We start from the raw sequence: 64,401 nt of genomic DNA, 5'->3' as shown, positions 1-64,401 counted from the left end.
CAGTATATAACTCGGAAACAATTTAGTCTCCACACTGAGAATTTTAGAAAATGAGCACCCAATTTATCTCAAATGAGGTCTGACAGAAATTCTAATATTCGAGTACTTTTTTTCCGGAAAAAGAGCATTCTATTCTATTATCGGCACTACCATATTTCAGTGCACATATATTTCTAAACACTTAGATCCTCAAACTCTTATATGATCCAAAAGCTAACATAACAGAAATCCAAAAAATACATAAATCTATTAGTTCTAAGAATAATTTAGCATGAACAGGAGACGTGCTGTTGCGTTAGGAAGTCTTCCTGTGGTGCTGCCTGCACATCTTGACCAGGACAATTACCGGCTTTTCATAGACTGTCTACTTGGTCCAATCATCAAATAGTGAACTGTAAGTCATGCTTGAAAGTATCTTTAATCATAAAAAAATCAGAATAAAATAATTAATAATTTTATAGCTTTCTAATAAAACAAATGATTAAACATATATATATATATATATAAGTCAACGGCGTCAAATAAAAAAACAAAGGTGGTACAAGTTATGGTCTTTCATGGGACGTGGTTTGGAAGTATTTCCTATACTATCTCCTATTTTGTATTTGACGTCGTTGACGGTTGAATCTATGTTTAATTATTCGTCTTATTAAAAAATAACATAATTATTAATAATTTTGTGTAATTTATTTTATATTAAAGATACTTTTTGCATGAATTATAATTTATGTTTTTGTAAAAAAATTTACAAATTGAATAAAAGGAAAGGTCAAACGTAGATGAAAAATCAGCATCAACTGAAAAAACGGAGTAAGATCATCATCAAATTAATCCATGTAGTCAACATTCATGAAACTGATGGTTTCTCCATCGTAGTTATCAAAACCAGCCAAAACCACGATAATAATGCTCCGGTGGACGATGGCTTCGAAGCTCTCCGTGGTAAGTTAAACCCCGGTTATACTTACCAAAGTCTTGCCATCATCTTTTTTTTTCCTTTTCTTTTCTTTTCACGTGTTGTCTTCTATACTAAACTCCAAGCAGCTGCTTGATGAAACAAAGGCATGAACCATCAGCTTGGCTAGCAACAATATTTTTTTGTTTCGAAAGGCAGGCTTGGTTAACAAGGATGGACATGCAAATTCCCACAAGCAGATGATGTGCGGTGTAATTGTTGTCTAGGCTATTGGTAGGTGATAACTAGTCACGCTCCTTGCGCATTGCTGATTTTTTTTTAAGATAAAGGAAGTTTCATTGATCTCAATCAAATGCATCAAAATGATCCAATTACCCTGAGAATACTCGTGACCTATGCATAACTAAGATACTCATACCCAAAACACACATGCACCATAAGAATAAAAAGATTACAAGGAGTTTTAAGAACCATCAATCTTGAGACTAAATCACCACCCATATCATATCTAGTTGTAAACAAGTCACACCCACCAGATCCCACAAAATACGATTTTAAAAAATATTCCGTGTACGGAACCAATGGATAAAGTAAGGAAATAATTTGCAAAAGAAATACAAAAGTTTTTCTATCAAAATCCATATCATTTATGCATAGCTAAATGTACAAACAAGTAGTCACCGCTCCTAACAAGGCAAGTGGTTTTATGTAATTTATCTACCCAGCCAGCCCTCAAACATGCGTGCCACACTATGTGGTAGAGGCATTCCTAATGTAATATGCAAGATGAATCAAACAGAACAGTCAATATGGCATTCGTAAAAAATAATGTCTAGTTATATCTCATTTTTTGTAAAAAAAAACAATGGTTACTTCTCTGCCAATTTCATTGGGCTAAATTATCATTCGTTAATACTACTCCATTGTGCAAATTCCAATGAAAAAACTTTAATTTGAGTGGCACATAAAGTTTCTATAGTTTCTATTAATATCAGGAGTATCAATGTATACCACGACTAGACGGTGGAATTTCACCGAAAACACCCCATTTTGATTCAAGTTGTAGTGAAATCCATCGTGCTCCTGACCTAATTGTATATTAGTGATGCATGATCATAAATCATTTCTCTCCACTAATTTTTAAACCATAATATATCTTCTGCAGGAAATGTTTGGAGGATTGGTTTTGAAGACTTCTGAAACAATGATCTATTATGACTAATAATATTGTATATAGGGTTGTTAGAAGAGCTTGAGTCTCATGAGTAGCCCAAGCTTAGCTCGTGGTAGTCTTGATTCAAGCTCAGCTCGAGCCCCAAACAAGTCGATCTCGAGCTCCAGCCTCCAATCAGATTGATTATGTATAATTTGTATTATTTATTAACTTTTTTTATTGATAAGTTAATAGGTAAATAAAGATTAGTATGTATTTGTATAATGAATTAGCATGTGTTAACAACATATATTTATTTTGTTCTCTTATCTGATATTTTATTAATATGATTAAATAGAAAATAATTATATTTATCAAGATATTATTATTAAAATATATGGTATAAAGGTAACTATCAAGCTCAGCTACTGAGCTCGAGCTCGAATTGGGTTTGCTTGGAAACTATTTCCTCAGTTTCACAATATAAAAGTTGTCTAGATTCATATGAATACTAATAAATCTAAATATATATATATATGAAATATACACGATCATCAATTGATGAATTTAGACAGGGCTAGAAAGTATTACAATATAATATAACATGGAGGCAGTAGAATATAAAATATGATCAGCTCAAGCTCGAGTCGAGCTAGCAACGTTTTATTTTCGCAACAGGCTCGAGCTTAGAAGTCGCCAGGCCGAGCACGATCTTGCTCATATAAGATGGATTTTTGTGCGTCAATCGTCTGAAATTTTGCATGCTTTTTAGCTTTCTATTGCTGAAAATACAGCCTGTTTATTATGATCTAGAACTGATCAGAGTACTTGCCCAGTGGATGATTATCCATTGACCTCTGACTTCTGCCTGTTGGTTAAAATCTACGTTCTGTTTGTAACTAAATGTTTGATGTCATTTCCTGAAGAATGTATCCTTCTTCCTGTTTAGTTGGAAACCAGATCTAGTTTCAGAAAAAGCAGATATTGCTCTTGTATTAGCAGCAGCAAAACCAAAAAGCAAGTCACTGTTCTGTTAGCCCAATCTGCATGCAGCAAATACAATCTGCAATGCTTTTTGAAACATGTACGACCATTTTTGGTAAAAGGACATTCTAATTGCATCAAACAAGAAAAAAAACTCGAAGTATGCTGTATGCATCCTTCCATGTGCTAGCAAGCAAGTGACAGTACAGTTCGTCCAGCAACCAGAGTAGCGCAGACCATTCAGATCAGAAAAAATAAAAACAGACACAGACCGGATCAAAATTTAACAGCTACACATAAACCACAATCGCCTTGATAAAAGATACTACCTTTATTTCATACCTTGTTTCATACCGTAAGACTTTCTAGTCTTGCCTAAATTCATCAATTGATAAATATATATAATTTATATATATATGTCTAGATTCATTAGCATCCATATGAATGTTAGGCTAAAAGTCTTATATTGTAAAACGGAGGGAGTATATGTTAAACGACTACACCATGTTCTTTCTAGCTTCAACCAAGTACCAGAATGAGAAAATTATCTAACAACCAAGGTGATGCCCGGACTTGCCGTTGAGGACCAAGGCCCAAGAATGGCGAACGGACGACGCAAGCCGGGTCATTTTCAGGTTGTTTTGGAAAATGTGAAATAATATATTTGTAAATTAAAAATAATTTACGAATAAAATTTTCATATAGTGAGCTAAAAGCCAAAGCTGGATTGGGATAAAAGATCTCAAAATCAACTTTAAATTTAAGGTTAAAAATTTAAATTTTGGCTTATAAGCATAAGCAAAACCATAAAAGGACAGTGTCCATGCTGAAGGTTAACGGTGGCGACAGTGGTCTCCCAGAGTCAAGGTGGACGGCCGCAAGTATTCTTTCCTTTCATTGCACTAGAAGTTAAAGTATCTCCAACAGCTTGGTTGGCTCTTCGAACTAAAATTTGTCAATTTTGATAAAAAATTGTCTTCCAACAAATATGCTAGTCCTCCCACTTATCAAAGTTGGCCAGTTAAACCAGACTTGTCATACGTGAGCCTCATGTGTAGGGCCCACACCGTAACTCTCCCATCCCTCCCAGCCATTCTCTCTCTGTTGCCGCCGACGCCACCGTACGCCGCCGCCGCCGTCGTGCTCAGGAGGCCGTCAGCGGTGGTTTGTTCATCAAACTTTTTCTTTGTTTTTTGCTTCACAAACTAGTTTCTCCCTTTGGTTCCTGTGTACAGAGGTGGTTTATTCATCCTGCTTGGTAGAGTATTCTAAAGTTACTGGATTTTATTATTTTTCCTCGCGTATTTTTAACTACCAAATCTTATAGTATCAATATTCTTATATTCTTATAGTATTAATATGGAATAGTCTGTCAATCAATAGGTTGCAAGTACTGTCGGAGAGTTGAATCAATAGGTTGCAAGTACTGCCGGAGAGTTGAAAATAAGGTATGTTGGAGTATACAGCAGGGATGGAGGGGAATCTTTTCGGCAAGTTAGAAAATGTAAAGTCAAAAATAGCCAAGTTGTTGGAAATGCTCTTAGAACCGAGCATCGCGTCCATCTTAAATTTGTAGATACAATTTAAAATTTACCAAATATTTAATTTAAGACTTATTAATTACTCCCTCCGTATTTTAAGAGATGACACCACTGATTTTTCTATACATGTTTAACTATTTATCTTATTAAAAAAACTTACGTAATAATCACTTATGTTGTTATAATCACATTTGTTAAAGATATGATCTAACTGTAAGTTATATTTTTCTTTATTTGCATAAAATTTTTAAATAAGACAAATAATCAAAAGCATGCTAAAGCATCAAACATAGTCTATTCAAATACAGATGGACCTGGGATGAAGAAAGAAAATGTGAAATCAGTATACAAGTGCAAGCTACTGGACGACAGAGTTGCAGGTTTTATTTTATTCTTTTTTTACAGTGAATTCAGCAGAATCTCTTAACAATAATTCGCGTATAAGTACCTTGTTGCCGATACATATTTGCCAGACAAATGCATTCTAACTAAAACACGCTGGATTCCATTAAAACCATTTACCGAAGAGCATTTGATGGACTTCCGAAAAAACTGTATAAAATATGGTCGAATTAAATTCAATGGCACAAGCAGGAAGTATCCCCCCTCATGGCTGTGTCCCAGCCAACAAAAATAAGTATCGTCCACCCCAAAAAAATCGCCCCAGTTACAACAAATGATTCGATTATTGCAGACACAACAGTACCACCACAGGCAACATGTAAAGCTACGATAACTTGGTTTAAACTTTTGTCTACCAAAACCAACTACCGAGAGTGTAAGCAGCTGGAATGTTATTATCTCGCTCGAGCAAATAATAGTCCCGCACAATGAACCTATTCCTGCTTGGAGACCTTATATGCCGATCTTCTTCTCAAACTTCTGGATTTGATTCAAGAATATCCATGTCATCTGCATCAAAAGTACTATCCGATGAGCATGCATGTGTGATACAATGCTATGTAGTGGGTAGTTCGGTTTTAGCACATACCATCACATGGGGAGCAATCCTGACACAGTATACAGGGAAGCCAGTGTAGAACTTGAATGGGCCACCGCTCTTGAATGTCTTCATAGCACAGTCCAAAGAACCAGTGTACGGGTACTTCCCACTGGCATCAGGTTGCATCTTCTGGATTTGTGTCTTCACATAGTCAAAGGGCAAACTGCAAGCCGATGCAAAGAATCCAGAAACAGCACTGGCTCCTGTAAAAAGAAAATGTAACATTTCATATGAAACCTTGTCCTGAGCATATAAGAAAAAACAGGAGGCATGTGCGAAACATAACTTTGTTATTCTTTAGTGATTTGCACTGTCCAAAGATTATATTTTACATAGACTGCAGCAAAGCCTTGATAAAGCAAAAGGCCTATACTACAGCCTAACGAAATAGATGAACAAGTTCACGTAAGTTTATCAAGAAAAAATAAAGGATCCAATGCTCAATCTTACCAAGTACGGTCTGAACTTCTCCAGCACCAAGTTTGTCTCTGAATAGCTCAACACTCTGATCATAGGAAGCAAGCATACCCATGTTCAGTGCCATGGCTCTAACAACAGTAGGGCCTGCACCCTTCCAAAGTGCAAGGACACCTTCATCAGCAACAATACGGTAGAGTGCATGGAAAGCATTCTTGTAGTTACGCCGCTGTGCAATTGGCAAGGTCGAATCAGCCTGCATCCTAATGAGTGCCAAATCAGCAGGGCTACCAACACATGCACCAATTGCTCCAGCAGTCAGGCCAATAAAAGCTTTCTGAACTAAAGGCAATGGCTTCCCATCGTTCTTTTCAACTGCTTTGTTTGTGAGAACCCTGAAAGAAATATTATAAAGTATCAAGTTACAGACTAAATATTGGCAGCATCATACTACAAAATGTCGTGCAATAACAACATTAACTAATCCATCTTCATACAAATAAATTTATGGAGATTCTGAAATGAAATAATTACGGCAGTAATCACAAAAGGAATGATCTATTTCTTAAACACCAAAAAAAATTGATAGATGAAGCCAAATGGGCTATAATAACATGGATGCCATTCTTCCAAAATACCAGATAGATGAGAATGATCTCCTAAGCTAAGGTGTTCCTCGAAGTTATCGAGCAAAATGGCATTCATATATTCCTTTCAGTAATTCATCGGCAACAGCTAGCGCACACCATAATATAAAACAGGTTTATCTCTCTTGCCAGTTAAGCAGGCCCATTGTTAGGTAAGGCTAATTTGATAGACTTAAAAAGTGTCTGTTGCTTTGCTTCGATTGACAAGACAATAGCATCAGATTTTGCACATGCAACTAAAATATTGAGTTGCTGGTACAGCACAAAAAGGTAAAGAGCAAACAGGCTTTCATCTGCTTGAAACAAACTTCGTCTCCCAATTATAGGCTTTCTGTCAGAAATGCAGCAGAAAAGAAATCCTAGCTGACAACTAGACCTTTGTTCTGATAATTATGATCACGATACATTAAAAGCAGTAACCATTTAGTATACTTGTATCCACAAAACCATTTAGTATACTTCTATCCACAAAAAAAAATGAGTGCATTATACAAACCTGAAGGATCCAAGACGAGCAGTTGTATATGTCGCTTGCCTTAGTAAACCAGCAGACAGACCCTGCCAAAGAAAAATGTAGAACATGAACAGCATACCAATGCAAGATTGCCAAACGAACATGAAAAATACAATGTTTCTTCTATGCAGGGTCTAAGATAGAATGCTAACACCATCATATAATCATATCTTGAGGGTTGAGTCATTTCAAGTTAAACTAGGATGGCATCATTAATACAAACATTATGTACTGGAAAACAATGTACATATTGGACCGAATAAGAAAGTCCAGCCATCAAATGAATATAACATAGAATCGAAATTTGATGGTAAATGAACATAAACAGGATTCAGAAACACACAATTAGGAAGTTGGAAAATGAATCTAGAGCACCTTCAGTAGAAGAAGAACCAACCTTGTAAAAAGAAGTAACTCCCTCATTGGCAAGCATGTTCTTTGTGACCTGAAGTGCAGATCCCTCTCCCAACTGGATCTTCACCTGAAATCAAAACAAGAAGAATTAAGAAATTATATACAGTAAGTTCACGTGCTAAGAAAGTTGGTACCAACTACAAGACAGTCCATCAACACATTGATAGTGATGGTTACTAGCCAATTTTCATGTTCCAACAGATCTTGTGACATTTTTTTTCCTTTTTGTGCTATCAAGCTATAACAGATCATGAAAAAGAAAGCAACAAGAATGCATCTTCTCCATCCTCCTGAAAATTCAGCATATTTGCTCGATTGTGGTGCAACACTAAATTCTGCGAAAGTTAAAGTGTTCCCAGATCAAATTACTAACAAATCATATCACAGAATGAACAAACTACTTCAGATAATCATTTGAAAATTTAGTTGCGACGGGCGATAACTAACACAGATCATCCAACAAACAACAGAAGAGTAGCTCGCAACACAAGCCTCCGTCTCGGCTTTACTACAATCCACCGTAAGCACACACAATCTCCACGGATCTAAGAGATCGAACTCCATTTCTACATAGCCATTAGCTCACAGAAATGAGTTCCCCAGCAACTGTGAGATGGCATCCACACCAATTACAACAGATCTAAGGCAATCCACACTCGTCCACCTTACAACAGGCTCCACTGCACCATCCGACCCTCTCGCATCACCAGATCCAACACAACCCATGCCAGCGTAGTCACCCACCCAGCAGATCCCACGCCATTACCACGGATCCAAGCACCCCCCGGAGCAAGCAACCAGACCCCACTCCGCCACCCCCAGAACCCGATCCCAGCAGCCGCCGCCACCACCTCCAAAAAACCCTCGGGACAAGGAGGAGCGAAGCGCGCATCAGTAGTACCTTGACCATGTCGATAGGCTGGATGACGCAGGTGGCGAGCATCCCGGAGGCCCCGCCGTTGACGAACGGCTTCACCGTCTTCCAGACCCCCGTGGCGGCCGCCGCCGTCGTCGGCTGCTGCTTCGCGTCCGCCATCTCTCTCTCTCTCTCTCGCTCCCCTCCTAGTGCAGTGGTGGACTCGAGGGGGAGACGGAAGCGGAGGAGACGCGGCGGCGGCGGCGGCGGCGGCGGCGGCGGCGGCGATAGGAGCGAGGAGGAGGACGAGTGGACGACGCACGCCTAGATCGCCGTTGCGCTTTTATTAACGCCGACGCGACGGGAAAATGTATTTTTCACAATATAATAATCGATTTTTGATAGATATAACTAAAAATAAAAAAATAGAAAGAAGAAAAAACGCTCCTCGTGGGTGACATCAGTGGACTGGGTGTACGGACGGTGAGCTACTGACAGGTGGGGCTGAGAGAGGCGCTGTGAGGAGGGGAGATGGTGGGTGGTGTATGGGGCGGGTCCGCGGAGGAGGGAGGGGATGGTATGGGTGGCGTTTTATGTGGGGCCCACCCGGCGGCGTGGGGCACGCCCAAGTTGAAGCTGTGGGGGCTGCGGGGTGGGAGGGAGGAGAGATCCCCGTCACGCGGGAGGGACGGCGGCATCGTCGCGGTGTCGCTGCCGCCGCATTTACGTGCTCCTCCGAGGAGCCGGCGGCGGTTGAGGTGGGTGTATTTGGGGTCAAATGAATTTTGCTTCTTTCTTTTTTTTTCCCCCTTTTGGATATGTCACCTTGTTTTTACAAAAACAACATTTTTCGCTACGGCCGCCTTCAGCGGGAGGATATTACCTGGCGTGAAATAGATTGATATGATATTTTAAAGCAAATTTTCTATAAAAAATCTTTGTAAAAAATACACTGTCTAAAAAAATGCGTCTAGAAAATAAGGAAACCTAAATAAATTAGATATGGGTGCCGAGCGGAGCCTATCTTGCCATTTATGTTTGGGTGAACTATCCTTAGTAAGAATCACACCTTTCTTTGTAAATACCACAAAAAAAATCTTTATTTTTAAAGGTAGCATTGACTGAATGACACACAATTCACTCTATATCTACATAGAATGATTACCCATTTTCAGTTAACGGTCATTTAAAGACATCACGTTGATCATTGAGTTATACAAAAACAACTCTAGTCTAGCCACTATTTCACCCCATTTCACTAATTTAACCACTATAATTGGGGTGGGATATGGGGAAGGCTACGCTAGCATAAATCAAAATTTTCTACCCCATAAAACAGGAACTATTGTTGTTATAGATCACGGGATTACCACTAGACACGTAGATGCAGCGGAACCATCTTGAGGTAGACGAAGCGAGTTGAGGTCGCAATGCCGTGCAGTTGATCACCTCACGTCCTTGATCACGTCCTCACGTGCGGTTCGTCCTAGTGCTCTAGATGCAACACCTCCGAGGTATCCTCACGTACAGAGAAGAAGCGATCGCACGCCAGACTGCTAGGTCCGCGAGAGCAACGAAGGCGTGGACGTGGGGAGAGTGACGGCTGGCATGGATGTGCCCTAATCCGTGTGCCCCACCCCTCAGTATATAGGCGTTCTAATGGGCTTCTGATCCTGAGGCCCATTAGAAACCCTAAGCTTTCTCTAATTTGGATCCTATCTGAATTAGGCTTCTAGCCCCTTAAGCGTGCGACCCTATGGGTTCACACACACATAGTCATGGCCTGAGTAATTCTACTTTGTCCAATAGTTGATAGCGGCCTCTAGCAAAACGTGTCAACTCCTATATGCACGTAAAGATCATATTAGATAAACCATCACAACGTCATGTACAAGCTATTTCCTTTGCCTCACGATATTTGGTCTAGCTCCAAGCTGACCTCTCTTTCCCGATGTTGTGAGTTGGATCCTTGAATAGGTTAATACTTAAACTAGCACGGCCATGCATTTCTTGATCTAAACACTCGAGGGGGCCAGAGATATCTCTCTCGTATAGAGAGGGGCAAATCCCATCTTGACTGACCATGCCTCACAGCATGCTTCGTGACAAACCCGAAAACTACATTTATAACTATCCGGTTACGGAATAACGTTTGATAGCCCCTGAGTAGGTCAGTTCACATCCTGAGAACATACAGCAACCTCAGGTCTAAGGACAAAGCATACACGTTGTGAAAAGATAGAACAATATTACAATATCTCACGATGGGTCGGTCCAGCACTACGTCATACATACGCCCACATTATTAGTTTGACATCTTCATGTCCATGACTTATGAAACATAGTCATCAACTAATACATGTGCTATTTATCAAATCCGACTAGGAACAACTTTAAAATGACCATACAAGTAACGAGTTTCACAAACAATTCACATAATTTCCAATCAATACAAGTTCTCTCGTAGATATCCAATAGATAAATAAGTGTCATGGATACAATAAAATATGATTACCTCTAGGGCATATTTCTAACAAATTGACCTACAAAAGGAAATATTTAAAAGGATTAGAAAGGAAATATTTAAAAGGATTAGAACTTAGGACTTATGGCACTGTTGAGTTTTTTCAAGCAATATTATACAAACAAGGCTATTGTTCACTAAGAGTAAGAATTAAGCTATTTATCTCACTCCCACTATTCAAATGAAATGTCCCTAAATCGAGGAATTTGCACTTGACTTGCCTGAACAAAAATGAGAATCACCTAGTTTCCAATGTATTTCAATAATAGTTTTATTATTTAAATATTTATTCTTAGAAATTGTTGCCAAATAAATATGTGTATGAACAAACAGAATGAATCTTTTTATAATTTTAAAATTTATAAACATTCTTTATAAAAAATCAGAAAACACTTTTCTTAAAATCTTTCTCAAAGTGGACCTAAACTAGGAAGAGTTGAGCAACACATTTTGTAAAACCCTATCAACCATCAGTTGTGTGTAACTAGGGGTGAGCAGGAAGCTCGTGGCTCGTTAGCCTGCTCGAATCGCGACAAGCTTCGGCTCAGCTCATTTCATTTTCCTAACGAGCTGAGCTAGAGATAACAAGCTGGCTCACCAACCTTAACGAGCTAGACCAACTAGCATGCCACGGCTTAGTAGCCTGTGGCCCGCAGGTGCACGGCGCACGATCTTTCTGCAAGTTGCAACTTTACTACTTATGCTAAATGTTGATGTATTAAAGTATGGATTATTGTGTTGAATGTCTAAACGACTAAATAATTGAACCTATGTTAGTTGTGGCCTTTGGTTATCAGTTTGAAGTTGGATCAGTGGATCTGACTATGTATCAATAATTTAGTATGTGAATCAGTGGATGTGAGCATGTGACTATCTCTATTTGTGCAGATAGCATGGTTGTGTACTTGAGTAAATGTGTAATGCATGTGTTCAATATTTCACGGGTTCACCCTATCATTTGTTGGTACAAATTTTGATATTTAGATGCAATTGCATATGATTTACATACTTGAACTAGAACTTTGTTTGTATAACATGTTGCAAAATTGTTTGGGTTAGTTTTTCATGCATAGGCTCATGAGCCAAATGAGCCAACCTGAGCTTTGCAACGAGTTGAGCCAAGCTGGGTTTTTAGCTCATTACGATAACGAGCCGAGCCAAGCCAGCTCATTATCTTAACGGGCTAGACCGAGCCAAGCCGAGCTAGCTAAATATCTTAACGAGCTAGATCGAGCCGAGCTGAGTTGGCCTGTTATTCACCCCTATGTGTAACATCAGACCATGTCATCCCACCAGCATATGTTGTTCTACAAAATAAGTAAATTTCATATACCTTTGACCATACTATTGATACACAACAGATTTAGTGTGATCATCACAAAACTATATACTCCTACTTAACACTAAGTTTATCATAAAAACTACATATTTAAAGCAGAGTTTCTCCTATCACCAAGGGCAGGGTTACTTCGCCTCGGCGGTAACCATGGTAATTTCTGACAAACCATGAGAAACCATATAAAATTCATCAAAAATTAAAAATAACTTCAAAATTTTGTATGAATTTAGTGTGGTTAAAACTGTATTACCGAACCATACCCGGAATTTTGAGAAAACCATATTTAAAACCAACTATCATAAAATTATAAATTTACTATTGGAGTTAATTACAGATTTAGTGTGGGCATTCGGATAATTACACTATGAGACATAATAGACATGCCAACGTCATATATCTAGTTATATGGGGCCTCAAATAAAAAACCAAATAAATACAATAATGATCCAGCCTTATCACAAATTTGACATGCCACTATCAAACATAATGTAAAAATCAAAACACCGAATGTAGAGACACAAGAGACATTTGAAATAATTGTTACACCAATCCGCACGGTAAGAGATATATACCCATCAAACCACCTGATAGTGAAAACCAAACACCACACATATCTCTGAGGACTTGATCTATGTTTGAGTTATTCTCCATATATCTCAATTGTTCTAAGCTCATACTCGTGCGGACTAGCCTGAGGATAGTTGCTAGCCCCGAATTTCATCTAATGCAGTGATATACAAACATAGGATATAGAACTAGAAATAACTTAAACTTCATTACAACTAAAAGTTACATATGCCAAATTGCCAAACATATACATAGGAGAGTTCAATGGAAGCTTGCAACCGATTAGGGGTTGGCCTTCCATTTGAGTCATCCTAAAGAACTGACAATTTGCACTTCACTCAAATTAAACAAATCAACACCTATCGCATCTCACTAGTCGGGCAAAGCACAGCCTGGATGAGACATATTAGCCAGGTTGAGAACATTCGAGTAACCAAACACACCCATAGCACCTCACTTGCAATACCACGTAAAATAATTATTTTGGATGTGTTATGGTTGGAGTGAACTGAGTATATAAGCTACCCTAATCCTACCTAGACTTTCCAACTATTCATACCAAACGGACACTTGGGCCTAATAGGCCTAAACCAGAACTAGAGCACACACAGGCCAAACAAGACTATAATCAGGCTAGGGTACTCCCGTGGGTGTACAAACATGTATATATATGAGCGTCTGTGTTTGTGTTGTGTTTCAGGAAAAAAAAGTTAACATGTCAATGTATCATTTTTTTTCTAAATCACTAATTTATTTCAAAGCAATATTATGTATGGATAGTACATAGAGAGGAAATGATGGAACCTGCTTTTGGACCACGGAGGAAATGACAATATTGCTTGTTAATATATCCTTTGAAAGTGAACATTATGAAATGGTCATAATTGAGTGTATGATTTGCTCAAAATAACTGGAAGCATGTACCTTTTGAGAAAGTAGCTTTTGCGTTGTGAATCATTATCCTATTCATTCCATACCCTAAGTTTTCTCTTATTCCCCTAAGTTGTTAATTTTGATTCTCTATGTACTCATTGTGTTGTTAACCATGAGTTCATTATTAGAATTTTTTTCTTTCAAATAACTATATTAACCCTTCTTTCTATGGGACATGACAAGCTTCTGATTTAGCAAAAGTTCCATGGGACATGACAATTATGTTGATTTAAAGTTCACAAGTCCCGCTAAATATTTGCTTGCTATGTCACCATTCCATCATGTAAAGTATATTTCTTGTAGATAAACTTGAGATATGTCATGGTCATAAACAGAGTTATGTGTAAAATTAAAGTAATAAATTAGGTGATAAGAAAACAAACCAAAAGTATATATATCATAAACAAACTACAATGTGCTTGTCATGTAGTTATACAAGAGACAATATATGATGTGGTTGTGACTTGTTCACTTTTTATGACTCCAAAACATAGCAAGTCTACCATATTAGTTTAAACCATGTCCTCATTCTAAAAGTTCCATCCCAAAAGCAATCACTAAAACAATACACAACATGTAGTCCAGGTTACAAGCAATTCTTTGTGGAAGATGACAAGAAGCCTCACCTTAAAATAAAAGAAAAATAAAAGGAGATAAAAAAAAGAACAGTATGCAACTCATGGATACTTGCATGGCTAGAATTATTTATCCACCTTTCTTGTAGGGTACTTTCTATTTAGTGAGTCACTTCCTATTTGGACATTAACAAACTCTATCTTAACACCGAGTTGATTACTACTTTACTTCACTATAAAAAGGACCAACATATATCTCCATTTCTCACAACAGCACATAGCTTAGTCCCATAAAAACAAGGGCAGCCATGAAATCATCTATAGTTTTCTCCACCATTTGCTTGGTCCTCTTGTGCCATGGCTCATTAGCCCAGCTTCTTAGCCAGAGTACTAGCCAATGGCAGAGTTCTCGCCGTGGAAGTCCAAGACAGTGCCGATTTGATCAGTTGCAAGCATTCGAGCCGATTCGCACTGTAAGGTCCCAAGCTGGTGTAACTGAGTTCTATGATGTCTCTAACGAGTTGTTCCAATGTACTGGAGTATCTGTTGTTCGTCGAGTCATTGAGCCTAGAGGTCTTCTGCTACCTCACTACTCCAATGGAGCAACTTTGGTCTATATCATCCAAGGTTTGTGCTTCTATTTAAGTATATATTAATTAACTAATAATTGTGTTTATATCCTTTTTTTTAACATCGCATTCTGCACTTACAGGTAGAGGTATAACAGGGCCAACCTTTCCAGGATGTCCTGAGACCTATCAACAGCAATTCCAGCAATCTGGGGAAGCCCAACCATTTGAGGGCCAAAGCCATAAATTTAGAGATGAGCATCAAAAGATCCATCGATTCCGACAAGGAGATGTAGTTGCATTGCCTGCTGGTGTAGCTCATTGGTGCTACAATGATGGTGAAGTACCAATTGTTGCCATATATGTCACAGATATATACAACAGTGCTAACCAACTTGATCCTAGACACAGGGTAATTAATCATATGTTTTTTATTGTTAGTACACTAAGTATTAAAACCATGTATTCTATTTGACCAACATACTGACTATTTATTTATGGATTGCTAGGATTTCTTTTTAGCTGGCAACAATAAGGTAGCTCAACAACTGTATAGATCTGAGGCAAGGGAGAATTCGAAGAACATTTTCGGTGGCTTTAGTGTTGAACTACTTAGTGAGGCTCTTGGCATAAGTCGTGGAGTAGCAAGACAACTCCAGTGCCAAAATGACCAAAGAGGAGAAATAGTTCGTGTTGAGCATGGTCTTGCATTGCTCCAACCATATGCATCAGTACAAGAGCAACAACAAGAACAGGTGCAATCAAGAGACTATGAACAAACACAATATCAACAAAAACAACCTCAAGGTAGTTGCTCTAATGGTTTGGATGAGACCTTTTGTACCATGAGACTAAGGCAAAATATTGATAACCCAAACCTTGCCGATACGTACAACCCCAAAGCAGGAAGAATCACATATCTAAATGGTCAAAAGTTCCCAATTCTTAATCTCGTACAGATGAGTGCTGTCAAAGTAAATCTATACCAGGTAAAACCACGTGATATATTATCTTGGCAAACAATCTTTTTGGAAATTATGCTGACAATATTCTCTTGGCAATATTTTGTTGCAGAACGCAGTCCTTTCGCCTTTCTGGAACATCAATGCTCATAGTGTTGTGTATATTACTCAAGGTCGTGCCCGGGTTCAAGTTGTCAACAACAATGGAAAGACGGTATTCGATGGAGAACTTCGCCAGGGGCAGCTGCTAATCATACCACAACATCATGTTGTTCTGAAAAAGGCTCAAAGAGAAGGATGCTCATATATTGCATTGAAAACCAACCCTAACTCCATTGTTAGCCACATCGCAGGAAAGAACTCTATCTTCCGTGCGCTTCCTGGTGATGTTGTCACAAATGCATATCGTATCTCAAGAGAAGAAGCTAAGAGGATCAAGCACAACAGGGGAGACGAGTCGGGCGTGTTTGCTCCTAGTCATGCCTACAGGAGCTACCAAGATATGTCAGTGGCTGCATAAGCAAGAAATCTCTATCATACCCCTTGGATTGATAGGGAAGGCCTTCGAATAAACTATGAGAAATAAAACAATTGCGTGCTTGTAGCTTTGCAGCTCTGTAACAATAAACGGTTGGAAGAATATGGAATAATAAATTTGTATTCCTTCTAAGTATCTATATTAAATATTATGAAAACCCAAGTGTCATTTATCAATTTAACAACCAATACATATTAACATAAGTATGAAGAGAGAAACTTTAGTTAAAATTAATAGAAGGGAGAGAATTGTTTGACAAAACAAAATTTCAAAGAGGGAAATTGCACAAATAATCATTTATTTTCCTGTCCTTAGAAATCAAATATTTATATTTTTTTAAAAAAAACAACTTCAACCAAATCTGGAGAGATTTTCATGGAGAGAGAAAGTGAAATATCACTGGAATTTTCATGAAATTTAATTACAATCCATTTTAAAAAATAATCATATAATTACATCTATTAGTTTTTAATCTAAATTTATTTTTCCTAGGAATTATACTTTTCAAGTTTGCTCTTATTAACGAGGTAGGGGTAACGTAGTCATTCAAATATATATATTGGTCAAATATTATAATCGACACAAAGATAATCAAAATAAATACTCGGGAGGATGCAACGGAGAAGGCAAATCTCAAGGGTATGGAAGTAATATGGCGAAAACTTAGAGTCACGTAAAGAATTTTCTCTTTTCTTTTTTTTTCTCCCAAATATTGGGACTGTGGTTGTCTTATAATTATAATTATAGTTATGCAGCAGTTAACCATGACAACCACTAAAAGTCAGCATGCTTTCAAACCAAAGTTTAAATGTATAGGAATATCCATACTTTATTGGAAATGGTTTTTTTTATTAACAGTTCCTTTGAGCTCCTTCCATTCCTGATACTTTTTATTCTTTGGTTCATGCTTGACATTGCAAAAGTGAAATGGTCACGAGGGATATTCTTTGGCTGAAACATCACTTTACCTAAAGATGTCTTTACTGACATAACCCGCTGCTCCTAGACATTTTGGGAGGTAGGAGTAGATAAAGTGAAAAGAACCTTGACAACTTGCAAAACATAAATATACTCTTCCGCCACAAATTCCGAATTGTCAATGCCAGGGCTCAATATTGGTTCCATCCATGTTCAGCTCAGTGATGCGTTCTGTTGTCAAGTTGGGAGTGGATGATATCTCCAAGGGCACTCCTAGCACACAAATTTTTTTTATTCAATAAACCTTTTTAGCAAGTGATTTTATTACTAAATCATCGGGCAAATTTTTTTAAAACTAAACATTTTGGCCACGCCAGTATTAGTGGTATAGCAAGACAACGCTGTCACATAGCCTGGTCGGTGTGACATGGTGTGACAGTCTTGCCACGCTAATATCAGTGGTGTGGCAAGACAATACTGTCACGCCATCGACAATGGTGTGGGAAGCCATTTTGCCACACCAATATTGGTGGCGTGGCCAAAAGGTTCATACGGTGCAAATATTTTCCGGAGGTTTAGTAATAAAATTATTTATTAAAAAGGTTTTAAAAAATAAAAAAAATTCCTAATACATACCATAGCTCTGTCCATATTTATCATTTATTTTGATGCCACAGCGCGTATTTGTTTCTACGGATGAATAGTTCACTATGAATAGAATACAGTAGGAATGTATTCCTGTCGTAAAAGAGAATACAACCGGATGGACATATGTTACCTGCCTCCGGTTATTAACGTACGATGTTTCTAACAAAAAAATTATGGCAAAAAGTCATTAATTAAAAATGACCCGAGGGAGTACTATCTACGAGGAAACTATGAAAACCATACGGTTTTTTTAATAAAAGAATGGAAGCTACAATCTCAAAAGAAAATCATGCATATACTGATGCAAAAATAACAGAGAAAAAAGACAAAAATATTAGCACAACTGCTTTCTTCACCATTGGCTAGTTTCATATTTCACAAAAGGATATCGAGTTTGCTAGGATATTTTAGAATTTATGTGCAAAAGTTTCGAGGTTTGCACTTACGCTGCATTCTCCTCCTATAGTTTTCAACTTTTTTCTCAGCTTTGTACCTACGCTTTCTAAACTGCTAAACAATTCATTTTTGCAAAAGCTTTTTATATAAAGGATCATTGTTTTTCAACTTTATAGTAGCTAATTCCATCATTCGTACTATTAAATAGCTATTAAAAAATTTTAAAAAAAAATCCTCCTTCCAGCTATCTAAAACACAGCCTTAGCCATGCTTATTAAATCGTTATGGTTCATTGTTCCAAGGTTGACACACCAGGTGTCCTGGATCTAACATAAATTTGTTGGACCATTGCGAATTTTGCATTTAGAGACAGAAGAATATTTTGCAGCCTTCAGTTTTAGTCAAACATACGTCAAGAACCAGTACACGTAGTGAAGCTCCGAGCACGGTGCATTATTGATAGTTTGGTACAGTGATCACCGACCACAGAAGTAGAGTTCCCAGCGGAATCCAGCTCAGAAACTTTGCTTGATATTCCCGTCACCTCACACAGAACCAACCAACCAAACTTCTGACATTGCCGTGCAAGCAATATAATGGATGAGAGGTTCAATTAAGAACACAAGCTGACATTAGCAAGCGGCAACTCCATCTCATCATTGTGCAACTAATCTACACAGCTTAAGATCTGCTAAACAATGAGCATTAGCCAGCATGCTTGACATCATTACCATGCCCCTATAAATTATGAAGATTACATGTCTTGAAAAGTTTAGAAGCGCATAACAAAGTTCGCCCATATACAACAGCTTTCAGTTTCCACATCTAAGTTCAGATAGGCAAAGTTGGTCAGTCAGGCAGCTACTATCAAGGTTTCATATAGTTCGTCTATCCATTAACTTACAGATTTCATGGATGTCACCTATCAAACACCAGGATATATTGCGTAAAGGAAATAAATATGAATACATATAACACAAGCAAAAACTATCACCTACGCAGATAAAGCTCTAATCTAATGCTTCAGATGCCAGAAACTTCCGTCGCTTGTAGTGCCGCTCTGTTTTTGCATCAGCACCCCGGGAATCATCTTTCTGCAAGCAATTGTCATCAGGTATATCTTCCTTATCGGTGCTATCAGGCAGAGGTCTTTTGGCATCAGATGTTTTGTTATCACAAATAGTTTCACTCTTCATGCTGCAGGTGCTATCTTTGTGTGGCATCTCAACATCAGTTATGCCAGTCGTATTGTCTTCACAAGGAACTGTCTCACCTGTTACAGAGTTATTATGAGTTTCCTGGCCATCTGTACAAGTTTCAACTGTTCCATTGTCAATATTTCTCTCTTCCATCTCACAGGAAATTGAACTGGTCATACCATTGCCTTTGTTTCCTTCTTTCAATTCAGATGAAACATTCTGGTCATTATCATTGATCTTATCAGCAGTTGAGCTAGTTTCATTTGCATTATATAGAGTAGCATCTTCTACAATGATATGGTCCACAATATTATCTTCACATTTAATGTCCCCAGCTTCAACTATATTCTCGTCTAAAGATTGCTCAGTAGCATCTATGTCCTTGAAATCATCACATTTCTCAACATCAGCTTCACCTGTAATTCTTTCTGGGTTAAGCTCAGTGTCAGCTTTGCTGCCATCAAGCATCAACGCAGATTCTATAATATCTTCACAGGATCGATTGTGCTCCTCATTTCCATCAGTGCTTTTACCTAAAGAACATTCCTCAATAGCCATTGAGACAGCATTATTGGAGACTGAACATAACTTGGAGTCCATACTGTCATGCACCGCAGCTTCAGATTCAGTAGAAATACCCTGTTTATTGTCCAGGGAATCTAGCAAAGGTTCCTTATGACTATACTGTTCTTTCACAACACCAGCTGATTCCTTGAATGCTTCAGCGTCTTCTGAGACACATGATCTCAAATCAAGATTGTAAGAATCGGCAGGCGGTGGCTCATTTCTCTCATCATGGGTTGACAAGCAAACGATGGTATCCTTGTTTGGTGAACATACCTAACAACAATAAAAAGGAAGAATAACAATTTTGACAGCATCATATTACTAAACAAGCTTGACAAAAGTAACAAATGCCAGTCTATCAAAACAAGGAGAAGCCAATAGATAAAAATATACCTCCAACTTATGTAGGTTGTGTACAGCTACCGTTGAATCCTTTGCGATCTCTGAAATGCATCCAGAAACAGGTGGCCCCTTTTCATCAGAATCATTGAAACAGGTGGATGTGGATTGTTGCTGTGCTCCAAGAATTGTGCAAACAGAATTAGGTTCACCATCAGAGCACATCTGAGCAGGGAGCTCTTTAGGTTGTTCTTGCTCAGCATTCTCACTCCTTTGATGTGTCTTATCCAGCTGCTCACTATAGCAGACTAGTTTGGGAAAATCTTGGGAAGGCTCTTTCAACAGCTCATGAATTAACTTCCGAATCAATGAACGCTTCAAAGAAGCCTCAGCAGGTGGAAACCAATCATTGCTAAGCTGATAAGTACATCAAGTACACAAACGTAAGAGAACTATACCACTCAAATACAAAATAAAGTTACACCATATGGTAAAAAGAGTTTATTATTATTAGTTCTTCCAGAATATTGTAATGGAAGTTAAAGCAAAAAAGTAAAGGGCCAAATTGAAATGCTGGAAAGTACCAACAGAAAGTTTGCCTTGAAAATGCACATATATAAATACCAAAACACAGAACTTGCTGCTTCAACTGAAGGGGATGTAAAGGTGGAATGGAGTTCACTAGACACACCAGGATGATTTAATTAGGAATTGCACCCCTAAATGGCACTATTTCAGCATATTACAAATCTCTGTATTAAATTGAACTTCCCCGATTGTACCTTTCAGCTGGTGCATACAAACCATTAAACCAGTATTTCTATTTTGAGTAAATTGCTCTTCTACTTTTGATAATTGAACACTCCTACATCTTTAGTCTGATTTAATATATAAGGTATTTCTGTAAGGTATGAATCCTCACAACAGCTATTACTTTGTCTAGCATTGCATGCAAATAAACTAAAAGGTGATGGTAGGTATTGATTTTCACTAACTGATTGAAAAGTACAGCTCAAAACTTGCTAAAATATCCAGGTAGTAATGATTAATTCGCACCAACCCAAATTATAAGTGCTTCATTACGTCAAGCAGAGGTGCAGGTAAGAATCAAGTATAAATTGAATAAAATCATTTACACTAGTTTCCTTTTCATTAGAAGTCAAACAACTAAAGCACACACAATGTCCACAATAGCAAAAACCCTTAGCATTCAAATGAAACAATAGCTAAAATCATAGGAAAAACAATTCAACATAATGCTAAAGAAGATCACTCGAGGTAACAGTGTTATAGCTCAAGGCTAAACAAGGACATATTACCAATGAAAATAGCAAGTGAATATAATTTCACTAAACTATGAAATGAAATAAGATTCGAGAGCTCACAAAGTTAGAGAACAAGTCAATCTTCAAAGGATTGAAGCTTCTCGGGGTATCCATCAAAAATAGTTCCACGTAATGCAGTAAGAACAAGCCACAATCAAATGAATTATCCTGCTGAGGGAGCTGTACAGCAAAAGGAACATAACTATATTACAAACGAAAAAATCGCCCATGCTAGGAGCTTAAAAGGACTATATTTCATTTTTCCCAGATGGTCCTTTCAGTCATATTTTGTCAGCCTGTCAGGCAGATATATAACTTGTTCAATGTTTTAGGGGGCCTATTAAATCCATCTGCATTCCCAAGAAAGACCAACTATCCATATAAATCATAGATGCTGTGGAATAAGTGCTTATTTCAGTGCAACAAAGGGCCTAAAACCTATTACATCAATTTATATTTTGTTCATGCCAATTTTTGACCATCATTACTAGGATGCAAATGCAAACTCTCAGCAAAATGGTGTGGCACACCAAATGTGTGCCAAATGTAGCTTAATGAAAGGTTATGTTAATTTATAGGAGAATGCATTCTAGCTTGCAACAAGAAACTGCCCCAGATGGCTCATGCAGCCAATCTTCGCCATGGCAATTTGAGTTCAATCCCCCACCTTGCCACTTATACATTGCTTTCCTAGAAATTTTACATGCTATATGATGTGGGCACTGAGATGAGTTGTTTGGACCTTTGCCTGGCTCTGGTTCAAATAACCATCTAGTTCACTTATTTCACCGGTTCAAAATGCATGGACAAATTTTTAGCTGAACCAAGACAGCAAGGACCCTGGTTCTGATCTTATTTTCCTTTACCAGTTTAACCAGCAGCCCAGTGATGTTTTCTGTATCATGATTTGGGCTATTCAATGCATATGAAATTGGTACCATTAAATATAGGGTTAACTCGATCCATGCCATTACAAATTAGCCATATGAGAAAAATACCATTACTATTGACGATATCAGCTGGATGGATTATAAAATTGGATCCATGTCATTGCCGCCACATTTTCTGTCTTCATGCTTCACCTTCTCAATCACTGCCCCTGACCCCTCATCAGCCTCTTCAACTCCTCCACCCACGGGGTCAGGGTACACGAGCATTCACTCGTCGCCATCTTCCTCTTAGCAACCAGGCGTTCCCGTCCTTGGCACGCTGCCACTCGTTGGTGGTGTCATCACCATGCGCAATGAAAAGCGTCCGCCATGGACCACCACAAAGAGGACTCCAACCTAACCAAGCAGTGGGCACAACAGTGGTCTGGCAAGAGCTATGGGGAGAAGCGGGCATGGCGGTAGTACTGCAAAGAACTCTCGGGAGGAGCAGTGGGCATGACCGACCGACGGTGAAGAAGAGAAGGAAGGAGAGCAATGAAAAACATTACAGCGATGGCATGGATCCAATTTTACAAAATTCCAGTGGACCCAGTCAATATCGCGAGCAATGGCGTTTTTTATTTGTAGTGTCATGGATCAGATTAACCCTTAAATATAAGATAGTATGCACAAACCTCGAGGGAGATAAACCTCAAGTTTAAGAACTTGTCTGAACAATTTGATGCTGGTTCAGGATGCCTTTCCTTCCATTCCTCCCATAAATAACTGCATAATAATAAAGAATTGAAAATCACAATGATTCTTTGCAACAAGTATTGACAACAAAAGAGTGCTTCTAAACCCATAAGACAAACAGAATTATAGGAAGACTTGCATTATTTTCAGTTAGTACCTCTAATACAAAATATGCATCACTTATAACATAGACATGATCTCCAATACAAACCATTGGCCACTATCATTTCAAGTTATATTTGACCAAAATGGAGTGTCTACAGTACATCCATATGTTGCACAGATACGATACATTGGCATAACATGATTCTGATAACAGGGATCTGTAATTTCCCAAAAGTGCCACACGGTTATATATATTTAAATGATAATGACCATATGCACATATTGCTCTTCATCCCTTCTCTAATGCTGAAAGACTGAATGTATCCCTTCCACGATAAGGCTAAAAATGCTGAGTCCAAGCTTGATGCGGCAAAACTAGCAGTACAAGTCATACTTTCTAGAACTCCAGACTCGAGAGTGCTATGAAAACCTTGAATTTAAGCATCATTGAAACTAAGAACAGAATGAGAAATCAAAAGAAATCACAGACAGCATGGGGAGTTGGTCACCGCCTAGATTAAAATTAAAAGGCTCATTTGTAGCAGCTGATGATAACTAGTTGCAGCTTGGATCAAGGACAAGTTGTTAGACCCACAATATGCGTTTCGTGGCTGCACTCTCAAGGGGGAGGGATCTTTGTTGAGTTGTGTAAGGCTGAGTCTCACATTTGTCAAGTTTGTGCCAAAGATGAGCCAAATAATAAAATAACTTATTTTTGCTCTATAGTTTGCCGATACTCCTTTACACATAATGGTAACATACCAGGTGCCATTCAACACCTGTGCAGAACTTCACCTAAGTCCTTGTTGGTTCCAGGAATGACTCAATGATCATCTAATTCAAGTAGCCAATTGTGAAACTAAAGAATGAGTGAAATAACAGTCACTAATGTTTTTCGCCAACAGGAACAGAGAAAAGCCTTCGAAGCATAGGTTTAGTGCAATCACAACTTGACAAGTTAGTTCCTACTAGCCTGCCACCACTTCACATGGAACCATTAATAGAAAGGACAGCTTTCTAATATGAAACTACGAGAAAGAAATAAATCTAGCTGATTCTAAGCTCAGTAGGATTTTTCAAACACTGATGCAAGGAAGGTACCAGCGTATTTAATATGTGAATTGAGCATACCTTTGGATGATGTCCTTCAGTCCACTATGACTTCCCTTAAGAGAGTCCATATGTAGTATACATGGAATTTTTGCAGAGATATTTGTGTCACCATCTGAAGAAAAGCAACAGGAAATTAAAACAACCAACAAAAAGGTGTCAAAAGTACTAGTTCATTTTCAAGTCTGTGCCTTTAAATGTCTCCACTTCTCCAGGATAACAAATAACAATTAAGCTCCAATGCAAGCTGCAGTGCAGAAACACTATTAGCAGTGCACTAAGGCTATCAGTGCATGAACAGAACTTTCATCATCACAAGTGTCTTACTTGAAGTTAACTGGAATAAACAGAAACTCCTTTGCAAATATGTTTATTTTACGGGTCCACTTGCGAACACGTAAGAAAGCTGCTCTACCTTCTGGAGCTCTCCCTTGATCTTTGTCAAGGTCAGCCAGCTTGCGAAAAAAGAAGCTGTTAAAGAAGTGATACCTGTGCTTCTCTGTGGGTTCAATTCTTGTGCTCAAGTGCCTGCAGGTAACGATCTAAAGATTACTTCTGATTTATTACAAGAGAGATTCTGTAGCAAATTTAAAAATCAAAGGTTAAGAATTGTGGCTGCATTACTTTTGATAGAAATTCAAATCGAACTAATATATCAGAAACACGAAACTTTCCATCAGCTCTTTAAATTGTTAGCAAAATATAGCACTTTTCCTCCAGAAGCAACAAACTGTGATATTTGGCAAGAGGGGTTATATGGGAAGTGATCTGGTTTAGCTTAACCTAGCATGTGCACTGTTCATGATGGTATTGTAGTGTAAATGGTACATTGGTACCAACAGGTTTCTTGGCAATGCCAGAATTGTAAAACTTCAGTTGTAAAAGAGCATGGTTGAGTGCCTGACTAAACGCATGAGCACACAACTCCCACTCCCCTGGGAGTGCTCAAGAGGTATCGTATTGGGAAGGACAAACTTCGAGCAATGGCATGCAATAAATCTTATACTTCCTCCGTCCCAAAATAATTCATTTTTCAGTTTTTGGATACAATGTTTGACTCTTCATCTTATTTGAATTTTTTTTGCGATTAATATTTTTATTTTTACTAGATGATAAAACATGAATAGTACTTTACACGTGACTAACTTTTTTAAGTTCTTATACAAATTTTTCAAATAAGACGAATGGTCAAACGTTGTACACAGAAATCAAAAAATGAAGTTTTTATGGGACGGAGGTAGTAGCCGATAGCATGCAACAAATTGTGAACAACTAGAACCCCACAATAATGGCATGTAATGCTTTCTACTCCCTCCATCCCAGAAACATTTCTAGTGATTCTTCGACAAATTAGCGGTGTGGTAAAAGGACCAAGGCGCCTTCATTAATACTCACAGTTGCAATACCAAAGCTCCAATTAAATGCACATTGGAAGTAGGTTTAACTTAGAAATAAACTCTGTGAGACAAATGAAGGATGCTACAAGTAAAGTCCGATGGAGGGACTAGCATAGTGCTAGCAGAAAAAACAGACCGGGCCACCAATCTCGCTGGTAAAAACCAGAACCAACAACACTCATGGCTCAGTTCCCTTCAAAAACCGTTCCTGCAAATGGACCTGTGAGAACTAAGAAAATCATATGGTTTTTGTAAGGACTGGTCAACTGAGTGAGCCAAAACCAGGCAGCCCAAGAAAAGTCATGCTAGCCGCTGCCCAGTGCCAAAAAGGGCGCGGGAGCATTGCTCGTACCCTGATGATGGCGTTGGAGACTCCCTCCTCTTACCAAGCAGCTTCTTTGTTGTATTGCATATTTATATGGAAGTAATATGTACTGAGCAAACTGTGGCTGAATCAGCTGTACACCGATCAGACCGTTGGGCCGGTGAACCAACACGAGCAGGTCGATGGCCGGTCCGACTTTTCATACTATGTTTGGGAGGGAGTACTATACAGAAAAAATATATATAATTCTGATTATAAGCAGTGGTTTAGTTCTCTGTTGTTAGATTCTGAAAATTTGTAGAAGCCTGATAGTGAAGAACATATTCAACTTAACTGAAAATAATGACAGGGAAACCAGCGTGAATGCCTGTACTGATTCGTTTAGACATCAGGGCGTGTTAACCACTGTTATTATTGAATTCAGAATAGCCCATTGCTTAAGTGAAATTCATGCAAGAAACTATCGAATTTTCAAATGCCCAGACAAGTATGGCAATTTTCTCAACAAGCATTAGATAGATAGTTCCTTTAGTTTCAAGACCTATTTAGAAAGCAAGAGAAATAGAGATTTTGTAGGGATACTGGGAGAAACTGCAATTCCTACAGGGATCCAAGGGAACTCCATTAAAATTTCAAACAGAGCATGCCTATAAATGCAACACAAACTACTAATTTAATGCATTGAAGTCCATTCGTATGAATATCATTTTTAGATGGTCTTGTAAAGTTTAGGAGTTAACCAACTCTATAGTTCAGGGTTAAGTAGTAGTATTATGGGCATGTGCTAGGTCCATGCTACAGTTTAGGCAAGATAAATTAGGAAAAGTCAAATAAAGATAGGAGATTATCTGGTTAGAAAAGAGATGAAATTTGTTACTTATTAGTAAATTAGAGATTGGGTAGTTCCTATAATATTAGAGATTAGTTCCTTATATGTGAAGTCAGTGCTCCCTGTAAAAGGTACCCTATGTACTCTATTATCAATCAATCAATAGTCCCAAGCCTCAGAGCAGCTCAACAGGGAGAAACCCTGTCGAGTTATTAGAGGGCAAGTGCCCTCTCCCCCAATCTTTGGACCCTTATCTAGCCTCCAGTTTGACAAGTAGACTAACCCTCATAATTCAGGGGGAGGTTAGACATATCCCTAACAAATTAGGACAGATAGAAGGTTCTTTGGTCGAAACTAGTTAGTCTTCTGAATCTAAAGATTTTTTTTATATTTTGATTAAAATAGAAAGCCTGTAAATATCCAAGGTTCCTGTTTCTAGTTAAAGATGATTACATAGGAAGTATACAATTTAAGTAATGGCCTATAAAATCAAAAGAAAGATGGCAAAATTATGTATAAAATTGGCAAAACCCAGTGGACAACTAAAGATAGTAAAATAACATTCTAGCATGACAAATATCAGGACATCTTTACTTACTTGATATAAAAGTCAATTATTGTATCGTTCACAAATGTTTCAGGTAACAACAGCTCAACATCTCTTTTGCTAATGGAAACAGCATCGTGATCTCCTTTAGGATAGATAACATCTTCAAAGTCCTCAGTACTGATGCAGTGAAAATAAACAGTCACATAAGTACATAACCGAATAAGCTTGTCATAAATAGTACTCCCTCCATTCCAAAATATAAGTGTTTCTACTATCCGGATTTTATACCACGATATAAGCATTTCTGCATTGATTCTAATCCTTCAAATGATTCCAAAGCCAATTAGATGCTTGGAAAGGGAATCTAATCAATTCAAAATTCAAAAAGTAACCACTAAAGTGACAAAAAGAGAATTTTTGACCTCACCTTAGTCTTTGTTAAACAACCTAGAAATGCTTATATTTTAAAAAAGATGTAGTACATATATGCAAAATATAGCCTCTGGGTATACAGAAGAATCGGGAGGAATAATGTCATAGGCAGAAATTACAGACAGTTTTTCCTCCAAAATAAAAATGCAGACACCTATGTTTTATAGGAAATAGAAACTACAGATAACAAACTAAAATTGATGTAAGACACTATAAAAATGTCTCAAGTGTTCATGATAGTAAAATGGATGAAGTATGCTGGAAATTTATCAATAAAAAAAACTTTTTATATGACCACTGAAGCTGAACATAGTGTAGCATTGATATTAAGATTGGTAATACAGGTAAATAATAGAGAACAGACCGAGGATAAACTACACGGAAAATACTCACTCAGAAAAGTATTGCTTAGGGAAAAATAAACTGGGTTCAATGTTCCAATTCTCCGACGCAAAATTATCTCTGAAAATACAAGTTATATAAGATTGCTGTTATAACAATGAGAAAAATAATACAGCTGAAAATTGAAATTACTTTAGCAACACAGAGCAAATTTCACAATAAGAATATACAGATATAGATACAACACGATTATCCAACTACAACGGCTAGCATAAAATGTAGATATAAATGTTCCCTCAAAATGCAAAATATTTTTACTGTCATAATATATGGTCATGTTTAAGATTTGATATCCATATCAAAACCCAGAATTAATGTAATAATATCCAATTATCCATAAACAAACCCAAATATACACCTATTCTAACATCCATTATACTAGAACTTTTGCCAAAAAATTATAACACGACTTAACTTATTATTTCATCAACTCTACCACCTCCTCCGGTTCAATAATTCATATAGTTTTGGACAAGGTTGAGGTCAAACCTTTAAAACTTGGACCATAAATAACTTTAAAATATTTGACAACATGTATAGATTAGTCTTAAAACGTACTTTATAAAATTAAACATTTGTTTATTTTTGTCTACATTATAGCAGAAAATTTTAGTCAAAGTCTCAAAGATAGGTTTTGGAGACCATGTCGTTGCCCAAAATAACAGGAATTATCAAAGCGGAAGACGTAAATAAACTTAATTAAGAGTGAATGTGAAATTTCAAATACCCTACTTCCATCAGTTTAATTCAAAATTCAATCATTGTCCATACCTTCTAGCATTTCAAGGACTCATCAAATAAGAGCATTCCAAAATTGTGCCAAAAATAATGTTCTAAGTAGACAAGGCACTACACAGTAGCCTCCAGACTTGCTCACGTCTATTTATCCTCCCTAGGCAAAAGACTAGCCCAATTTAGGTCCATCTGATAAGCAAATACTGTGTGCTAGGGGCTGATCTTTCACCCAAATAGAACCTAGCAACCTGGTGAACACAGGTTAAAGTATGTGCAGGCACGTGGTATGATCAGTATTGGTTCTGCCTAAGAAGTTCAGAGTTAACAACCCTGTGGTCAGCACTTCCCTTACAATCTATGCATGAATCGCAGGAAAATAACAAATGAATATGTCCAACTTAATTATGCATCCTTATGAGATTATTAACAGCTCTCCTCTTTGTTTTAGTGAAAATTATGATTCACAGAAAACACATGAATACGCAGTGCACACAAAAACCAAACCATTAGCAGAAATCTTACAGTGGAATATTGTTCCATATTTCTTGGTATCTCGATGCAAGATGCCAAATGTTTTGCTGTTTCCTTGGCCACTGCATATCAATAAGACAGAACTGTATTCTATCATGGCCTGCAGGATCATAAATAAGACTTCATAAATTTATTCTCGCGTCAAAAGAGATTAAGAGAAAAGACCAAACATACAGCTCTTACTTAGTCATCTCAAACTAGTTAATAATAGGGCCGTGCAGAGGGAAAAAAATAACCTCGCCACACAAATGGGAAATCATTATGCCTTAATAAGTTATAATTATTGTATTATTTTTCAATGATGGTATTGTGTTTACACTTTATAGCGAATATAAGAGGTTGTTTGGTTAGTGCCTAACAACGCCACAACTCACCTTAGGCAAGTGTGGCATGCCACACTTTTTGTGGCTAACAAATTGTTGGCCACAATTGTGGCAAAGTGAGGCAATGTTTTAATTCTATGATATGTGGGCCAAGAACCAAGATGCTAGAAAAAGTGTGGCAAGCCACAATCGAAGTAATGAAACAAAAACATGACTAACTAGGTGTGGCGGCCTAAAGTATGGTGTGGCATATTGGGGCATCCAACCAAACAGCCCCTAAGTCATGTAACCTACATTCTGTACAAAATACAGAAGAAATTCTACATTTAGCTTTACTAACGTCTTGCAGTCCCATAGGTCACACGTAAAACATAAAAGCAGAATCAAACAAACAAACGAAACATTTATGTACTCTGGTTAATACTGTGTATATTTTCAGAAAAACCGAAAAAGAAAACCAGCGGTCTAAATTGGCACCTCATAAATCAACAGAGTCAGTCCTATTTCAGAACAAACATGCATCAGCATCACATATGAACTAGTAACTTTCATTAGCACTGGAGCATGCAGAAAAGCATATGAAATCTGAATTATAATATATTGACCACTAGTGCAATCAAAAACATTACACTACCAAGACAAGCGCATACCAGAATTTCCAGTTTCTGTGCCTGATCCAACATGGAGGGTTATCAAGGCAGATCCAACCTGATTAGAAGTAAACCACTATTATAAAAATTATGGGAGGAAATAACAATAAAATAAATAAACTGCTTACACTCTGCGCCCATTTACAATCGATAGAAGTGATATCAGAAATTTTCCAATATTGAGCAACTGTCTCATCATTTTCACAAGGATCCCAATATTCAATCTTGAATCCATCCGATGAGAAAGTTATGTGTGGTTCCACATGCGAAGTTGTGCCACACATCACATATTCTGGATTAAGTACAACTGGCCCTTCTTTATCAACCTATAATTAAGAATACATTGGAAATAATGAAGTTCTTCAAAGTAAGAACTCTGACCAACATTTTTTGTCCATAGTATTACTGAAAAAATAAAATTTGACAAAGATGAAAAAAAAAAAGGTAAGAAGCATCTGAAGAGCATTACAACAAGCTTAAACATCAGATTAAATGGAAGACAAATGGCATTCTACCAGCTTGCTATGGAGTGGACAATAATGCATAGGATAAAAAATTTTAAAAAAAAAGATTCAAGGGTAGGCATGTGCCTTCACCTAAGAAAATGCTCACAATATACAACTCAGTGCCTGACCAACTGAACATTAAGAGATGACAAAAGATATAGCATTCAGCTCAATTCAAGAAATTCAGATAATTCAATTTAAGTTAAAGTAACTTTTGTTTGTAATCAAAACGTACTGGACTTGAACCATGGCAATGTGAAGCAGCAGTAAATGGAACTATAAAACCTTAGTATTATGGCAAATTGCTGTATCCAAATTATGCAGCTTAAGTCACTACCATTGCAATTGTTTGAGTCTTGCTGAAGGACTAAAACTGAATTAATTGATATCAACCATACCCATATGCTTAAAACTAATTACATTTTTAATATAATGATACATACCATTTCACCTATAACGTTGTAAATATGCTCCAAATTTTGCTCAGCTAAACCTGAAAAATACATAACAATTATTACCAGGATACATACAGTACAAAGCAAGAAGAAGATGGGTCGGCCATATCACCAGGTATATCATAATTGGAGGTTGAAGAAGTTTCAGGGCTAGATGCCAAGCTTTCTTCCTCAGAATCAGGTATTATCCCCTGATAAACAATAACAGCATTCCAGTGGTAGAAACGAATAACTAATTGTATAAATAGATTAACTTCAAAAATACATACTTGTGATTGCAGCTCAAAGGGTTGTGTACTGCCAAAACCATCTTCCTCCATAGGTTGAATTCCTGCTATCATCCTTGTATGTTGGTAATCATCTAGGCATGCATTAGCATTGTTATCATCATTTTGCATTGTTGAAGCTGGCATGACTACACCCAACTTGACTGTTTCATGTGAAGAGTCCTGGTTCATTTTTAGACATTCAGTTGCATACAATTCGTCACCCGCATTCGTTTGATGCAATCCAACACATAACAAACCAGAAACCTCAGCCTGATTCATCTGTAACCTGATGGCATACAACACAGTGAAATGATTATAAGAGGAGAAATTATGTGACAGATGATCACCACCAGCCAAGCTTACACCCTTTCATTGACTGTTAAATCAAATACATTAGGAAAAGCAGTCCAAAAGGTAAGGATACTAGAAAATGTGCATCAACAAGGAGGATATTTCTACAAAACAACATGCACATGATGCTTGATTTTCACGAATGGTTCTAGGTTTGATTTTTCTTGGCACTAATCCAGTAACTTACTCTATAGTAAAATACTCCCTCCGCTCATAAATATTATACGCCGTTAACTTTGGACGTGCACCAAATGTTTGAAAAAAGATGAATGGTCAGATGTCATGTACAAAGTCAAGTAGTCAACAGCATCAAATGTTTATAACCGGAGGGAGTAACTTCCTACAAGTATATGAAAGGTAGGAACAGCCACATTTTCATTGTCTACTCCTCTTCACGAAAGAAAAAAAAAATACCGAGAGGGCTACTTTCTACTGACTGTGTTAAGAATGGTCTGGTACAGCTTCTACCTCACAGTCCTCCCTCTTCTTCCTTTCAATTTGTATCCAGCTTCCGCTGCTGAGAGAGATGGTAGGCCTCACACTTTTGGGAGCCCTACCATCTTTAAGGAACAATTGGAGGAAAAATAATAGAAACAGAGGAACAAAAGAGGAGGACCCTGGTGTTGGTAGTGGAGTATCAGTTGGTGCAGCCATGGTGTTGATTAACAGAACTACCATGATTTTTATTTTCATTTTTACGTTAGGTTAGGACTTAGGAGACAATTGCACATGACAGGTATAAAGGATTCGTAGTGTAAACACTGTGAATGTTAAAGAGCATAAAGCATCCATGTTGAGGAAAAAGTTATAGTACCCCCCCCCCCCAGTTATAAGGCACAGTATGACTTGGCGCAGCGTTCGATATCAAACTTCGATTCTCAATTTCCCTCAAAGTGCATCACTATTCGTAGGGAAACCAACACCATATGAAAGTACATCCAAATACAAATCTAACAATACTATATTTATATCACTAAACCTATATGTTGTTAGACTAATTGCTAGTCAAAATTATGAAGTTTAAATTTCAAAATGCATGCATGCCTTATAGTTTGGGACAGAGGGAGTAGTACTGTTTCTTGGTGCAAATTACTTTGACTTTCAAAAATCAATACATCATGCATTCCATTGTTGTTGAAGTTGTCATCAGAATTCATTCAAACCTATGATATTGATAAGGAACCTTGCAGGCGTTCTCTTCAATACAGTTGATATGAGCCACACGCGTATTCCCATTGAACTTCAATACATAATCATTTAATCATTGGTGAACTTGGTCTATTGATAAGTACACAGATTGCACATACTTCCATCAGAGCAATACTAGTAAACAAATTCTAGTATAAATCGCTACCACCCACATTATAATGCATTTCAGACACAAATTTAGTTGAATTGTCCTTAAAGCATGTTTTGGGAATCAAAAGGTGTGTGGAATTTGAAATTTCCAGTTCCCTAATTCGACTGGAAATGAAACTGGCAGGTGGTCCCATTTGTACCGTTTGGTTGGACAAAGATGCTAGCTAATTCAAACTGATGTACAGAATTGTAGCGATGGACCTAACAATTATATTCTGGGAACAAACAAATTGTTACTAGTACTAAGGCGAACCTTGAAGAGAAGCTAAGGCTAACGCAAAATTGGAGAAAAAGGAGTGGGTAGGATGGAAGAGAAAGAAAGGGGATGTGTGTGCGTACGGGTGCTCACCGCGAGGAGGCGGCGGCGAACTCGAGGCCGAGGGGAACCAGGGAGATTGACTAGGGCACGACGCAAGGAATCAGTTAGAGGCCATGTACGCTTGGGATGGCGGCGGTACGTGCGGGGGGTGGGGTCTCTACAGGCATGTCTGGTTAAGCACGGCCGCATCGCGTCGCGGGAGAACAACACACGGGCGGCGGAGGCGGCGATGGGAGAGAGGGGGGGGGAGGGGAGGACGCAGCTGGCGCCGGAGAGGAGGGGGGTGAGTAGGGTGGGAATTAGGGCTTACCACGCGCAGGGTGGGGGGAGGGCGAACGCAGATCTCCGGTCGGTAGGGACGGCCGCCGGCTCCCGCCTCCGGTGGTCAGAAGCGCCGGCGCTGAGCGGGCCGGCGGCTTCCGAGAAGGCACGCAGTCGGTGTGGAGAGGGAGAGGGAGAGGGAGAGACTCGACTCGATCAGGTTGCTCGATTCTTCAGCCTTTCGGGGTTTTTCCTTTTTAATTTTAAGGACGCCCCGCGCAATTACTGCTGCGACCTGCCTGCCTACTTCTCTCTTTGCTGCAGGCCTGCAGCTAGAAAATTAGGACCTCCACAAAGTACTACTGCAGCAAGTTAATTTGTAGGGTCCATTGCAACAAACAAACACGATCTCTCTCGATTACAATGTAGGAAAAAAATAAGCATCGAGCTATCTATAAATGTGGGACCTACATAGAAATAAAATATCTGCTGATGATATGTGCATGAGAATTGAGATTTCAACCGCCTTTGCATGTCACAGTGAATATATAGTTATTTAATTTTTAAGCACCGGCACATGTCCGTGCCTCGCTCCCAATTTTTGTGCATCACCTGGAATTGGCATCACTTGCCACAGTGTGTAAAGTGATGCTTAAACCTTCTCTTTCCTCTCTAGGCATAACTCCAAGCACACGTTGTGGAGGGCCTTAGTTTATCAGGGTCATAAGAGTCAGAATACATTAATTTTGTTTAATTTCTAATATCATATTAGCTGCCCAAACAATATACCAATGGATTTCGTCTGAAGTCATCGGGTCGGTTGACCCCGACGGTTGACTGTACCTTCGCCCCTGCTGCCACCCGCAGATCTACGCCTCTAGCCATCAGGGATGGAAAGAGGAAGTGGCTCCGGTGCCGGTGAGGGAGAGGGAGCGAGGTGCCGGTGGAGGAGAGAGAGCGGCGCCGGTGAGGGTGAGGGTAAGGGAGAGGGAGAGGCGTCGGTCGGTGGGGTAGAGAGGGTTGGAGGGTTTTTTATTTGTTTTATGGGTCATAGGGTGTTTAATGTAAAACTTTGGACCTCCACGTATATAAAAGAATATATAGGGACTGAAATAAAGAAATTAAAGCCACGTGCACCATAGTAAAAACAAATTTAACCACGTCTTCATTCTAATTGGCATTCTTAGGCCACTCATACGAGTGTGAATGGCTTGATGGTGCACCTGACCGTGGCTTTGGACCAGTCAGACTGGGGAATTAAAACCTCAGCGTGCCTTTTTTTCTTCACTAAGACAGGGGTTGGTCTAACCACATGGTGTGCGTGAACCGCCCGCAGTCATAACGGACCATGATTGGTCCTATTGGGGACTCTTGAGCTAAAGGTGAGGGGGTGGCTTTGGTGAAGGTTGATGTTCTGAAAGTGCATATGGGCTTCTTAATTTATTTTGTTGATTAATGCTAACATAATTAGAATGGATTAATCTAGTTTGGATGGACATTTTGAAGCTAACTCAATATTGCTTTGAAGGGCCTAAAGTGAAAGTTAAAAATGATTAGAAGATCGAAGCATGTGATATGAAATTGTGTACTCTCGTCATTTATTTTGCTAGGATGACACACTATTAAGAGGAATGCCATACTCTTAATTTGATTAGATCTAGTGTTTTTTTAAATCTTTTTTATGATTTTCTCTTTGTTTTGGATCAGAATATCTAGCCTGGTAATCGGAATATCCAAACCTCGAAATATTCATGAAGTTGAGCAAGTCAAGTATCCGAACAGATTTAATCATTTAATTGGAATTTTCAATCCCTACATTGGATTGTCTGAGATTTTATGCAACTTGACTCTTTGCTTGATTTAATATGTTCAATCAGAATTTCTGACCCAACAATGGAATTTTTGATCCATTGGATTTTCAAGATTTCTATGTAACTGAGTCTATGTTTGTTTCTATTTTCTAGATCGGAACTTCCGATGTTTATATCGGAATTTCTGATCTATCGTATTTCTAAAACATGAGTTCTTTTGAAAAATGTTGACAGGGACCTTTTTACATGGATCCGAATTCTGATAAAGGATTAGAATTTTTGACAAAAGTATGAGATCCCCCCCCCAATAGGCAAAATTTGGGTTGTCCTATTTAAATCCACCCACAACCCTTTTTTGTCATGTTAGCTATTCATTTCACTCTCAAACAAACTTTTGGGTAGAGCTTTATACTTCTTTTGCTTTTGATTCCTAAGCTCATTCTCTCCATCGATTTCACTCTTGCTTTCTGATTAGTTGGTGGGTTTCATTCTTAAAGACCAAGTGTGAAAGCTATAGGCTGCATTGATGTTATGGTGATTAATGACAATATAACCATCGAACTAGTTGTTTGCTTTAAGTTATTTACTAAGAAAGAAGCTATTCTGATGATCCAGTCATCCCCTAATTTGGATAATTATCAAAAAAGAGTCAAACAAAAAGAAAGAAACCTCTGTATGAAAATGTATTAAAGGAGTAGGGTGAATGCAACAATTGCATGTACAACGGTAGAGTCAGATATGATCTCTTAATCAATATATATCATCTAGGACTCTGGGCATCTTTAAAGGTAGAGTCAAGCATGGTCTCTTAATTAGCACACCCAAAAAAACTATTACCCTCCTTTCCTTTTTATCCACCCCATGCAACATATTTTTCTTCAATAAATACTAAGAGTCGACTCTGAGCCGTTGTCATGCTTGGCAATAGCTTTTTTTCTCCCCCCCCCTCTCCTCCATGTCATCACATTTTCTATGACGATGGTGATAGTCGGCTAATAAACGTCTTTGTACATGCCCTAGGTTTTCATTTTGTTTAAAGACCACACTATAAATAGGGGGATTTGTTTTAGTAACTTGGAGTTTCTATTGTACCAGAGTCTAGGTATGGTGCACACTAGTCGTACCCCTTAGGCACTATAAAAAGAGGACCAAACCCAATTGGGGATAGAGGAAAACATGAGAAGAGGAAGTTGGTAGTAATGTAAAGAAAAGAACTCTTTGGAGCTAAGGAAGAAAACTCCCAACTACTGAGATGGGACTCTTACTCACGTGATCTGTATCCCACACAAAACATAAGAACACCCACAAGAGTAGGGTGTTACGTATCTGTGTAGTTCGAATTTGTACAACATCCTTGTCTTTGAATTTTTCTCCATGCCTTCACTAAACACCGAAACCACATTCATGATTTCTCCCTCGCTCCCTGGGTCAAACATAAAAATGGGGGTCCATCGATTCCCTGCTCCAGGAGTTCACACTCCGACAACCCATGCAAGAGCGTCTTTGGACTTCATAACCGAAGGACTAGTGGAGATTGTCAATCTCTGATACCTCATGAAAAATTTAGCTTGTTTTTTCCTCTATTTAAGTTCCTTGCAATTACTTCTTGCTCTCTTGTGTTCTTGTGATTTACTTTGAGTATACTTAGTTAAATTTCTAGGATAGGCTAAACTTTGCAAAACTTGGGATCACTCAGAACCTAGGCACTTGGGGGTAGATTTTATGTTTGAAAGTGTCATCTTTAGATTATTATTTGTAGAAATCCTATTCAGCCTCCACTAGGACATCTTTGATCCAAAATAGTGTGGTTGTTCTCTCTCAAGATTTTGAGCAATAGGGTTTGTTAGTATTTTATATGATCAAAGATAAATCCCCAAACACATGGGATATCATTGTAGAATTTTCACCGATGGGTATGTAGGATATCGTTATTTGTTTATCTCAAAGGAATATGCCATCATGCTTAAGATCATAGTACAAATAATGAATCAATTATCCAAATAAGGGGTAATTAATAGTATGATAAAGGCAGTGGACACACCAAAGAATCATTCCCTTGAAAAACACAGTCTAAATAATGGATGACTAAATATTAGCTAAATTTTTTATATACTTCTATATTCATTGGTGAAATTAGAAGCATACATATACATGGTTAGGACTTAGTTATATGAACCCAGACACTACCGAGTGGCTACTCCCTATTGGTCCACCAATGTGGCCACAACAATTGACAAACTCTTACGTCATACCCGAACATGTAGGGTTGCAAAGGATGGACAAAGCTATCATCACCTACCGCCTACCTCTGCATTTCGTGCGGTATACATGCATCGAGTGGTATCTAGTTAATTAATGTAAGCATCGTTTATATTGCTAAATAATGTCACTGCCTCCTGGGACTCCCACCCTATGGATGGACGAACTAAGAATGGAGCAACTGTTTAAAATCATTGGACCTAAATCGTGGCATAGATTGACTAGTCTAAACATATAATGCATATATAAATAATATAATCTAAGTATGGAACATGGTATAGCTAAAGCATTATATGAATCATAAACACTTATATAATAAGAAGATAAATTTATTAAGCGCAAAGTCATGTAATAAGAGGAGGAAAATTCTAGACTCATACCCGATCCTATTGGAGACTTGGAAAATGAGAAAAGTTGTTCTAATCCTAACTAGAAGATACAAATGAGAGGGATGATTTGTGTGTTGTGAAGCGAGATCACAACCCTATCTATAACCTCTCTATGTCAGTAGTTAAGTTGGTTAACAAGTACAACCGTCATTGAGGAGTTATCTTGGATGTCCACGTGGAAGGCTAGAATGAGGTGGTCCTACTAGGGTTCGACCAACTAGGGGGTTTGTCGACCTATGGGTCCCACCCCCTAGCACCGACTTCTCCTAGAGCCTGACATGTGGGCCCTTATGGCGGTTCATGCTGAGTTGGCACAAACTAAGTTGCTTACACTTTTTTGCCTTTATTTTATTTATAATCTTTGTGTTCATAAATTTTTAGAAGGATAAGTGGAACTAAATTAGTTATTGAGCTAATTGGCGGTCAAAAATGGTACTTAACGATTGTCAACAGGGTTTCTTTCAAAGGGTTTTATGACATTTATTACTCTTGGAAGTTGAAGACTCATAGGCGGTTATGTTTGATCTCAAGTCACCGTTTTGGTTGCAATGAGCTAACAAAAGTTTTTGAAAGTTGAGTCTCACCTTTGCAAAGAAAGGGGCACTGCTAGTGGAATAATAAGTGAATTTGTGCAATGTCAAAAGGATAGGGTTGGAAAAGACCCAACTCTTTGTAAGTCTCTCAACAAAGAATAAAATCTCCTCATGGATTTCAACTCTTGGAAATACATCGCCGTGTAAATTTGGTGACCTTCCTCTCTCTCTCAGTTCCTGCATTTGCTATTTCTTGCCCCTATAAGAAAGTTGTTGCTTTTACGTTGTATTTGTTTCGAGTGTTTGTTCTAGCTATATTGGGTTGTGCTTTGCTTTCTTGGGCATCTGAGTTTTGGAAATTTTGGTGGACATTCAAAATTTTTTATATGCATTGGGATATTTGTCAGACTTCTGTTTTATGCTTTTGCATTAATTTGTATCAAGCCTATTCTACCCTATAGTGCACATGATTTACTCATCGTCATCATCGTGTGACATATCCGACGATCTAAATCTATTTGCATCGAAGCGAGCAGTCGAGATTACTTTTTAAAATATCCTCCATCATCGCCTCCTTCACAACGATAAAACCCGACCCCACTCCCGATCACATTTCCTCTGTCCCATACAAAAATGACAAGATTTTCATATTTACTTTTCTTCTCTATACGTGATCCCCCTTCCTCCGCTCCCGCACTAAAATCACGAGATTTCTTGATTTACTTTATTTCCTTCTCTGTACATAACCCCCTTTTCTCTGTCACCGTACTAAAATCATGAGATTTCATGATTTACTTCCTTCCTTGTATGTGTTCTTTCTCTTTTTGATTTTGCTCTCATTCAGATGACTATTGGACGAAAAACCTCTTATCGTTGCTGACACTGGCATTAACGCCCAGCCACCCCCACCGTCGGCTCTCCACGATGCGCCACCTTCGCCGAATACTGCATGGCCACTGTTTCTCCACACCGTTGTCGCTGACCCTCACCTCGCTGCATGGCTCATCCACGCTGTGCTGGCTCTCCGCGTTGTGTCATCTTCACCATAAGCCGCATCGCCCCTGCCCCCTGCCTCTTCACACTGCCATCATCGACACTCACCTCGCCGAACTGCCATCTGATTCATCTTGGCAAGAGGAAGGCCACGTCCAGTTCGTCCTCTTTCTCCTGAACCTTCTCACATCCTCCTCGTTCAAGATTGCTTCAATCTCTTGTGTGGTTTTTGCTAATCATAAAATTCGATGCTATGTTTCCTCGATTGGGATCATGCAGCAACAACAAAGGATCTTCGGGGTTGGTTGTTGGAACCAAGAAAAAGGTTGTATAACTTTGTGATTTTATCCCTATTTAAAAGTTATATCCGGTTTTTGGATATATTGGGACGGGTATTTTACATGTTTTATGCTTCAGGTGCGATAAAATCATACCCTACGTGAACATGCATTTCTGATTAGTATTTATTAATTTTTCAACTGAACATGTTTACTGATGTCCACTAAAATTTTGATGTTTGTTTAGTTCTCAAGGAGAACTTTCTCTGATATGTATTGAAATAAGCAAGAGTAAAATATATGGGCGGTCCTTAAACTTAAGAGCGAGTGTCACTTAGATCCATGAACTTGAAAACTGAATATCTAGGTCCATAATCTTGGTTTAATGATTCGTAGCAAGTCCAAACCTCATTTGTCCTAGACTGACTTCCGACATGGCAATCCACGTAGACAAAACATTTACAATTTACCCCCTCCACGATAAAGTATGCTAGAATAATTACAATTTAATCCTTGACGGTACCGTACCTCTCTAGAAACCCCTAACCACTCCCTCACTATTCGCTGCTCTCCCTTCCTCGAATGCTATGGCTAAGGAAACAATGGGAGGGATGTGAGGGGTTGGGGGATTTTTTTTGGGGGTTTCTTGAGAGGTACTGTACCGTCAAGGATTAAATAGCAATTATTCCATCATTCTTTATCATGGAAAGGGTAAATTGTAAATGTTTGCCTACGTGGATTGCTATGTCGGGAATCAGCCTAGGTCAAATGAGGTTTGGACCCGCTACGAATCAATTAACCAAGATTATGGACCTAGATATGCAGTTTTCAAGTTCATGGACGTGACACTCGCACTCAAGTTTAAGGACCGTCCATGTATTTTACTCAATAAACAATTGTTCTACAATTCTGATTAGTTTCTTAATGGTTTGACTGGACATGTTTATCGTGAATATGTCCACTAACAATTGGATGTTTGTTTATTTATCAAGGATAAGATTGTCTGATATATATAGATAAATAAACAATTGGCCATATTTGTGATAAAAGGATCACTTAGCAAGCCATGGCAACGAACGATTTATGCTGTCAACTAATAAAAATATTGGTTGACATTGGTTGTATACATTCTTTCAGTTAGCTGATTGCAATTGCCGAGCGACTCCCCCTCCCACTCAGCCACCATGCTCGGATCTGCCGCCCAACTGCAAGCCCCCGTTGTGCATCTAGGGCTCTGTGTTGTATTTTGGTGATTAATGACAATTAACTAGGAAGGACTACTGTACATTATAAGTTGTTGTAAGATTTGGTCATTCAAGAATGTATGTATGCAAAGCTACATCACATGTTCGTTAAGACTCAAGATAAGATGCCTATTAACAAAGTATAAATAGTTTCTATTTTGTTTTAGAGTCATACGAAAAACCGTATAATAAAATGGATGTTACTCTAAAACCTAGGGGAAAATGCAATTGCTCTAAGGGGTGTGTGTGTTCTATCCCTTTCATCCTAAATTAAAATATGGGTTTTATGTGTTTGACATAATTTCTGATGTGTAGCAACTGACATTCTGATAGGAGTCAAAAACGTTTTGTTGGGTTCTATTATAAAATAACAGAAGTTACACTATGTGCTGATGAAAGTTTCATTATGGTACTTGATCTCCTTGGCTCTGTGGATTATCATAACTGATATTCCATCCGTGCGTGTCAAAATTTCTGTTACGATCCAAAATGGTTATGTTGAGAAAATTAACAGAATTTTCGATATGCCTTAACAGAAGTTCCATTGATGTATTGAGAGGGTGATTTTGGTTTTATTGAAAAAACTAACGGAAGTTCTCTTATGGTGCAATGGAGATTTCGTTATCCATCGTGTTTTCTAGATGTTTTGAGGTTGTGGAGAATAGAGATTCCGTTGGATACTAACGGGATATCTATTAAATAGAATCTTTGCCCTTAATAACTAAATTTTGCGGGTTGCTATAAATAGTTCCCACCTACCCCGAGAGAAAAGGTTGCTGGTGTTATTGAATACTCTCAAGCCTAGGGTTTGAATTCTCTCTCTTCACTTTTGAGCCCTTGTTTCAAGAACTTTTTACTCGTGCTTCAATCTTTGAGTGAGTGTTGGTTCTTGGAGGTGTTGGTGCTTATGCGTCCTTGCATCATTTCTTGAGAACTAGTTTTTCTTCTAAAAGATTTTGATGTGCATTTTTACTTTTGGAGGCTAAGGACTCCTATACACCTAGGTGTCACTCCCGAGCAACTGATTCGCTTGTGGTGTCAGGAGAAGTGTGTGAAAGCCGGATCTCCCCTTCATAAGGAAACAAATACCACAAGTGGAAGGAGTGCATTTGTGTAAGCTCTTGAGTATAGAGTCGAAAGAGACTCGACTCTTTGTGAGGTCCTCAACAAAGATTTGAATCCTCTCAAGGATTCAGACTTTTAGAAAATCCTTTGGATCCTCATAGTGACACTTCTCCTCTCTCTGCCTGCTTAGCTTTTGTGGCCACCAAGTAAATAGTCGTTGAATGTGCATTTAGTTCATGGTAGATCTATTGAATATGCTGTTGAGCAGCTTTCAATACGCCTATCAAATATTCTGTTAGGATTCAATGGAAGTTATGTTCTTGACTAACGGAATATTGCTTTTGCTTTAGTTTAATTCTTAATTTGGCCTATTCACCTTCCTCTGGGTCTCAAACGATCCTTTTACTGCTCACTCTAGCTAGAGGCCAAGTGAGACAACCAACCTTTATAAGGGGCTAAGGTCGATTCAGTTGAAAAAAACAACACATTCAACAATCATTTCAATTAGTCAATCGAATCGTTCTTTTTGGTTAACTCCACCTTTTTTTCCCAAGTTCGACCATCTTCATCAGCTTATGTGGTAAGTCGTATGTACTCACCGTGAGAGTGTGAATCCCTTTGTAGATTTGTCCCATAAACTTTCCTTATTGTCCACGAGATGGGTGTTTACCCCGTTGTAGGTTTATTCCAAAAAGTTTATCGTTTGCTCACGAGACAAGCCTTATTCCCAAAACTATCAAAATCATCTTTGTTAGCTGGTTTTGACCTTAGAAAAATATCTTGATCTAGGTCAATATGGTTGGCGGCTTCATAACACCACAAATCTTTATATCATTTGGCTAACAAAAATTCACTACCCATATTTCATATGCATTCAAAAGACTAACCAAATCATACACTAAATATTATAATGATGAGCCAAATCAAGAGAGAGAAAGTAGGAAAGAGAAGAAGCCAATAAAGATATAGGATAGCTGCTGAAGAAAGCTAGCCAAACTTGGATAGTTAGATGAACCTTTTGGCCAACTAGATGGCTAGTCTAGCTAGATGACTAGTCCGTTGATGCCATAGCATGTACGATGCTAGCCAAATTTGCTATGAGAAATGGTTTTGCTAGATACTAGTTAGGTTAGTGTTTAGGTCGAAAACGCTAACCTCGTACTGACATGATCAAAGTGTTAACTTGACGTATATCTTAACGTGGATGCGATGTGGCGTTAAGATAGTATACTTCAGCGCTATTTTCAACTACGTAGAGCACAATGTCCATTGACAGTTAATGTTTTTGCTAGAGTATATTTTCAAAATGGGTTTTCCAAAATAGTCAAAATAGTCAACATTTCGGACAAAACCGACTATTGACTTGGCGAGAAAACGAACACCGGCGCAGCCACTCCCTCGTGCGGTCCTGCCTTGCCTCGCCTTCCTTCCTTCCTTAAGCCACTGACTCGTGGGGCCCACCCACTCCTCCCTGTCTCCTACCTCGGTTTCCGCGCACAAAAAAGGAGAAGAGAGAGAGAGCGCGCAGCTTCCGCCCCCACCCCGCTCCCAAAACCCCTCAAAACCCTCGTCGTCTTCCCGAGATCACTATTCACCTCCTCGGCTCGGCTCGATCCCCCCCCCTCCCCCTCGGGCCTAGGGTTGCAATGTCGAGCGGCGGCGGCGGCGGAGGCGATGACTACAAGCGGGAGGAGTCGGTGGCCCTCATGGTGATCGTCTCCCTGGCGGCGCTCTCCCTCCTCTCCCTCGTCGCCGCCTTCGCCTACTACTGCTACATCACCCGCAAGGTCTCCCGGAGGCTCCACTCGCTCCAACTCCCCAAGCACCGCTCCTCCTCGCCTCCTCCCATGCCGCCGCCCCCGCTGCCCCCGCCGCCGCCGCCGGCTGCGGCGAATGTCCCGACGCAGGGGAAGGAGAGCCCGTCCAGCAACTCCGCCAGCGACGGGGGCGCGGTCGTGGTCGGCGGGGAGAGGGGCGTGCAGGTGTTCAGCTACCGGCAGCTGCACGCCGCGACGGGCGGGTTCGGCCGGGCCCACGTGGTGGGGCAGGGGAGCTTCGGGGCCGTCTACCGCGGGGTGCTCCCCGACGGGAGGAAGGTCGCGGTCAAGCTCATGGATCGCCCCGGCAAGCAAGGGGAGGAGGAGTTCGAGATGGAGGTGATCCTCTCATGTGATGCTAAACTTCTTGCATTTTCTGAGTATATTACTATTCCGTAACTAGCAGCAATCGAAATGCGGGTCTTTTTATATTTATGAGATTGGGGCCCTGGACAAAATTTACCACCCGTTTCATACCTTGATGAAAGCTTTGGGGGTCCAACAGAGACCAATGATAGTTTCCCGAGGAGCGAAATGGTGTCACTGTCATCTGTTGGGGTTATTTTTGGTTTGGCCTGTTGTTGAAGATGCTTCCAAAAATGGAGCAGTTGCGTTGTTCTATAGCTACACTAAAGGCTGAAATTAGTGAATAGCCACAGTCTCGTGTCAAGGAGAGATTTTTCTTCAGTTCACCTAGACTTTTAGGGGTTTCAAATAAGATTTGCCTGAAGGGCTTCAGTTATTTTTGGTGTTTGTGTGCATTAACATTATACTTGTTTCTGACCACACACGTGGAGCTCTAATTACCTTTATTTGTTTTATTGACTGAATGGGTTATGATCTTGCGTCTGCTGGAATGCTAAGCTGAGCTAATCAAGTTTTAGTGGTTAAAATGGGACACTGGTGATCTTTAATATAAATACATGATCTTTTTGGTAGGTGGAGTTGCTGAGTCGGCTTCGATCTCCTTATTTGTTGGGCTTGATTGGCCATTGCTCAGAGGGTGGACACCGTCTGCTAGTCTATGAGTTCATGGCCAATGGAGGTCTCCAGGAGCATCTCTACCCAAATGGAGGTATGCACACCTTTTAGCATTCAGTTACAACATAGTTGAATCTCATACTTCACAGTTATGTCTGATTAAAAGGAGCGAGATTAAAACAGAAAACAGAGCAATAAGCATCTATTTGCTACTTATCACAGATCAGAAAAACGAATTGTGCAGTTGAATGTTTCATGTAATGTACCCTGGTATTTTATGACTGGACGCCATGTTAGTGTGCTCATTCATTATTGATTTGTTATTATCACTGCTTGGTGTGAAACTGCAGATACCTTATATAGCAATGAAGATATTTTCTCTTTGTAATGATAATATATGACATTTAATGTTTACACATGCTCTTGAAGATCAACTATTCCTTTGGAATGGCATGGTTGGAGAAAAAAAATCTAATTGGTGAATCTATCAAATCATCTGTCAAAAGTTTCAGTCACAAAAGAATCAAAGAGAATTTCCAGTTCATGGAAAAATAATTCTTGTAAAACCTAGGTAATCGGTCTACTGCTATAATATTTAAAAGGGAAAATTGCAACGATGTCATTATAATTTTACAAAATTAGAGATATGCCATCTTGACCCATATGTCATTGACTCATGCGGGTCCCGTATGTCATTGTGATACCAATGGTATATCTCCAACTTTGTAAACTTATAATGGCAAAAAAACAGTTGATGTCCTATGCGTTGCTGCAGGAATTCATATGAAACAAATGAGCAATTTGAGCGAATACCAGATAAGCTAGAATAAACAGGAACCAAATGGATCAATTTAATTGGCTCAGCTTCTTGATGACATGGCATCATGGCCTCACAGATGCTCCTTTATAGCAGTAATTGTAGTTAGTGGGTTGTAACTATATAGAAACAGAGCATAGATATATTGTCTATGCTATTCGCTAAAGAAAGCATTCTCAGACCTCTTATGAGTGTGCAATTTACTTAAATTAGTCCGTTTAATAATCTAGGAAAAAGTGGGAACTAGCGCTGAAACAGGCCAGGTTTTAGGGCCTGCTTCTCTCTTCCAGAAAAGAGTTTGTAACTTGTCCTATGTTGAACACGTCTTCAGTTTTAAAAATCTGGACTTTGTTCCAAAAAAAGAAGGCAAGCCGAACAATATTGTAAAGTCAGGCATCTGGCTTTTCTTTAGAGAGAGCACCACCATTATTTTGCAGCCTTACAATTGAGTTATTCCATTGAACATTTTTTATGTATAGCCTGCCACCAAGTTAGGAACTTGGGATACTTTTCAATGTTATGGTTTGCAAAACAAGTGAACTGAGTCGCGAAGCATAATTTTGCATTGGATTAAGGATTCCAATTTTTAAAATATGAGTAAAGGATCTATGGATGAAGATACAAAAAGGTGTATTTCCAATCGTAACTAAATCTTCTTTTTTAAAAAAGGAAATGGAAGCCAAATAGCTAAAAAACGGTAGTTTTGGTTTACTAGAACCATCAGCATGTTGTTTCAGCTCGGTGGAAACCCAATTCTTTTCCTCAGGATCTCTTAAATGAAATTAGGGAACGAAGTAATTAGATTAGATAGATTTAGGCTTCTATCTCCTACTCTTTAGGGATCATCTAGAAAGCAGAGAGCCTTGGTTCCATTCAGTCAAAAAAGCTGACTTAGATGTTAAGTGGTGAGAATACCCATAAAGGAGCCGAATGAAATCAAAATTTCATGTTCGGTTTTGAATTAGAGACGTTAATAATAATCAACCAACGTCGACTATAACCACTCACTAGTAAATTACAGTCATCACATGTACATTGTGTTCTTGTTTTGGTGGTATACATTGATACTGCTTCAATTCATTTAGTGTGCAGAAAATTGGCATATTGTGATATTACAGATCGTCACATTTCAATTCGTTTGGTTAAATCATTAAGTGTGCAGAAAGTTGGCATATTGTGATATTACAGATTGTCACATTTTAATTCTTTTGGTTAATATAAAAAATATAAAGTTATTTAAATACTCTTTTATAGGCACTCTAGGCACTATCCATTGAGCCATTTTTTCTTGCCAGCTGATATCCTACAAAGTTGTCATTGTAGGTTCCTGTGGTGGTATCTCAAAACTGGATTGGCCTACTAGAATGAGAATAGCTCTTGAAGCAGCAAAAGGCCTGGAATATCTACACGAGCGGGTTACTCCACCAGTTATACACAGAGACTTCAAGAGCAGCAATATTCTACTGGACAAGGACTTCCGTGCAAGAGTATCAGATTTTGGTTTGGCCAAGCTTGGATCTGATAGAGCTGGTGGTCATGTATCAACTCGAGTTCTAGGCACACAAGGTTATGTTGCACCAGAGTAAGACCAAATTCCTTTGATTTACAGTCATTTTGACAACATTTCGCAAGGACTTCTGAACCCATTGTACAGCAACTTGAGTTTGATACTGATATATTCAATTCTTTTTGTATTTTACTGTTTATTGATTTGAATAAAGTGTTGAACTGATTATAGTGTCTCTAATGTATTGCTCACTACACAAACTCTGCAGATATGCTTTGACTGGGCATTTGACAACCAAATCTGATGTCTATAGTTACGGTGTTGTACTTCTGGAATTGCTTACTGGCAGGGTGCCAGTTGATATGAAGAGGCCTCCAGGAGAAGGTGTTCTAGTTAACTGGGTAAGAAGAATATTACATCATCACAGAGATGCCTAGGGCATCTTCAATCCTGAGTGCTAAAACAGGTGCATAGAAAAGAGAAAAGGTTAAGCACCTGGCGTTTCAACGCAAGGGAGCAAGCTGGTTGCTTGATTGTTTGTCATTGCATATGTGTGCGTGCTTGTTTGCCGTTACATGCATGTAGCTGCTGTGCTCAAGCATCGATGCCACACCAATGCCAGAGAAAGCAGTGGCCTTCTGATATAAGCGTCATGTGGTTATGATGTGAAAGAGAAAAACAGATTTTTTTTTTCTTAAGCGTCCATTTAAGCCTCATGCTGTGGATGGCGCTATTGATGTATCTTACTTTGAACTTTTTTTCTTCAACCATCTGGAAGCATAGCATTGATACTACTGTTTAGTCTAAATGAGGTAATGGAACACGGTGCTTCTGTTGCAAAAGTTTGAGGTGCATTCGAAGTATGGGAGCAATATGTACTAATATATTTTACATGTACTTGAACTCCTCTAAAAATTTACCTTGCACTTCACTTGTCTTTGCTTCATTATGCCTGTCATTTTCTTATGCTAGAGTAATGTTATGGCTTAATTAGGATCTATTTGTCTCTCTTGTTGTACTAGGTAGGAAAGGGTCTTATTTTATGATTTATATTCAAAAATAATTTCTAAAGATGGCATAAATCTGACCTATCGCTAGTTGCATTGATGCAGGCATTGCCTATGCTCACAGACCGAGAGAAAGTTGTACAGATCTTGGATCCAGCACTGGAGGGTCAATATTCATTGAAAGATGCTGTCCAAGTGGCTGCTATTGCTGCCATGTGTGTTCAACAAGAGGCTGACTATAGGCCACTAATGGCTGATGTAGTTCAATCACTGGTTCCACTTGTCAAGAATCGTTCTACTCCAAAGACGTGCAACCCTGGTGTCCAAGCATAGAAGCCAATTGATGAAGGGGAAGCTGAGTGCTTATTCTGCAGGTTGGTGCTTGACATTTTTAGAGATCTTCATCTACATCTAACAACTACTGCTGAGATTATGGGATCAATATGTTCATTAACTTAATTCATTTCCTCTGCCAGTAAATCCCCGATTTTGCAAGGTGAATCGTAAGCAGGTAGATTTAGAATTCAAGCATTAATTTAGTTCAATGGACCAGAAAGCTAGTTTCAGTCTGAAGCGAAGTTCTCTAGTCATGTGCAATTAGTGATCATGTTAGGTGGTTCGGCTTAGTACTTATGGTTGTGCCCTGTGGTAATGATCAGAGTGTTGTTTCCAGCTGGCAGAATTGCAATGTACTGCTGAATTTTCTTTTGGCTTGTCAATTATGTTAGGTGTCTTTGGAGATCCATGTCTGTTGTCTTAACTCTACTACCTTGGTCTATAAACATCATGGTGTATCTTGTATATGTATATAGTAGGATTCTGAAACTTATAAAAACAAATCTTTGCTAGTTGATCATTTGCATGCATTTCCTTTCTCAGTTTCTTTAAGCTTCCAGCTCATGCTTCAGAGATGTGGGAAATTACTTAGTATTGTAGTATGCGACAAAAAGTTCTACAAAAAGAACAATGAGAAAATAATGTTCAGGTGCATGTCAAGTTTCAAACGTCTAACTATTGTTGCAAGCTGTAATTTGAGACATTATTTGTGTTCTCTTTCATATATGGAGAGGGGAGGGGCACATGATTAGTGTTGTTGATGACCCAAGGAAGATTATTGATGGTGCATCATATTTGTTGGGCTTTTGTAATTCAACTACAAGAATCAGAAACTGCAATGGACGGTTGATCGGTTAGTTGTGAATTATGATTGCACTAACCTGAACTAAAGTTGCTGATGAAGTTGCATATGCATTGCTGTCCAGGAAAGGTGGCGGACTTAACCAGATTGGATGTACTCTGGATGGAATTATTTGCATTATTGAAACAAAAGTACTATGCCCTTGTTTGGAACCTGTGAAGTTCATAAGAACAGAATATTAATGGAAACAATTATGTTTCTCCATGTGCGTATTTTATTTACATTCGTACCGATTTACCTCACCAAGTAGTTTTATAATTTACAAACTTTTGAAAAAACTGGAATAGTACGGCAAATCTTTGCCCTCTTTTTTTCAACTCAAATCTAAACACTAAATTCTTAATAAAAACTGTTCATTTAAGATCTAGCTCCTACACCATTTTTTTTTCAAGACATCGCCTTTAGACTAAAGTGGTTTGCATGATTTTACCTAAAATTTTGGTTTGCACTGGAGTAATAACATGTTTGGTTCTCCTGGTAACTCAAACCATGTTGATTCAGTAATCACCACTAATATCAAAAACCCACAATGCACAATTGAGACGATATCTGAATAATTCTCTACAGACAAACACGCTGTGAGCTCTCTTTCAGAAAGCAAAGCATGTTGCATCCTCCTGTTGCTTCTCACAACGATTTTATTTGTTTGTTTATTTATTTTTGTTCAGAGAAAGCTATCCTGATTCCAGATCTCATCGCTGACCAGCAAAGCACATGGCATGACCACATATGGCCCAGGTGGGAGAGATTCTTGACGTTTCAGGAACAATCCAATGCCAGCTGATTGCTCATGTTTTTCTTCACCAGCTCAGGAAGGACCCTCCAAAACTAATCTAAACGATGGCGTTTTTACAAACGAGTATTTGTCCGTTTTACAATAGCAAGATTTTTGTATATATAGAATTATTTGTATGCTAATAAATTTAGACATATATATAAAACACATACATTGATATATGGATGAATTTAGACAAACTTAAAAGTCTTATAATATAAAACAGAGAGGAAGTATAAGTGTATAACTGATACATATATCCATGTTTATAGATACTAAGACTTGTTCTAAGATCAAGACCTTAATAGACGAAATAATGCGTTGATACTTGCAATGGTGTTTCTTTCAAGCTTTTGCTAGCATGATACTACAATTATCCTCATTTAACTCATGGAGACTGAGTACTTGTTTAGTTGGAGCTGTACCAAAATCATATTGAAATGTCAACATTCAGTTACTCCTATAAGGGTCAATCACCCTCATATTTTTGTTTTTCTTATATTTATAAGTTAAATTTTAAATTTTTAACCTTTGATTTTTGAAGTATTTTATCGTAGTTTCTTTTTTAACCTTTTCTTTTAGATCGCTAAGAGCACATATATAAAAAATTTTATTTACAAACTATTTTTATTTGTATATATGTTGTTTAACTTTTTTTTTTTGAAAAAAACAACCGAACACCCCCTATGTATTTGTTGCATCTCGTGTTGACACTACCTCAACACCAAGGGAAACAACGCCCACCTCATAGCTACCATTAGTAGAGTAGTAGAGAATCAAGCAGACCCGCAGCTTCAGAAAACCAGTTGGATGTCCAGATCATGGCCCAACATTCACTCAAAAACAAACAAACAAACAAACAAAAGAAAAAAAAAACTTGCACATTGACCAAATTCCATCCATCTGACTGACCACATTGTCATATCTAGCTGGACAATGCAGGACCACCACCAATCAATCAGCTCATCTGGTGCAGAGGGGCGTTTTGGTCAAAAGCACCCGACAAGTGGAACCCACATAGTAAGTTTTTACTAAAATTTAAGCATTTCTAATTTGTTTATCAAACTAAAGAGGTCTTAAAATATTCAGCTGTTATTTTTTAAATTTTGAATCGATTAGATTATCTCTTTAAGGATATCTGGGATAATCAAAATAGTTGAAATAGTAAGTATTATTACCTGTTTTCTATGTTGTTGCAAGAATTAAAGGTGAGAAGAAAATGACTATATGACACCTTAATGAATAAGAAATGAATAGGGGTGGGAGATAGGGGTGGGAGTGGAGGTGAGGATAAAATAGAAAAAAAAATAATTGATGAGATATATAATGCAATGAACAATATCATAAATATTTATATTTTGGTAAAAAATTTAAATAGTATGAATACTTATATTTTAGAACAGAAGTAGTTAGGAATACTTATATTATAATATAAAATTTGGATAATATAAATATTTATATTTTGGAACGATTGGTCAGGCTATTCTTCTTTATTGATGAAGAACGAAAAATGAAAAAAATCTAACTTTATAATATCTATTAATAATATAAAAATCGTACTGATACTTATATTTTAGAATAGAAGTAGTGCAGAAATACTTATATTATAATATAAAATTTGAATAATATAAATATTTATATTGTGGAACGATTGGTCAGGTTATCCTTCTTCGGTGATGAAGGACGAAAAATGAAAAAAAATCTGACTTTATAATATCTATTAATAGTATAAAAAATCATACAAATACTTATATTTTAGAACAGAAGTGCATAAATACTTATTTATAATATAAATTTTAAATATAATAAATATTTCCATTTTGGAACGATTGGTCAGGCTATGCTTTTTGTTGACGAAGGACGAAAAATGAAAAAAAAAGCAGACTTTATAATATCTATTAATAGTATACATAATGAAACTAATTATTAATAGTTAAAAATCTACTTTAGAAAAAAACAAGATAATAAATTTTTACGGTTAAAAAAATGTAAACGCAAAACACAATAACGCGCAGCGTAATAGTAGTAACGGTCAGTGATTGCATCAGGCAGGATGCATGTGAGAGACAGCAACAGCAGCAGAACCAAATCTCTTGCTTTGGTTCTTTTTCCGTACTGATGAGTGTTGAGGGGAAGGCAGGGTTAAAATAATGGGCGCCATGTCGCCCGGCTTCCAGGGGCGCTTTTGGAGCTCTCTTTGACCGCCACCCACACAGCCTGTCTGCAACCAATTTGGACCTGCCGCGCCACCTCAAACTCACACCCACTTTCATAGGGCCGCGTTAGCTTATACTTCCTCGGTACCAGATTATATGAGATTAAGAATATTTACTTGTAATTTTTAATTATTTATCTGATTCAAAAATTTAGTGTAAATATAAAAAATCTATAACTAATACTTAAACTAATTCTAATAATAAAAATAGTAAAAAAATAAATAATATTTTAAAAAATTTTTGAATAAGACAAGTGGTCAAACATTACGAATAGAAGATCAAAATCCTATATAATATGGGACGGAAGGAGTATTACTTTATAGGTTAGATATCCGTGTGAAAAAAGTATATATGATTGATTAATTATTAGTTATAAAAGAATAAATATAGATTAATATGATTTTTAAAGCATCATTTCTATATAAAAATTTTGCAAAAATCATACCATTCAGTAGTTTTAAAAGTGTGCTCATAAAAAATAAAAAACAAGAAAATCTGGTTTAGTAAAGAGAGGTAGCGAACATGGCCTAGGACACGAGACTTATACGATTTAAAAAAACAAAGCTCGTATGACCTAACCTCGGGCCAATTTTTTTTTTCCATAATTCTCAGCCTTTTCGGATTTCAGTATTTACGTCTAGGCCCGGTCTAGGCTAGGACGGGCTTGAACATGCTTACGGCATGTTTAGCTCCCAAAATTTTCCAAAAACATCACATCAAATTTTTAGACATCTAAATAAAGCATTAAATATACATAAACATTAAAACTAATTATATAGTTATGGGGGAAATAGTGAGACGAATCTTTTGAGCCTAATTAGGACGTGATTAGTCATACGTGCTACAGTAACCAACATATGCTAATGACGGATTAATTAGACTCAAAAGATTCATCTCGCGGTTTCCAGGAAGAATCGAAAATTTGTTTTGTAATTAAACTACGTTTAATACTTCAAATATGTGTTTAAAGTTTTGATGTGATGTTTTTACAAAATATTTTTGCCAACTAAACGAGACCTTAATGTCAACAAACCACTACTCTTTTCATGCCTTCGGAATTCAGAGTAAGGGGGTGTTTAGTTGGTGAAATGAAAATTTTTGCATGTCACATCAGATGTTTGATCGAATGTTGGAAGGAGTTTTCGAACAAGAGTAAAAAGACGAATTTCACAGTTGGCATGGAAACCGCGAGACGAATCTTTTGAGCCTAATTAATCCATCATTAGCGTATGTGGGTTACTATAGCACCTATGGCTAATCATGTACTAATTAGGCTCAAAAGATTCATCTCACGATTTCTCATATAACCGTGCAATTAATTTTTCGATTTATCTATGTTTAATACTCTATTTAGGTGTCCAGAGATTTGATGTGATGTTTTTGCGTGAAAATTTTTGGAACTAAACGGGACCTAAATATCATGCCTTTTTTAATCGAGAAACAGCAAGGAAGGGTCGAATGATATATTTTGTCTTAATATATTAATGGAAAAAGTATAACGAGCAAGGAAATTTATTACAGAGTAACGAAACTACTAATAAGGCCTCGTAAGGGTCTGTTTAGTTCCAAAAATTTTTCTCCAAAAACATCGCATCGAATCGTTAGATATCTAAATGGAGCATTAAATATGGATAAAACAGAAAACTAATTGTACAGTTACGGGAGAAATCGTGAGACGAATCTTTTAAGTCTAATTAGTGCATGATTAGCCATAAGTGCTACAATAACGAACATGTGTTAATAACGGATTAATTAGGCTCAAAAGATTCGTCTCGCGGTTTCTAGACGAGCTGTAAAATTTGGTTTTTTTTCATTCGTGTCAAAAAAACTTCTAATGTGGGTTAAACGTGTGACGTGACCACAAAATTTTTTGTTTTTCAGGCTAAACACCCCCTAAAGGGGCCACCAAAGCAAAAATGAATGAACACCTTGCTACCTAAGCCTATAAATAAATGTAAAATATTAAGCCTTAAATCAACTATGAAGCGTAGAAGATTGCATCCATCACTTCTGGTCTGTCTCTGTGACACAGTGTGATATCCCTTCAGGCTTCAACCTATGTTCTTGATCGACCAACCAACAAAATCATTTTATTTCCTTCTATCTCCAATTCTCTGTAGCAATATTTTTTCCTTTCTGTCAACATGTAATACAAACTAAAACTTTTCTATATCAGCATAGACACTACTTCCATGAGAAACACACAGTGAACTCATAAAAAAACTTGCTCGGACTATCAAAACATATTACAACTTTCCACCAATTTACAACATATACTTTGACCTCCCGGCGAAAAAAAAGAAAAGAAAAAAAAAGGCCTTCATGACCGAAGCAAAAGAAAAACAAGTCGGTTCCTTAAAAAATATAACATCCAAAGATCTATCTATAAATTCATTTACTTTTAAATACGAAACAGAAAACGAAACCCCTAACTAAATCGGTTCCATAATTTCATTTACTCCTAAATATGAAACATAAAACCGAAACCCCTAACTAAAAACGGTTCCGTAATTTCATTTACTCTAAATATGAAACAGAAAACCGAAACCCCTATCTCATAACGGTTGCACAAAAAGAGAGAACCGTTTGGGATGCATCACATGACAGCCTCATGCTGTCATGCATGTGGTGCACCTAGCAATTTCCCCCTTGCTAATCCAGTCCACCTCTCCCCACTAATCCACCAGCTGTGTGCACAGCAGCAGCTGCTAAACCAACCACTCTCACTAAAAACTAGTCATAGCAGCAGTAACAGCAGCATCATCATCACCCCCACCTTCTCCTTCTTGGTCAAAGGCATCCACCACCCCATCCCATTATAAGCCAGAGCCAAGCCAGAGAAGAGCAAGAGGAGGAGGAGGAGGAGGACCAGGTGGGTGCAGGTGTAGTGTAGCTAGCCTTGTGCAGCTGGTAGCGCCCGGCCGGCACTACCCCACATGGAGCAGCCGGCGCTGGCGCCGGAGCCGATGCTGCTCGACGCCCAGCCGCCGCCCGTCTGCGAGAAGGTGCGTGGCCGGCCGGATCCTTGTCCGTGCTGCGATTTATACCTGGTTGTTGTGTTGTTTTCTCGGTGTTCCGTGTGTGCTGATTAGTGTTCTTGGGTGGGTGCAGAAGCAGGAGGCGGAGGCGCCGTACGCGGAGGGGAATGACGCGGTGACCGGGCACATCATCTCCACCACCATCGGCGGCAAGAACGGCGAGCCGAAGCGGGTGAGTGAGAACGATACGAGCGTTCCCCCCTTCTTTTGTTGTTGCACTTGGTTCCGTTTCTTTTGAGGCGGAGGCTAAAAATTTGAATTTTTAGCCTTCAATTTAGAGTTGATTTTGAGGTTTTTTTTTTCATTAAAGTTTATTTTCCAGCCTTTTAGATCATGTATATAAAAGTTTTGGTGATTGTTTGGCTTACAATCACCCCCATTGACTTCGAGAGGGGCACTTGTGGAACTGTGGTGTAGTGGCCAGACTTAGCACTCGTTGTTTAAGTTCTTGTATTGCTGTGAGATCTGTTGCAAACATGGCCTGTTTGGTGCTCAGCTTTGGTGGTGGTTTATAGGGGAAAGGTTGTGTGTGTGTGTTGGGACTGGATTGTTGCCAACGGTTCAACACTTGTGCTAAGTTTGGTTATGTTGTACATTTGATTTTCAGACTATTAGCTACATGGCGGAGCGCGTTGTGGGCACCGGTTCTTTCGGTATCGTCTTTCAGGTGATTCATCTTTCAGGAAAATTATTGCTTGTTTTCTTTTTGTGGCCTCGGCTTGTTGGTCTGATGCTTGGCTTGCTGGTTTCATGTGTAGGCTAAATGCTTGGAGACGGGAGAGACGGTGGCCATTAAGAAGGTGTTGCAGGACCGACGGTACAAGAACCGTGAGCTTCAGCTTATGCGCGCCATGGACCATCCCAATGTCATCTCCCTGAAGCACTGCTTCTTCTCAACCACAAGCAGGGATGAGCTGTTCCTCAATCTTGTCATGGAATATGTTCCGGAAACGCTCTACCGTGTGCTGAAGCACTACAGCAATGCCAACCACCGGATGCCGCTTATCTATGTCAAGCTTTACATGTACCAGGTTTGTGGATTGCTGCTAATCAATAGTAATTTTTGAAATGCCTTCCTGCATATGTGCTCCTTCTAAGTCTATTCTACATTGGTGGCAGTTGTTTAGGGGGCTTGCGTACATTCATACCGTTCCAGGAGTCTGCCATAGGGATGTGAAGCCACAAAATGTTTTGGTATGTATTCATGGACAGATTCCTACCATGAAATGGGCATTCGGTTATTGGCTTTGAATTTGTGTCCCTTTGCTTGCAATACAGGTGGATCCTCTAACTCATCAAGTCAAGCTCTGTGACTTTGGGAGCGCAAAAGCACTGGTATGTTGGCCTTTTCAACCTAAAGTTCTGTTATACATACACATTACTTTAGACCATTCTTTCTCTAGACTAGTCCAAGCTGTGGAACTTGAGTTAGCATGATGGATTTTGATGTTTTGAATCTCTTACCATTTTATGTTAAGGTGGAACTAGTTCTATGCTACAGAATCTTTCAAAGGACTCTGATATACTTGCTGAGTTAAGCTAATAAATGTTCAACTTCATGAAGTTTTTTTTTTTTTTGACTCGATGCTGTTATTTCTATGTAACTATCTTTTTTTAGTCTTTCTTCCCTATACCCATGCCTAGGAGTGGTACTGGGCCAAGGCCCTTGGGTTCTTTCACAACCTTATTTAATCCTTAAAAAATTAGCTCAAAACTCAATTTTATTTTCAACCCATTTTGCATCCAACCCTTAAAATTTTATAGGCAAAAATGGTTGGGCCCATTACCACCCCTACCCATGCCTGATGGAAGGTTCATGGAAATTCTTTCATTAATGCAGTTTTGGACCTTTTTGCCTCTCACAATTGATTATTGAATATCATATTTAGGTGTTTTCTTCAATTATACTTTGATAATTTTGATCTTGTGGTCCTTATATCCATTACTTTTCTGTTCTACCAGGTTGCGGGTGAACCCAATATATCATACATATGCTCACGCTACTATCGTGCTCCGGAGCTCATATTTGGTGCAACTGAATATACTACATCAATAGATATATGGTCAGCCGGGTGTGTTCTTGCAGAGCTGCTCCTTGGTCAGGTTGGTTTCTTTTTTCTTATGCTTGACAGATCTGCAATATTTCAATTCCATTGTTTAAGGTTTTAAGCATGATGCCACTACTGTTTCTGTAATTTTGATTCTGTTCTATTTGTGTTTGCTAGCCATTGTTTCCAGGGGAGAGTGCAGTTGATCAGCTTGTAGAGATTATTAAGGTACTGCAAGATCTGCCATGCAATTATGTTTTTGCTCCTACTATTGAGTATAGAAATCTTCTATAACCTTGTATGCTATTCTTGCAGGTTCTTGGTACACCAACCCGTGAGGAAATACGCTGCATGAACCCGAACTATACAGAGTTTAGGTTTCCTCAGATAAAAGCACACCCTTGGCACAAGGTAAGCATACAATCTTATGCAGCTGTACAGTCATATATCATGTCATCTTTTGTAGTTTTCTGCACAACTATGAAAATGTAATTGGCTTCCAATACTAGATTATTGATCTAAAATGATTGATACAATAATACTTTAAGCTTGACACTAGATCACGTTACAATGCAATGTGTAAATTAGGAGGTGCATAGAGGTACTGATTTCTCTAACTTATGTATAGGTTTTCCACAAGAGGATGCCTCCTGAAGCAATAGATCTTGCTTCGCGCCTTCTTCAATATTCACCGAGTCTCCGTTGCACTGCTGTGAGTATATTCTTACATCATTGTTAAATATCAGAACAGTATAGAAAACAGATAAGAATATCTTGTAGAGACAAGCAGACTTGGATATGCATATTTTTCTTATTGTTATTATGCAAGTTTGCGTACTTTAGTAGTCATATGAGCTGTTACTTTTCACCCTTTAAGAGTCGAACAAAATTTAAAGCTTAAATCGAGGAATTTTTGCAATCGCTTTGCCCTTCAATTGTTCTTTGATTTGTGCAACTCCTACTGAAATGGGGTGGTGTATAGAAGCACTCCTTATTTCTTTTCTGGAAAAAAAAACAAAATATGATAGTAGGCTTTTTTATTTTTTCTTCTAAGTAGATTGATGAATGCTAGCCTCCACTAACTTCGGTTTTAGTGGGGCATGGCAATTATGGTTATGATCTTCAGTGGTCCATTACCACATATCAATGTTGGGTGGATGATGGTTGTCTCACGTTTAGTTGTTATTTCGCATAACTGCAATAGCTAGGTGACAACTTAATATTGATTAATTTCTGTTATGCTTATTCATTTGAATATCTTAATGCAGCTCGATGCATGTGCACATCCTTTCTTTGATGAGCTGCGAGAGCCAAATGCACGCTTGCCAAATGGACGTCCATTTCCACCCCTGTTCAACTTCAAACATGAAGTAAGTGGATCAGACAAAACGTAATCTGCTTTGAGCAACAATTTTAGATTCATGGCGTTGTGCTCATTGCTGCTGCATTTTGGTCTTCAGCTAGCAAATTCTTCACCAGAGCTCATCAGCAGGCTCGTACCAGAACATGTTCGACGGCAAGCTGACCACAACTTCTTCAATGCTGGGAGCTAAATACACACCATCATGCTCAACCCTTTGTTGGATTGTTTTTGCGAAGTTTACATGAAGGCTGAGTCAAATGATTCCTCAGATGATAGGCAAATTCTTCGTTGGAAGTTCTGTTCAAGCATTGAAGAACATTGTAAATCACATGACAAGGGAGAGAATTTTTTTTTGCATCGCGAGTTCAGCATTAAAACGTGATCTGCCGGTATGACCGGAGACGACGAACACCGCAATGTTTAGATCCATGACCGAGTTTTCTTTCTTTCTTTCTTTCTTTTTTTTTTGCCGAACTGTAACAGAGTATAGTTTCCTAATGATGTAGGCGTAGCTGTAACCTGTAATCTGCCCCTGTTTTGTTCCCATTCCATGATGTAAATGCCACCATTAATCTGATGAAAAAAAATCTCATAATCTCATTCCTTTCAATCCACGGTTTCAGTGATCCTGGATATCCCTTCCTTTTTTTTTCAGAATCATTCATTTTCAAAGAACGGATGATTACATTTTGGGCTGTAATTGTTGGGCCTCCTTTGATGTACACTCCGTTTGATGAACTGAAGGATACATGTTTGCATTTAGAGAAAGCAGATCGTCGAGGTTACATGGCTAAAGACTTCTGGTGTGCTCAATGATTGTCATGTCAATTACGAAAGCACGTAAATTTTGCCCATACCTGGGGCTGGCGTCTATTGTCATGTAAACAGTATTTTCCCCTTTGTACATATGCATCTACTTGATCCCAAGATAAGGAGTCATGGTCACTGGATTAGTATTCGAGAAGCAAATAATTTCACCTAAAATGAAATGTAAGAGATGTTTCGCATTTTCAGCTTGTACATTTAGTTGTCATATTGATCTCCCTTCTCAGTGACATCTCATTTGCCTTTTCTATTTATATTTTTTATTTATGTTTGCCATTTATTAGCGCCGTACTATCTCTGTTCCGAAGTTAATTCATTTTTCAGTTTCCGAAGTTAATTCATTTTTCAGTTTTCAGATATATGGTTGAGATTTAAAGATTCCCTTGTGGGTGGGAAATCTATTCTTCCTATGTATATCTTACCCATTAGCTATAAATCTCAACATGTACACATGTCATATCATTACCCACTAGCAACTATTATATTTAGAGCTTATGCAACCATGCAATATAAGCTCCACATACAAACATGACATATTATAACCTATTAGCAACTATTATATTTAAAGTTCATGCAAACATACTATAACATATATAATTTATTAGATTCTAAATATTAATATGCAACAATATCAAATCATCACCCTCTTTACTATTTTTTATAATATTTGAATGCATATTCATCGATTATTTTAACTTATTTAACCTGCATTTACCTATGTATTTTGAATTAAGTATATCCGTGTATTATTTTAATATATGTAACATATATTTATCCATATACCCTGTAGCAAAGTGTGAGGTATCATCTAGTTTCCCTAACCCATTTGCCATATAGGCTAAAAGTGGTTTAATAAAATTATACTATATATATTATAATAGAAAAATTAAAGTCAAATACATTTAAAAAATAATGTCTTACGGGAAGGGGAAAGTCCACTGAAGTGGGTTAGCTGATGTCTACGGCCACAATTCCTTTTCTAGCTTTTCTTGCAAGCTAGTTTCTATTCCATGTAATGATCAATGCATTTTTTGGATTCTATATTATCCGCATGTCTAGAATCCTAGCAAGAGAATACCCCCCATTTTTATGTAATTGTGAAAAAACGAAAATGCGAGAAAAATTGCAATCCCACCCGTGGGCCTTCCACCTCCACGCGGCGCTCCACGAAGCGTGGTGGGCCTGCGCCGGGGGAGCATAAGGAGGAAAGGGAGCCCGGACGGTGGAAGAGCCAGGGGAAGCCAGGTCATTTGACGGAAATGGAAGGTTCGTGCGGCTCGGCGGCAGTCCCCTGGACATAGCATAGTCCTTTCAGGCAGTGTTCGTTTAGTCCATGGCCCGTTGGATGGTCGGTGCAAGGCCAGAAATTGGAACACATTGATTCCGCTCGTTCCTGTCCTTCGCTTCAGGGCCTGTCCCTCGAAGCACTAAAAGAAAAGGACCGGGAAACGCGGCGGCATAGGAACCACGGGAACCCAGGAGGTTCCCGTGGTTCCTATGCCGCCGCGTTTCCCGGTCCTTTTCTTTTAGTGCTTCAACCCGAAGCGACACCAGTAGAAGGAACTTCAAAAACAATAAAAGTTACGGGGTGAGTGGTTCGATTCCACTTTAGAACGACAGCGAGACTGAACGAAAGAAAATGCAAGTGAAACGAGACGAGAATCATCCTCTTTATGAGCCTAAGATCATATGGGTCAACAATTCTAATTTATTAGTTATAGAAAGCCCTTCTCAAGGAAGTGAGCCACTCAATCTGAGCCAGCGGATTCTCATTCAGCTGTGCCCCAGAGGGGTCAGTACAAAAGTACTATATTCTTTCCACTTACTTTCATTGGCTAGCTGCCTTTTGTAGCGCGCGTGTCGGATATCATTTCTTCAAATAAGAAAGAAGTGTTATCGAAGGATTTCCTTCCATTCTTCCTAGTATGGAAGCTCATCTTGCATACAAATTTTGGGGGTACCAAGGCTTGCATCCACAGATGAGCGTATCAATGGAATGACCCGTGCCGAGGACAAGGACAGCTGCCTCGCTAGGCGTAGATTTCATCCTGAGGTTGGTAAGAACTGAGGGACAATGCCCCCCTCACAGGGCCCATCAGCGAAGCAACTGCTCCTGGAAGTTTCAACCGTCGTTGACTATGACAACAGTCGCGACCGACTATTAAGAGAACTAAATGGAAAGTCGGGCCTACTGATAGGGAATCAAATCACCTTCAAATAGATTTAAAGTGGAAAACTTTCCCGAATCTCAACAAACTAGCCATAAGATAAAGAGGTGCTTTTTCGTCTCGACAAAGAAAGAATCATCTTGAAAACGCTCCTAACCCCTTCGTAGGGCCGTGTACAGTAAGTGATCCGAACCCGCCCGGAGCCACCCATTATTAGGGAATATTTTAATTTAATAAGAAAATTTCTACATATAGATGTCGGGCTTTCACCCATGAATTCTTCAGAATTGGCTTTATGGGGAAGATTATGGAAAACTCTAAACAAGGCACCTACCGGAAACTGTCGGAGCAACAGAATTCTGATGATCATCTAGCAAGTAATGCTGATGGACAGATAGCGGATAAAGAATAGTTTAGAGAAGGAAAGCCAGTAGAGTATCTAGAGATTCCTCTTTCCTATATATATCGAATATACAAGTTGGGTTCGAACCAACGACTCCACTGGGTTAAAAAAATAAAAAATAAGCTTTTTTGCTTTCTTTTTTATTTTGTGTGCGCTTTTCGCCTGCCTTCCCGACCACGGAAAGGCTACGAGAAGGGGTCCAATCTCGTATTTGATGGTCGACGTCAACCTACCTTCCGGTAAATATGTGCTAACGCACTCCAAGAATCGTGGGTTGACGGACACCATGGTTTTCGTTGAATTCTTCCAGCAAATTCCGCATCGATTTCGGTTTTACGGGCTTCATACATTGTGAAGAAAAGTACTCGGCATTGGAAAGCATCACGTTCTGGCCACACACAAAAGAAGTCGGTGGAAGGTATGGGGAAATCCAGTTGCTAACGCTCCCGGCTATGGGTTCTTCACAATTAGCAGGGCTTCTATTCTAGTACAGAGATCACCTCCCTTTTTCTGAATCTGGGAGAGAGGCAAAAGAGAAGTCCAGAGAGACCTCGACTCTTTCAGGGAAAGGAGGGGGATCGAATGCGAGATGGAGCTAAGGAACTGGAAAAACTGTTCAGAAAAGGAGAAAAGGTAAGGTTACAGACTCACTTATCCGTCTACAAAGGGAAAGGCACCTGCAGTATACAAAATAAACTTTGTAGCTGAATAGAGGCACGCGGTCAGAGATCACTTTCCCCTCCCACTGCTTGGGAGCTCAGCACGGTTTCACGTTCTATTTCAGTACCCACTGGGGGTTCTTTTCACCTTTCCCTCACGGTACTACTTCGCTCTCGCATCGCTTTTTTTGTAGAAAGCTCGACCAGCGAAAAAAAGTGTTCGGGCGACCCCGCCTCACTTCACTTAACAGAAAGGGGGCCCTATTGAGAATTACGAGCATCGCATAACAGAAAATCTATTTACAAGCTACTGATTCTCCGACTACCAATTCTCAGGTCTGTGCTTCGGTTGGAGTCTTGGTCTGCGGGTGGAGGTTCGCGAGGGGATATTCTGAACCAGCCGCTATGGCATATTGCCAGCCGATACAACCGCAAGCGGTTGGATTGGCTTGACTCTTCAAGACCAAAGATACTCGGCTTCCTCTTCATCAAGTCACGAAATTCGACCCCCCATTCCCATTTTGGGTGGAACAGATATACTAATTCTTTTATTCCAGTTAGTAAGAGGGATCTTGAACTAAGCCATCAAGGCAAAAACTCAGTATATAAAGTCTACCGGACAAGATTCA

The 64,401-nt window shown here is 38.6% G+C and overlaps 5 protein-coding genes across 6 annotated transcripts; 3 read left to right on the top strand and 2 right to left on the bottom strand.

Annotated features, from left to right (window-relative positions):
• Positions 1-5,132: 5,132 nt before the first annotated feature.
• On the bottom strand, positions 5,133-8,802 carry LOC102722961 (mitochondrial dicarboxylate/tricarboxylate transporter DTC-like). Its single transcript, XM_015837025.2, has 6 exons — positions 8,491-8,802; positions 7,573-7,656; positions 7,158-7,219; positions 6,048-6,409; positions 5,586-5,800; positions 5,133-5,506 (listed from the first exon to the last, which is right to left on the bottom strand). Exons 1-6 carry the CDS (start codon positions 8,623-8,625, stop codon positions 5,450-5,452), a joined length of 915 nt encoding a protein of 304 aa, XP_015692511.2. The 5' UTR covers positions 8,626-8,802; the 3' UTR covers positions 5,133-5,449.
• A 316-nt stretch (positions 8,803-9,118) lies between these two features.
• LOC102700239 (glutelin type-A 3) lies at positions 9,119-16,587 on the top strand. Its single transcript, XM_006654087.2, has 5 exons — positions 9,119-9,203; positions 14,658-15,010; positions 15,096-15,364; positions 15,462-15,941; positions 16,027-16,587. Exons 2-5 carry the CDS (start codon positions 14,692-14,694, stop codon positions 16,432-16,434), a joined length of 1,476 nt encoding a protein of 491 aa, XP_006654150.1. The 5' UTR covers positions 9,119-9,203; positions 14,658-14,691; the 3' UTR covers positions 16,435-16,587.
• Positions 16,588-19,265: 2,678 nt separating this feature from the next.
• Positions 19,266-34,616, bottom strand: LOC102699959. Its single transcript, XM_040523884.1, has 16 exons — positions 34,428-34,616; positions 32,089-32,374; positions 31,932-32,010; positions 31,808-31,857; positions 30,987-31,184; positions 30,859-30,916; positions 29,877-29,985; positions 28,611-28,679; positions 27,834-27,962; positions 25,012-25,212; positions 24,876-24,931; positions 24,706-24,799; positions 23,409-23,499; positions 21,905-22,024; positions 20,574-20,936; positions 19,266-20,453 (listed from the first exon to the last, which is right to left on the bottom strand). Exons 2-16 carry the CDS (start codon positions 32,365-32,367, stop codon positions 19,425-19,427), a joined length of 2,925 nt encoding a protein of 974 aa, XP_040379818.1. The 5' UTR covers positions 32,368-32,374; positions 34,428-34,616; the 3' UTR covers positions 19,266-19,424.
• A 9,887-nt stretch (positions 34,617-44,503) lies between these two features.
• Positions 44,504-50,277, top strand: LOC102722679 (probable serine/threonine-protein kinase PBL7). Of its 2 annotated transcripts, XM_040524030.1 has the most exons (6): positions 44,595-45,106; positions 45,707-45,842; positions 47,889-48,147; positions 48,341-48,473; positions 49,185-49,453; positions 50,065-50,277. In XM_040524030.1, exons 1-5 carry the CDS (start codon positions 44,597-44,599, stop codon positions 49,410-49,412), a joined length of 1,266 nt encoding a protein of 421 aa, XP_040379964.1. In that variant the 5' UTR covers positions 44,595-44,596; the 3' UTR covers positions 49,413-49,453; positions 50,065-50,277. The 2 variants fall into 2 exon arrangements, with proteins under 2 accessions (XP_040379963.1, XP_040379964.1); XM_040524029.1 differs by lacking the exon at positions 50,065-50,277 and having other exon boundaries at positions 44,504-45,106; positions 49,185-49,944.
• A 5,826-nt stretch (positions 50,278-56,103) lies between these two features.
• Positions 56,104-60,320, top strand: LOC102699684 (shaggy-related protein kinase GSK2). Its single transcript, XM_006654085.3, has 12 exons — positions 56,104-56,273; positions 56,380-56,478; positions 56,914-56,973; positions 57,065-57,337; positions 57,426-57,500; positions 57,585-57,641; positions 58,269-58,409; positions 58,532-58,582; positions 58,670-58,765; positions 58,983-59,066; positions 59,623-59,724; positions 59,815-60,320. Exons 1-12 carry the CDS (start codon positions 56,205-56,207, stop codon positions 59,905-59,907), a joined length of 1,200 nt encoding a protein of 399 aa, XP_006654148.2. The 5' UTR covers positions 56,104-56,204; the 3' UTR covers positions 59,908-60,320.
• The last annotated feature ends 4,081 nt before the right edge of the window (positions 60,321-64,401 follow it).

This window comes from Oryza brachyantha, chromosome 5, assembly GCF_000231095.2.
Source record: "Oryza brachyantha chromosome 5, ObraRS2, whole genome shotgun sequence".
Lineage (NCBI taxonomy): Eukaryota > Viridiplantae > Streptophyta > Magnoliopsida > Poales > Poaceae > Oryza > Oryza brachyantha.
This window is presented reverse-complemented; position numbering and strand designations above follow the sequence as displayed.

What these genes read in the sequence shown, in the direction of transcription:
- LOC102722961 (XM_015837025.2), bottom strand. Translation starts at nt 8,625, where the DNA reads ATGGCGGACGCGAAGCAGCAGCCGACGACGGCGGCGGCCGCCACGGGG. An exon ending in GCTCGTCTTGGATCCTTCAG is followed by an intron (nt 6,410 to 7,157) that starts GTTTGTATAATG and finishes TATTTCTTTCAG; the next exon opens with GGTTCTCACAAACAAAGCAG. An exon ending in GGATTGCTCCCCATGTGATG is followed by an intron (nt 5,507 to 5,585) that starts GTATGTGCTAAA and finishes CTTTTGATGCAG; the next exon opens with ATGACATGGATATTCTTGAA.
- LOC102722679 (XM_040524030.1), top strand. Translation starts at nt 44,597, where the DNA reads ATGTCGAGCGGCGGCGGCGGCGGAGGCGATGACTACAAGCGGGAGGAG. An exon ending in GCATCTCTACCCAAATGGAG is followed by an intron (nt 45,843 to 47,888) that starts GTATGCACACCT and finishes TTGTCATTGTAG; the next exon opens with GTTCCTGTGGTGGTATCTCA. An exon ending in AAGGTGTTCTAGTTAACTGG is followed by an intron (nt 48,474 to 49,184) that starts GTAAGAAGAATA and finishes GCATTGATGCAG; the next exon opens with GCATTGCCTATGCTCACAGA.
- LOC102699684 (XM_006654085.3), top strand. Translation starts at nt 56,205, where the DNA reads ATGGAGCAGCCGGCGCTGGCGCCGGAGCCGATGCTGCTCGACGCCCAG. An exon ending in TTGGGAGCGCAAAAGCACTG is followed by an intron (nt 57,642 to 58,268) that starts GTATGTTGGCCT and finishes CTGTTCTACCAG; the next exon opens with GTTGCGGGTGAACCCAATAT. An exon ending in CAGAGCTGCTCCTTGGTCAG is followed by an intron (nt 58,410 to 58,531) that starts GTTGGTTTCTTT and finishes TGTGTTTGCTAG; the next exon opens with CCATTGTTTCCAGGGGAGAG.
- LOC102699959 (XM_040523884.1), bottom strand. Translation starts at nt 32,367, where the DNA reads ATGAATCAGGCTGAGGTTTCTGGTTTGTTATGTGTTGGATTGCATCAA. An exon ending in TGAGGTTTATCTCCCTCGAG is followed by an intron (nt 22,025 to 23,408) that starts GTTTGTGCATAC and finishes TTTGCTGTACAG; the next exon opens with CTCCCTCAGCAGGATAATTC. An exon ending in TTGACTTGTTCTCTAACTTT is followed by an intron (nt 20,937 to 21,904) that starts GTGAGCTCTCGA and finishes TGTACTTATCAG; the next exon opens with CTTAGCAATGATTGGTTTCC.
- LOC102700239 (XM_006654087.2), top strand. Translation starts at nt 14,692, where the DNA reads ATGAAATCATCTATAGTTTTCTCCACCATTTGCTTGGTCCTCTTGTGC. An exon ending in TTTGGTCTATATCATCCAAG is followed by an intron (nt 15,011 to 15,095) that starts GTTTGTGCTTCT and finishes CTGCACTTACAG; the next exon opens with GTAGAGGTATAACAGGGCCA. An exon ending in AACTTGATCCTAGACACAGG is followed by an intron (nt 15,365 to 15,461) that starts GTAATTAATCAT and finishes ATGGATTGCTAG; the next exon opens with GATTTCTTTTTAGCTGGCAA.